Source organism: Coregonus clupeaformis, chromosome 13, assembly GCF_020615455.1.
Source record: "Coregonus clupeaformis isolate EN_2021a chromosome 13, ASM2061545v1, whole genome shotgun sequence".
NCBI classification, from domain to species: Eukaryota; Metazoa; Chordata; class Actinopteri; order Salmoniformes; family Salmonidae; genus Coregonus; species Coregonus clupeaformis.
In genome coordinates this window covers 51,748,345-51,820,433 of record NC_059204.1, presented here as the reverse complement: position 1 = coordinate 51,820,433, position 72,089 = coordinate 51,748,345, and the positions used below count along the sequence as shown (strand labels likewise).

At 42.8% G+C, this 72,089-nt stretch overlaps 2 protein-coding genes across 3 annotated transcripts; one reads left to right on the top strand and one right to left on the bottom strand.

Annotated features, from left to right (window-relative positions):
- Positions 1–41,092: 41,092 nt before the first annotated feature.
- Positions 41,093–54,155, bottom strand: ftr83 (finTRIM family, member 83). Of its 2 annotated transcripts, XM_041894556.1 has the most exons (9): positions 54,134–54,155; positions 53,990–54,050; positions 52,540–53,180; positions 51,848–51,943; positions 51,324–51,557; positions 50,212–50,371; positions 49,973–50,029; positions 49,304–49,372; positions 41,093–41,836 (listed from the first exon to the last, which is right to left on the bottom strand). In XM_041894556.1, the coding sequence occupies exons 3-9, from the start codon at positions 53,128–53,130 to the stop codon at positions 41,307–41,309; spliced, it is 1,737 nt and encodes a 578-aa protein (XP_041750490.1). In that variant the 5' UTR covers positions 53,131–53,180; positions 53,990–54,050; positions 54,134–54,155; the 3' UTR covers positions 41,093–41,306. The 2 variants fall into 2 exon arrangements, with proteins under 2 accessions (XP_041750490.1, XP_041750491.1); XM_041894557.1 differs by lacking the exon at positions 53,990–54,050 and having other exon boundaries at positions 54,134–54,154.
- Positions 54,156–60,591: 6,436 nt separating this feature from the next.
- Positions 60,592–66,139, top strand: ftr82 (finTRIM family, member 82). Its single transcript, XM_041894552.2, has 8 exons — positions 60,592–60,669; positions 60,910–61,541; positions 63,416–63,511; positions 63,784–64,017; positions 64,330–64,489; positions 64,687–64,737; positions 64,908–64,976; positions 65,175–66,139. The coding sequence occupies exons 2-8, from the start codon at positions 60,948–60,950 to the stop codon at positions 65,693–65,695; spliced, it is 1,725 nt and encodes a 574-aa protein (XP_041750486.1). The 5' UTR covers positions 60,592–60,669; positions 60,910–60,947; the 3' UTR covers positions 65,696–66,139.
- The last annotated feature ends 5,950 nt before the right edge of the window (positions 66,140–72,089 follow it).

Genomic DNA, 72,089 nt, shown 5'->3' with positions numbered 1-72,089 from the left:
ATACATTCTACCTTAGGACAAGAAAAATAACAAGCTGGCTCTTAATGAACAGTATGAGGTTATAAACAAGCAGGAAATCTTGCACCCGGAGGCTGCTTTCCTTGTTGCCGGCGATTTTAAGACACGTGATGCCCAACTTCAATCAACACATCTCCTTCACCACTAGGGGCGATAAAGACCACTGTTACTTTACCCACAAGCAAGTATACAAGGCCCTCCCTCGTCCCCCATTCGGCAAATCAGATCATGACTCCATACTCCTGCTTCATGTTTACAAGCAGAAGCTCAAACAGGAAGTACCCGTGACTCGCTCCATTGAGAAATGGTCATCAGAATCAGAGATTATGCTACAGGACTGCTTTGCTAGCACTGATTGAGACTCGATGAGCTGACCACCTCCGTCACTGGCTTCATTAGGAAATGCATTGGCAATGTTGTCCCGACAGTGAAGGTTCCCCAATGAAAAGCCCTGGATTAACACAGAGGTTGGCGCTAAACTAAAGGATAGGGCTACCGCACAGAGGGCTATTACAGACAACCCTGAGCCTACAGCTGAGGACAGGAATAAGTACAAGAAGTCCCGCTACGACTTCTGCACAGTCATCAAATTAGCAAAAGGACAATCTAGGAATAAGATGGAATCATATTACACAGGCTCTGACCCAGGGGCTACAGTCCATTATGGATTACAAAGGAAGACCCAGCCGTGATCTGCCGAATGATGCCTCTCTACCAGATGAACTCAATGCATTTTATGCACGCTTCGACAATAACAACTCTGTGCTGTGTGTGAGGGCCCCCACCAACCCAGACGACTGGGTGATCTCGCTCTCCGAGGCCAACATGAGTAAGGTCTTTAATCAGGTCAACACTCGTAAGGCCGCGGGGCCATACAGTATTCCAGAGTGCATTCTCAGAGCATGCATAGAACAGCTGGCAGGAATATTCAAGGTCATTTTCAACCTCTCCTTGTCCCAGTCTGTAATCCCGACATGTCTTAAACTGACCATCATTCCTGTTCCCAAGAACTCTAAGGCTTCATGCTACAATGACTACCGCCCTGTAGCACTCACTTCTGTAATCATGAAGTGCTTTGAAAGCCTGGTTATGGCACACATCAACTCCATCATCTTAGACACCCTAGATCCACTCCAATTTGCATACCGCCCCAACAGATCCAATCTCAATTGCACTCCACACTGCCCTCACCCACCTAGATAAGAGAAATACCTATGTGAGAATGCTGTTAATTGACTACAGCTCAGCGGTCAACACCATTATCCCTTCCAAGCTCGTCACAAAACGTAGGACCCTGGGACTGAACACCTCCCTCTGCAACTGGATCCTGGACTTTCTGACGGGCCGACCCCAAGTGGTGAGGTGACCACGCTGACTCTCAACACAGGGGCCCCACAGAGGTTTGTGCTTAGTCCCCTCCTGTACTCTCTGTTCACCCACAACTGCGTGGCCACCCATGACTCCAACACCATCATCAAGTTTGCTGACGACACAACAGTGCTAGGCCTGATCACTGGCGATGATGAGACTGCCTACAGGGAGGACAACAACCTCTCCCTCAACTCAGTAAGACCAAGGAGCCGATTGTGGAATAGAGGAAACGAGGGGGCGAGCACGCCCCATCCACATTGACGGGGTTGCAGTGGAGCGGATTGAGAGCTTCAAGTTCCTCGGTGTCCAAATCACTAAGGACTTAAAATGGTCCACACACACCTGCAAAGTCATGAAGAAGATTTGACAGTGTTCTCTCTGCTTTCGCATGGCAAGTGGTACCAGTGCATCTAGTCTGACAGCAACAGGCTACTGAACAACTTTTATCTACTTAATTTGTTATTATTATTATTTGTATGTGTTTTTGTTCTACCTTATGTTATTTTTAGTACTAGATTTATATTTATTACTGCATTGTTGGGTTTAGAGCTTGCAAGAAAGGCATTTCACTGTACTTGGGCACGTGACATTAAATATTGAAAATGAAACATAGAACATCTTTGGCACAGATTCAACTACGGGCTGAAGTTGGCTTAATCCAACGATTAATATATACACTAGAGGACTCACCGGGCGCTGTTTTGATGCCACTGTGCCTCTATCTTGGCACTCCCCCACCATTGGAAAAAATATTTTAGAAACTATAGAAATGCATTTGTTAATGTCTACATTTTGTTTTTGCCACATTTATTCCATTACAGACACATTAATGCATACTTTTAAAATATATTATGTGAGCTAAACGAAAAAATATATAATAACATTTTCCTTAAAAAAATATGTTTTACCTTTATTTTACCAGGGAAGACATATTGAGACCTAAGTCTCTTTTTCAAATGTGCCCTGCACAATACAACACAGATATACACATTATACACAATTTTGTTCCAGCAATACGGTGCTTTAAAACTGAAAGCAGATTTACCTAGCTCGGTGGAGACCCTAGGAACCTCAAGAGTTAACCAGTCCTGTGAACGACTTAGATAACTCAGGTGTCTATACTTCAACAGCAAAGTTAGATAAGACGGAAGTTTATGAAGTAGGGCCTTGTAAACAAAAAGGGAGTAATGTAGGGATCTACAGGTCTTTAGTGAAGTCCAGCCAACCTTTTGGTACAGGATGCAGTGATAAGTATAAAAACTGTCACCTGTAACAAAACGAAGGGCACTATGGTAGATGGCATCCAAAGGTTTAAGAGTAATAGCAGCTGCACTTTGATAAATAATATCACCATAATCAAGAACAGATAAAAACGTTGACTGAATAATCTGCTTCCTACTGCTTAGAGAAAGGCACAATCTGTTTCTGTAGAAAATGCCAACTTTAAATCTTAGCTTCTTAACCAGCTCATCAATTGTTTTTTAAACATCAAATCCATCTCAATCCAAATGTCTAAGTATTTCTATGTGGGAACACATTCAATTGGAGAACCATCTAATGAGTGAGCATGTAGTTCATCTGAAACGTACTTACGAGTTTTAAATCAGCCATAGCTATAAAATCTCACTTTAAAATTTGACACAGCCAGATCACTAAGATGATCATGAAACCATGAACAGGCGTCAGAGCTCAGGCCTATCGAGGACAACTTATTCAATAAAATAGCATGATCAACAGTATCAAAAGCTTTTGACAGGTCCATGAACAAAGCAGCACATTTCATTTTAGTGTCATCATTGACAAGATCAAATACATTTCTCACATAAAAAAGAGCAAAGTTGTACATTTACCAAAGATTCAAAAATCTTAGCTAGCCAAGGAAGCCTTTAAATGGGGCAATAATTATTAAGATCACTACTATCCCCACCCTTATGGAGTGGCAGCACAAGAGCTGATTTCCATACCTTTGGAATATTTCCTGATAACAATGTTAAATAAAAAATGTGGGTTATTGAGGCAACAATGATGGGCGCTGCACACTTAAGCAGACCGGGATCCAATTGGTCAGGCCCTGTGGATTTCTTGTTGTCTATTGCTAGCAAAGCACCCAGGACATATCTTTCTGTACATAGCCTAAGAGAAAACTTTAACTATCATTTCTCTGATCATTCCTGTATCCGCATCCAGCCCAGTATCATTGTGAATAGGCTTAGAAGTTATATCAAAGAGATAGCCTGCTGAAATAAAATGGTGATTAAATGCATCAATGATGGCATTTTTTCCCTTAATGAGGTCAGTGTCTGAATGAATTTGTTGTGGCAGAGAGGAGGAAGTAGAACCCTACAGGGATTTGACAGTTTTCCCAGAATTTAGCCGGGTTCCCATTACAATCCGAAAGAGCAGTTACATAATAATCAGATTTAGCCTTTCTGATTTGTCTTATACAATGATTACTCAATTGCTTAAAAGCTTGCCAGTCCGGGCCTAATCCTGTGTTCCTGTCCTTGACCCAAGCATCAATTCTTTTATGAATGACTTCTGATAATTCCAGAGTGCACCAGGCATTCGGCCTACCTTTAACCCTTAGTTTTCTGAAGGGAGCATGATTATCCACAATAGTATTGAAGACATCTACACACAATACATACAAATCTGAAATTAAAATAATGGAAATATATAAATATTAGGACGAGGAATGTCGGAGTGGCATAGACTAAAATACAGTAGAATAGAATACAGTATATTCATATGAGATGAGTAAAGCAAAAATATGTAAACATTATTAAAGTGACTAGTGTTCCATTATTAAAGTGGCCAGTGATTTCAAGTCTATGTATATAGGGCAGAAGCCTCTAAGGTGCAGGGTTACGTAACCAAATGGAAGCCGCCTAGTGATGGCTGTTTAACAGTCTGATGGCCTTGAGATAGACACTGTTTTTCAGTCTCTCGGTCCCAGCTTTGATGCACCTGTACTGACCTCACCTTCTGGATGATAGCGGGGTGAACAGGCAGTGGCTCGGGTGGTTGTTGTCCTTGATGATCTTTTTGGCCTTCCTGTGACATTGGGTGCTGTAGGTGTCCTGGAGGGCAGGTAGTTTGCCCCCGTTGATGCGTTGGGCAGACCGCACCACCCTCTGGAGAGTCCTGCGGTTGCGGGCGGTGCAGTTGCCATACCAGGCGGAGATACAGCCCGACAGGATGCTCTCAATTGGGCATCTGTAAAAGTTTGTGACGGTTTTAGGTGCCAAGCCAAATTTCTTCAGCCTCCTGAGGTTGAAGAGGCGCTGTTGTGCCTTCTTCATAACACTGTCTGTGTGGATAGACCATTTCAGATTGTCAGTGATGTGTACGCAGAGGAACTTGAAGCTTTCTATCCTTCTCCACTGCGGTCCCGTCGATGTTGATAGGGGCGTGCTCCCTCTGCTGTTTCCTGAAGTCCACAATCAGCTCCTTTGTTTTGTTGACGTTGAGTGAGAGGTTATCTTCCTGGCACCTTACTCCCAGGGCCCTCACCTTCTCCTACTTTCACCACCTGGGAGGCAGCCCGTCAGGAAGTCCAGGACCCAGTTGCACAGGGCGGAGTTCAGACCCAGTGCCCCGAGCTTAATGATGAGCTTGGAGGGTACGATGTTGTTGAATGCTGAGCTATAGTCAATGAACAGCATTCTTACATAGATATTCCTCTTGTCCAGATGGGATAGGGCAGTGTGCAGTGTGATGGCGATTGCATCATCTGTGGATCTATTGAGGCGGTAAGCAAATTGAAGTGGGTCTAGGGTGTCAGGTAAGGTAGAGGTGATATGATCCTTAACTAGCCTCTCAACAGAGCATATGAGCGGAGTGGAGCGGGAGCGAGCATGGAGCGTGAGCGGACGGATTTTGAACAGAGCGCAGAGCGGCATTTTTAAAAGGACGGAGCGTCGCCCTATGTCCCGCTCCAATTTCGCTCGCTCACACCACGAGTCTGAAGCATGCTCAAGCCTGACCCAGAATCCATCTGTTTAATTTAATTTGTGTCGTCCATGAATTTGTATTTTATAGAGCGAGAGGAGCAGCAGCAGCAACAAGAGAAAAGGGTTGAGGAATTCAAAAGTTTATTCACTGCACGCAAAGGCCCAACCATAACAAGGGAGAGAAAAAGAGAGCTGGATGTAGCATTTTTTAAAATGATTTTCATGGACTATGAACCGCTGAGTAAAGGAGAACGCGAAGGGATGCAACACTTCGCCAGCGCAGCTCAACCGGGCTACACCCCCCCCAAGAAACTATGATAAATCAGTACTTTACTTTGTCAAATTTACATCTGAGATGCCCCATTCACATGCTTCAGCTGGCGATCAAAACGCCTTTAACGAGCACGACAACATTAATAGGCTGTTAGTGAAAGTCGGGCACCTGGTGAAAAGTGTACGCAAGAGCACAGAGGAAACCGACCAATTAGGTGTCCGCCCCACAAATGCCTGCGCCATTCGATGGAGCAGCCAGCTGCGGATGATTCAGTCGTTCATCCGGTTGTTCCAAAAATACCCGTTATGGCAAAACAAACTCAAGTCTAATGTTGCTAACATCACCCTGAATCAAGTACGGCAGCTGACGCACCTTGTCAGTGTGCTGACACCACTAGCAGATCTCACAGACAAAATGCAGAAGGAGCTGGGGAACCTGGGGATGATCCTCCCTGCTGTCACAGAAATCAAATCCCTGCTCACCGATTACACTCACGCTGCACTTTCAATGGGCATCGCTGCTTTTGCAGAAACATTAGCAAACAACGTGTCAATTCGCTATGGAATATACTATACTGATTAACATCTCATTTTAGCGTCAGTGTTAGATCCCCGTTTCAAGACAGAATGGATAATCCGAGATGAGTCTGTATGCAACAAATTCGGGGAGATAAAATAAGGCTGTGGTTTAAGCTAAAAGTGAAATACATGCAGATTTTGTTCCTTTTTTGGAGTGAGCGGGGGGCGATTTGAGTGGAGCGCGATGCAAACTGCGTTGAGCGCTGAGCGATAATGAGCGGACTGGCCTGATGTGGCTTTGAGCGGGGGGAGCGGAGGGGTGAACAGCTCTGTGAGCGAGGAGCTGAGATTCTCACCGCTCCACTCCGCTCATATGCTCTGCCTCTCAAAGCACTTCATGATGACAGAGGTGAGTGCTACAGGGCGATAGTCATTTCGTTCAGTTACCTTTGCTTTCTTGGATACAGGAACAATGGTGGCCATCTTGATGCAAGTGGGGACAGCAGACTGGAATAGGGAGAGATTTAATATGTCCGTAAACACTCCATCCAGCTGGTCTGCGCATGCTCTGAGGACGCGGCTAGGGATGCCGTCTGGGCCGGCAGCCTTGCGAGGGTTAACATGCTTAAATGTCTTACTCACATCGGCCACGGAGGAGAGCCCACAGTCCTTGGTAGCGGGCCGCGTCGGTGGCACTGTGTTATCCTCAAAGCGGGCGAAGAAGGTGTTTAGCTTGTCCGGAAGCAAGACGTCGGCTAATTTTCCCTTTGTAGTCCATGATTGTCTGTAGACCCGGAACATATCCCAGTCCTCGTGATCAAAACAATCTTGAAGCATGGATTCCGATTGGTCAGACCAGCATTGAATAGTCCTTAGCACGGGTACTTCCTGTTTGAGTTTCTGCCTATAGTCGTGATTAGATTTGCCGGAGGGGCCTTGTAGGCATTTCGAAGTGGTCTAATGTTGTCAGTGGGCCAATGTTTTCTCAGAGTGAGTGGTACAGTCAATGTGTTGGTAGAACTTTGGTAGCGTTTTCCTCAAATTTGCTTTGTTAAAATCCCCAGCTACAATAAATGCGGCCTCAGGAGATGTGGTTTCCTGTTTGCATAAAGTCCAGTGTAGTTCTTTGAGGGCCGTCGTGGTATCGGCTTGAGGGGGAATATACACGGCTGTGATTATAACTGAAGATAATTATTTTTGGAGGTAATACGGTCGTCATTTGATTGTGAGGTATTCTAGGTCGGGTGAACAAAAGGACTTGAGTTTCTGTATGTTATCACAATCACACCATGAGTAGTTAATCATGAAACATACACCCGTGCCTTTCTCCTTCCCGGAGAGTTCTTTATTCCTGTCTGCGCAATGTCCTGAGAACCCAGCTGACTGTATGGACGGAGACAGTATATCCCGAGAGAGCCATGTTTCCATGAAACAGAGTATGTTACAATCCCTGATGTCTCCCTGGAAGGAGATCCTTGCCCTGAACTCATCTGCTTTATTATCCAGAGACTGAACATTAGCGAGTAATATACTCGGAAGCGATGGATGGTGTGCACGCCTCCTGAATCAGACTATAAGTCCACTCCGAATACCTCTTTTCCGCCGGCGGTGTTTTGGATCAGCCTCTGGAATCAGTTCAATTGCCCTGGGGGGTACGAACAAAGGATCCAATTCGGGAAAGTCGCTCTGATATCCAAAAGTTATTTCCGGCTGTTTGTAATAGCACCAAAAAAATTCTGGCCTAATAATGTAAGAAATAACACACAGAAGAAGAAATACTGCAAAGTTGCTTAGGAGCTAGAAGCAGAGCTGCCCTATCTGTCAGCGCCATCTTTCCCTAACCAGTTGGTAACTTAAAGATGGTAACTTAAAGATATCAGCAGCAGGTCATGATGTGATTGGTGCCTCTTTGGTGAAATCAGTGTCTTCCACGATCTTCACCAAATCTATGCAAATTGGTATTGTTCCTAAAGATTTTAAAATTGCCAAAGTTATCCCCCTCTATAAATCTGGGGATCCAAGATCTTTAACAAATTATCGCCCAATATCTTTACTACCATGTTTTTCTAAAACCCTAGAAAAATTGGTGTATAAGAGAATGTTGAAACATTTAAATCAACACTGTATTCTATATGAGCACCAATATGGTTTCAACACTGTACTCTATATGAGCACCAATATGGTTTCAACACTGTATTCTATATGAGCACCAATATGGTTTCAACACTGTATTCTATATGAGCACCAATATGGTTTCAACACTGTATTCTATATGAGCACCAATATGGTTTTCGTAAAAACTACTCCACATATATGGCTCTTTTGCAACTTGTGGGTAAAATCTTTACAGCACTGAATAACAATGAATACGCTCTTGGCATCTTTTTAGATTTATCCAAAGCGTTTGACACGGTTGATCATGAAATATTACATTCTAAATTGCATTATTACAGTTTTCCTGATTATACATTTGCAGTCGGTAGTTTACATACACCTTAGCCAAATACATTTAAACTCAGTTTTTCACAATTCCTGACATTTAATCCTAGTAAAAATTCCCTGTCTTAGGTCAGTTAGGATCAACACTTTATTTTAAGAATGTGAAATGTCAGAATAATAGTAGAGAGAATTATTTATTTCAGCTTTTATTTATTTCATCGCATTCCCAGTGGGTCAGAAGTTTACAGACGCTCAATTAGTATTTGGTAGCATTGCCTTTAATTTGTTTAACTTGGGTCAAACGTTTTGGGTAGCCTTCCACAAGCTTCCCACAATAAGTTGGGTGAATTTTGGCCCATTCCTCCTGACAGAGCTGGTGTAAATGAGTCTTGTAGGCCTCCTTGCTCGCACACACTTTTTCAGTTCTGCCCACAAATGTTCTATAGGATTGAGGTCAGGGCTTTGTGATGGCCACTCCAATACCTTGACTTTGTTGTCCTTAAGCCATTTTGTCACAATTTTGGAAGTATTCTTGTGGTCATTGTACATTTGGAAGACCCATTTGCGACCAAGCTTTAACTTCCTGACTGATGTCTTGAAATGTTGCTTCAATATATCCACATAATCTTCCTTCCTCATGATGCCATCTATTTTGTGAAGTGCACCAGGCCCTCCTGCAGCAAAGCACCCCCACAGCATGATGCTGCCACCCCCGTGCTTCACGGTTGGGATGGTGTTCTTCGGCTTGCAAGCACCCCCTTTTTCCTCCAAACATAAAGATGGTCATTATGACCAAACAGTTATATTTTTGTTTCATCAGACCAGAGGACTTTTCTCCAAAAAGTCTGTAAAAATTGTTGGAAAAATTACTTGTGTCATTCACAAAGTAGATGTCCTAACCGACTTGCCAAAACTATAGTTTGTTAACAAAACATTTGTGGAGTGGTTGAAAAATGAGTTTTAATGACTACAATGTAAGTGTACGTAAACTTCCGACTTCAACTGTACATATACAGTGGGGAAAAAAAGTATTTAGTCAGCCACCAATTGTGCAAGTTCTCCCACTTAAAAAGATCAGAGAGGCCTGTAATTTTCATCATAGGTACACGTCAACTATGACAGACAAAATTAGATTTTTTTTCTCCAGAAAATCACATTGTAGGATTTGTAATGAATATATTTGCAAATTATGTGGAAAATAAGTATTTGGTCAATAACAAAAGTTCCTCAATACATTGTTATATACCCTTTGTTGGCAATGACACAGGTCAAACGTTTTCTGTAAGTCTTCACAAGGTTTTCACACACTGTTGCTGGTATTTTGGCCCATTCCTCCATGCAGATCTCCTCTAGAGCAGTGATGTTTTGGGGCTGTCGCTGGGCAACACGGACTTTCAACTCCCTCCAAAGATTTTCTATGGGGTTGAGATCTGGAGACTGGCTAAGCCACTCCAGGACCTTGAAATGCTTCTTACGAAGCCACTCCTTCGTTGCCCGGGCGGTGTGTTTGGGATCATTGTCATGCTGAAAGACCCAGCCACGTTTCATCTTCAATGCCCTTGCTGATGGAAGGAGGTTTTCACTCAAAATCTCACGATACATGGCCCCATTCATTCTTTCCTTTACACGGATCAGTCGTCCTGGTCCCTTTGCAGAAAAAACAGCCCCAAAGCATGATGTTTCCACCCCCATGCTTCACAGTAGGTATGGTGTTCTTTGGATGCAACTCAGCATTCTTTGTCCTCCAAACACGATGAGTTGAGTTTTTACCAAAAAGTTCTATTTTGGTTTCATCTGACCATATGACATTCTCCCAATCCTCTTCTGGATCATCCAAATGCACTCTAGCAAACTTCAGACGGGCCTGGACATGTACTGGCTTAAGCAGGGGGACACGTCTGGCACTGCAGGATTTGAGTCCCTGGCGGCGTAGTGTGTTACTGATGGTAGGCTTTGTTACTTTGGTCCCAGCTCTCTGCAGGTCATTCACTAGGTCCCCCTGTGTGGTTCTGGGATTTTGCTCACCGTTCTTGTGATCATTTTGACCCCACGGGGTGAGATCTTGCATGGAGCCCCAGATCGAGGGAGATTATCAGTGGTCTTGTATGTTTTCCATTTCCTAATAATTGCTCCCACAGTTGATTTCTTCAAACCAAGCTGCTTACCTATTGCAGATTCAGTCTTCCCAGCCTGGTGCAGGTCTACAATTTTGTTTCTGGTGTCCTTTGACAGCTCTTTGGTCTTGGCCATAGTGGAGTTTGGAGTGTGACTGTTTGAGGTTGTGGACAGGTGTCTTTTATACTGATAACAAGTTCAAACAGGTGCCATTAATACAGGTAACGAGTGGAGGACAGAGGAGCCTCTTAAAGAAGAAGTTACAGGTCTGTGAGAGCCAGAAATCTTGCTTGTTTGTAGGTGACCAAATACTTATTTTCCACCATAATTTGCAAATAAATTCATTAAAAATCCTACAATGTGATTTTCTGGATTTTTTTTCCTCAATTTGTCTGTCATAGTTGACGTGTACCTATTATGAAAATTACAGGCCTCTCTCATCTTTTTAAGTGGGAGAACTTGCACAATTGGTGGCTGACTAAATACTTTTTTCCCCCACTGTAATTGGCTGTATAGTCATGTTTATGTTAGAGAACAATTTGTTTATGCAAATGGCTTTGCATCTACCAGGGCGAAGATATCCTGTGGCGTGCCACAGGGTTCGATAATTTGACCTTTTTTATTCCTAAACTATATCAATGACCTTGCTGCTGTGTCTTCTACCGTACTTCCCATTCTCTTTGCTAATGATAGCAATTTGATTTTAACACACAAGAATTTAGATTCACTAATTAATGAAGCCAAATCAGGCATGGCCAAATGTTCTGAATGGTTCCAGATAAACAAATTATATTTAAATGTAAAAAAATCCAACTTTATTTTATTCACTAGTAAGAATAATAAATATTGTACACAATTAAAAAATTTAAAAAGAAGAAAACAAAGAGACAGAATCTCAATTGGTGCGAACGAAATGGAGCAAGTCACGTCCACTAGATTTCTGATAGTTCTAATTGATGAAAAGTTATCCCGGAAAGATCATATTACATTTCTCTGCAGCAAAGTGATTAAATCAGTTGGTATCATCAGAAAGATTAGTGGTTTGGTTTAGGCTTGCTTCCTAAATCTATACTATAGCTTAATTTATCCATATCTCATTTACTGTAATATTGTCTGGGCATTCGGAAAGTATTCAGACCCCTTGACTTTTTCCACATTTTGTTACGTTACAGCCTTATTCTACATAAATCTTCAAACAATACCCTATAATGGCTAAGCGAAAACAGAATTAGAAGTATTAAGACTCAAAATTGAGCTCAGGTGCATCCTGTTTCCATTGATCATCCTTGAGATGTTTCTACAACTTGATTGGTGTCCACCTGTGGTAAATTCAGTTGAAGGCACACACCTTTGACTGTGCATGTCAGAGCAAAAACCAGGCCATGAGGCCGAAGGAAATGTCCGTAGAGCGCAGAGACAGGATTGTTTAGAGGCACAGATCTGGGGAACGGTTCCAAAAAAATCTGCAGCATTGAAGGTCCCCATTTTTAAATGGAAGAAGTTTGGAACCACCAAGACCCTTCCTAGAGCTGGCCGCCCAGCCAAACTGAGCAATTGGGGGAGAAGGGCTTTGGTCAGGGAGGTGACCAAGAACCCAATGGTCACTCTGACAGAGCTGCAGAGTTCCTCTGTGGAGATGGGAGAACGTTCCAGAAGGACAATCATCTCTGCAGCACTCCACCAATCAGGCCTTTATGGTAGAGTGGCCAGACGGAAGCCACTCCTCAGTAAAAGGCACATGACAGCCCGCTTGGAGTTTGCCAAAACGCACTTAAAGGACTCTCAGACCATGAGAAAGAAGATTCTCTGGGCTGATGAAACCAAGATTGAACTCTTTGGCGTGAATGCCAAGTGTCACGTCTGGAGGAAACCTGGCACTATCCCTATGGTGAAGCATGGTGGTGGCAGCATCATGCAGCGAGATGTTTTTCAGCGGCAGGGAGTGGGAGACTTGTCAGGATCGAGGGAAAGTACAGAGAGATCTTTGATGAAAACCTGCTCCAGAGCGCTTAGGACCTCAGACGGGAGCGAAGGTTCACCTTCCAACAGGACAATGACCCTAAGCACACAGCCTAGACAATGCAGGAGTGGCTTCGGGACAAGTCTCTGAATGTCTTTGAGTGGCCCAACCAGAGCCCGGACTTGAACCCGATCGAACATCTCTGGCGAGACCTGAAAATAGCTGTTCAGCGACGCACCCCATCCTGTAAGGGTTGGGGTGAGGTGTGCCCCAGGTGCGGTGCAGGATATACAGTAGGCAGTAGGCAGAGATAGTGAAACAAGGTTCTTTACTGGTGGTCCCGAAGTCAAAATACAAAAATAACGGACTTATCACGATAAAAGAAAGGGGAGCAAATAAGTCTCCAAAAACCAGCTGACAGCCAAAATACGAAATACTACCTAAAACTGAAACAAACAACGAAACAGGGAGAACACTTCTCAAGTACCTGTACATAGATCTCCGATCAGACACTGAGTAGTACTGCTGGACATCGAGAAACTAGCAGAGAAAACTGAGCAAGGGAACACAGGGAAGTGAGGGCATAAATACACAGGTGAACCGATAGACACACGTGACAGCAATAGGATGATGATTGGTCCAGACTGTGAGTGAGGAGGTGCCTAAGGTTGTCAGAGAATGACACCTAGTGGGTCGCTCCAGAACTGCGACCCCCTCCTGTAACACCATCCAACCTGACAGAGCTTAAGAGGATCAGCAGAGAAGAATGGGAGAAACTCCCCAAATACAGGCGTGCCAAGCTTGTAGCGTCATACCCAAGAAGACTCAAGGCTGTAATCGCTGCCAAAGGTGCTTCAACAAAGTACTGAGTAAAAGGTCTGAATACTTATGTAAATGTGATATTTCCATTTGTATTTTTTTATACTTTTTTATTCATTTATTCTAAAAACCTGTTTTTGCTTTGTCATTATGGGGTATTGTGTGTAGATTGATGAGGGGGAAAAAATACATATGCATACGTATGCAGGCTAGCTAAATAGGATGACTAAAGACAGTACAGTATGGGGAGCACATAATGTTAGATGGCCTGGCTGGCTGACTGCTACTGCCTGAGCAGAGATGATATGACTACTTTAAGGAATTAAAAAGAATAAAGTCATCAAATAAAAACGAAGTAATATACACAACTGAAATATTTTATCATTTCATAGTATGTTCTTATTTTTCTATTGATGTCTACCCAATGTGGACCTGATCAAAGACAATGCAATATTTTTAAATGTTTTCGCAATTAAATGTTCACTATTTTTGGCTTTGGAATTTCCATGAAAAAGCTCAAAAATCATTGTAACGTCATTATTTCATAATGCATTTCATGTAGAATTGTTTTAATCAAAACCAAAATAGAAAACCATGAATACATTTTAATAATCGAACAGAAATAGAATCGACCTCAAAAAGCAGTTAATCGCTCACTATCCAGTAAGCATAACATCATTCACATTATTCCGGTGGTCCTCTGTAGCTCAGCTGGTAGAGCACGGTGCTTGTAACGCCAAGGTAGTGGGTTCGATCCCCGGGACCACCCATACACAAAAAAATTTATGCACGCATGACTGTAAGTCGCTTTGGATAAAAGCGTCTGCTAAATGGCATATTATATTATTTATGTTATTCCCTATTCTACGGGGATAGTGGGAATGAATACAAACGTATCATCAGCATACAAGCGTGGAACCCCGTATTATCGGCGTATTCAACAGCATTTAAGAAATATATTACCTTCAACAGTGTTATCTTGTGATCAAGCCATCAATGTTATGTGATTATTGGTGTCGTAAAAATGTTAGCTATCGGGTTAGCAATTAGCATGTTTGACATTTCAGTGGAAATACTACTATCAGCTTTTTGATAAGCGGTTTAGCAAATAAATACATCCCGTTTTATCGGTATACGGTCCCCAGTTATTGGCTACCTTACTATTTTGTTCAATTACAAGATATATCCGTTTAATTTTGTTCAAAAAAGAGCCACCAACCACGTACCCGAAGTGTTTAGTAGATAGTTGACTAGTGACTAGCCTTCCGGTAAAAAATAATGACTTGCCTGTCAACTTTTCATTGCATAGCCCGGTGCGCCCTCCTGTAGACTCTTAAAAAATGGTTATTCACCAACATAATGTCTCATAATTTGTTTTACAGATTAATCTTATGTTTTGAGAAAGTAGATAACAGTTGAATACTAAAATACGAGTATTAATAATTTACATCAAATAAAACTTTAATTTCAGTTATGTGCATTGACATAAACAATGAAAACACTGTTGGAGTTTGTGTTGCAGAGGTGCACTTGGAAAGTAAAGGAAGAAATACACAAAATGGGTTGAATAAATGTATATATTATATTTTAGACATTTATTTTTTTGTACAAATAAATAAATTCATATGAACACAAACAAAACAAACAATTAAATCTCGACCTCCATCCCTGTATTGTCACAAAAATCACAATAAATATCCAGCTCCACACCTGCAGTGGAACCAGTGCTGGCAGAAGTCACAGCACACCCATGGCACCTCGGATCTACACTCCTGAGGGGAGCTTGCAGGCGGATCATGCTCTCCACAGCGAGCACAGCAGGGGATGTCTTCTTTTATAGAAAATAAGAATAAAAATTGATTAATATGGTTTTGCAAAATGTAGAAGTTCTTCAACAACAATAGTAATTGATACAACTGAGAGAGAGAGAAAAACAGATTATGAAGTACCTGAGAGTGGTGCCATGGGTGGCATGACAGGCATGTTAGACAGAGCATGTTGCATGAAAACCCTTTAACTTTTTTACATCAATACCTCTGGAGGAAGCTGCTGAGGTTTTGGAGGAGGTGGAGATGACATGAGGGCTGGTGCTATGGACTGTAGATATGTAAACCTGTGGAGGTGGCTGTATTCAAATTGCAGGGGGCAGGGACACCAGACAAGGCTGCTATGGTGGTGTGACCAGGGGAGACGGAGGAGGCAGTTGGTGCAGAGGAGGCCGTGTTGGTGGTGTGCATCGTGGTGGTGGTGGACAAAACCGCCGACGATGGCTTGGAGGAGCTGGTGTTTGTAAGGGTGGGGTTGAGGGGCCGACAATGGTGTGGCCGGGAGAGTAGGCACATGGCCTTCTTCTGCAGATGGGGACTCCGGCGGCTCCTACAGGTGTTGCACACTGGGAGGCAGTGGTGATGCAGCTGTCAGGAGTGGTTCCAGCAGGGGGTCCAGCAGAGGCGATGGCGTCAATGGTCTCATCCATGGCAGCCCTCTCCTGTGCCCTCTGTGTTCTGAGGGCTGCCCGATGCTCTTTCTCCTCTGCCTCAGCCCTCAGCCCTCTCCTTCTCACCCCTCTCCTGCCACTGGCGCGTGTATTCCTCCCCGGCGATGCATGTGGCGACCACAGGGAGTCTTCTGTATCGGACCAGCCGATACTTCAGGACATTAAGGATGTGCCCCAGGACCTTCTCTATCAGCCCCCCTTCTATTAGGGGGTGCTCTTCTAGAGCTAGGGCTGGGACTGGAGCAGGGGCTGGGACTGGAGCAGGGGCTGAGGGTCCTCATGTGGTCACTGGGGAGGAGGTGCTGATGGACGGCACAGTGCTGCTGGTTCCAGGAGAGGCGGTGGTGACACCCGGTAGGGTCCGAGACGGCATTAAACGGGACCCTTCAATGGCTGAAGGGTTAAAAGGGAAGAGGCCACACTTCTTAAAACCTTCCACCACATAGCGCATGTCCTTGCAGCGCTGGTACGGGTAGCGGAATACTCTGGCAAATTCTGATTTGTTTACCATGTAGGAGTGGTCAAAATGGCTAAGGTCTCCAGCTACCTTGGAGAACTCAGCCTTTAAAGGGCCAAATTATGCCATGTCCAGCGGCTGCAGGACATGGGTGCGGTGTGGTGGAAGACAAAGAAGTATAACCCCTTCCCTTAGTGCCGCCGCGAGCACCTCCGGGTCCATGTGGCTCTTGTGCCCATCGAAGAGGAGAAGGAGAGGGCGCACTTTCACTGCATGCTTAATGAAGTGCTGAAACCACTTCCTGAACAGGTCCCCGTCAATGTAGCCACTGCTTGACCGTCCATACAAGGCTTGGGGGGGCTCCCAGTGTGTAGTGGCCACCGGGGAAACACTTGGGGTAGATGATAAATGGGGGGACATCCTCCCCAGCTGCGTTGAAGCAGGCCAGCACTGTGATGTGCTCCTTGGTCCCCGGAGCCTGCAGGTACACGTGTTTTGCACCCCGGGGAGCCAGGACTTTGTGCCTGCTCTGGTCGCTACGAAACCCAGACTCATCGCAGTTATAGATTTGTCTGGGTTTCTCCCTCAACCCACTCTCCTCCAAGTGCTTCTCATAAGAAGTGAAGAAGGTGTCCATCGTCGGACGTGTGGCACACTCAGCTCTCCCCCTGTCCAGGGTGTCCGGCCTCCTCATGCTCAGTTTCTTGTGCCTCCTCCTGAACATTTCCCACCACCTCTTCCCCAGTGCTGGGATTGTTTCCCCTGGGTGCCGAAACCTACAATAGAACAGAATATATAATTGTCCATCCAGGATGAAAATGTTTGTTTTGACATCACCATACACATCCACATTTACATCACACACATTGAGAACAGTCAGTCCACCAATCTACATACATAAACACATAGAACACCAAATACCTGCGTATTTTGTCGGCGTATTTCTTCAGCCTCTGTCTGGTGAAGGGGAACCCATGGCTGGCGCAGTAGATACAGTACTACACCAGAGAATGTTCATCCTCTGGTGCAAGCAATGTGGGTGGTCCACTGCGACAACCATGGGTCACCCGGCCGGTCAGCCTGTCCGCCAGGGTCTGCCGAGGTGCACCATGCACCTTGGTAGATAAGAAAAGAAAACATACAATTCACATACACATGGTAATCTCCTAAAAACAAAAGATGCCTAACCTTGGCAGCCTGGTGGATAGCCATCCCTGCCCCACAGTCCTCCATGGCATGGAACATATCCACCTGACTCCATTGCTTCCTCTTGACTTTCTCCATGCTGTGGTGGTAAATACATGTAGCTAAATAACTTGGCATACTATACACATTTTAGAAAGATAACTCAATCTGAATATGTATAAACATTTACATTTCAAAGCTAAGGCATTGAAAGGTGATGAAAGTTTTCAGAATAACTGAAAGTGTACACGTTTTTTGTTTGATGTTATCTGTAATGAAAATTAGTGTCCCAATTAGTTTAATATTGATGCATACATTGTAACATTTGACTAAATACTGCCTCTATGTAGCTGTTGTAAGATTAAACATAGCCAACAGTGATAGGTGTCAAAAAGTTCATGGTTCAAAGTTCCAAATACATTTTTACAGATTGTGCAAAATGCCTCCGTCAGACGACTCCAATTTTGATACGGTAAAGCTTGACAACATTCAGCTGTTTTCGTGATATGTATTATCTAACGCTTACAATTTCTTTCCTTTTTGCTGTCTTAGCAGTTCTATCAACATTTAGCAACTAAGCTAGCAACATTAGAAAATGCATTAGCTATATTTCAGAGGTAAAAAGTGTGGTCTGTCGCGCAGTCGAATTTTACAATATGCAGCGTGTCCCACAAAATGTGTACATATATAACTTTTTTGAAAACTCTCAAAACCTAACTTAACTTACATAAATTGCACTGAATCTTGGTGGTCAGCTAGCTAGAAACGTGTCTTTAGTCGCAAAACGTACCGTTATTTTCCAGTCCATTTAAATGTTTAGCTCGAGGTGATTTAGTCCTCCAACCGCTAGAGTGTCCGAAATTAGGGGGTGTCCGATGTTGGAGGAAAATTAGCTAGCCATCTCCTCTAATTACCTGGCTCCATCTGCACCTTTGTTTAAGAAACTCAATATCTTTTCTACGACAATAATGTACGACAATTATACACTTTCATCTACAATTACTCATACCTCTCAGACAGTTTACCTAAACCCTTCAATGGATTCTTCCAGGTTAATTCTGAAATCCATCTATATAACACAAGACATTGCGATAACCTTCACCCTCCTCACTGCCGCACCTCACATAGTCTAATCTCTATCAGATATAGAGGTAACCTACTCTGGAATTCTTATCTTGACATTCCAACCACACCTGCACACTCCTCCTCGAGTGCACAAAGGTTAGCCGAGGGAGGATGGTAGACCCATATAACAGTTATGGATACATTTTTCCCCAGACAAAGGCTTAAAGATAGTAGCTCAATTTTTTTGGAAAGGGAAATGGATTTCAGTAAAGAGACAAATAAATTATTTTGAATAAGAATGGCCACTCCACCCCCTCTACCCTGTCTGTCAGCTCTGAACACATTATAACCCTCAATATTAATATCAGAGTCCAGAATGTCCCCAGAGATCCAAGTTTCAGTCAATACCAGAATGTCCAGATTAGTTTGCATAGCCCAGATCTTGATGTAATCCAGTTTAGGAAGTAAGCGCCTAATGTTCAGATGCATCAACCCAAGTCCTTTACGATTTTTAAAGCCACATGGAGTTTCCAACTTATACAAGCTACGTTCAATAGACGGATGCAGGCCCTGTCTGATGGTTGATATTGATATAAAAGAAACGTCCTCTCACTGTCAACTGCGTTTATTTTGTAAATGTGTAAATATTTGTATGAACATAACAAGATTCAACAACTGAGACATAAACTGAACAAGTTCCACAGACATGTAACTAATAGAAATTGAATAATGTGTCCCTGAACAAAGAGGGGGGGGGGGGTCAAAATCAAAAGTAACAGTCAGTATCTGGTGTGGCCACCAGCTGCATTAAGTACTGCAGTGCATCTCCTCCTCATGGACTGCACCAGATTTGCCAGTTCTTGCTGAGAGATGTTACCCCACTCTTCCACCAAGGCACCTGCAAGTTCCAGGACATTTCTGGGGGGAATGGCCCTAGCCCTCACCCTCCGATCCAACAGGTCCCAGACTCAATGGGATTGAGATCCGGGCTCTTCGTTGGCCATGGCAGAACACTGACATTCCTGTCTTGCAGGAAATCATGCACAGAACGAGCTGGTGGCATTGTCATGCTGGAGGGTCATGTCAGGATGAGCCTGCAGGAAGGGTACCACATGAGGGAGGAGGATGTCTTCCCTGTAACGCACAGTGTTGAGATTGCCTGCAATGACAACAAGCTCAGTCTGATGATGCTGTGACACACCACCCCAGACCATGACGGACACTCCAGCTCCAAATCGATCCCGCTCCAGAGTACAGGCCTCGGTGTAACGCTCATTCCTTCGACAATAAACGCAAATCCGACCATCACCCCACCTGGTGAGACAAAACTGCGACTCGTCAGTGAAGAGCACTTTTTGCCAGTCCTGTCTGGTCCAGCGACGGTAGGTTTGTGCCCATAGGCAACGTTGTTGCCAGTGATGTCTGGTGAGGACCTGCCTTACAACAGGCCTACAAGCCCTCAGTCCAGCCTCTCTCAGCCTATTGCGGACAGTCTGAGCACTGATGGAGGGATTGTGCGTTCCTGGTGTAACTTGGGCAGTTGTTGTTGCCATCCTATACCTGTCCCGCAGGTGTGATGTTCGGATGTACCGATCCTGTGCAGGTGTTGTTACACGTGGTTTGCCACTGCGAGGACGATCAGCTGTCCGTCCTGTCTCCCTGTAGCGCTGTCTTAGGCATCTCACAGTACGGACATTGCAATTTATTGCCCTGGTCACATCTGCAGTCCTCATGCCTCCTTGCAGCATGCCTAAGGCACGTTCACGCAGAGGAGCAGGGACCCTGGGCATCTTTCTTTTGGTGTTTTCAGAGTCAGTAGAAAGGCCTCTTTAGTGTCCTAAGTTTTCATAACTGTGACCTTAATTGCCTACCGTCTGTAAGCTGTTAGTGTCTTAACGACGGTTCCACAGGTGCATGTTCATTAATTATTTATGGTTCATTGAACAAGCATGGGGAAACAGTGTTTAAACCCTTTACAATGAAGATCTGTGAAGTTATTTGGATTTTCACTAATTCTCTTTGAAAGACAGGGTCCTGAAAAAGGGAAGTTAATTTTTTTACTGAGTTTAGTTGGTATGGCTATAAGATTGCATAGAACCTTTTGGTCTATCCCTGTTTGGAATAGAGGAGAGAGTAGAAATTTGAATTACTTTTCCAAGGTTGGCACCATAGGGACTGAGGCCGCAGCTAGGGCTGTGGCGGTCACAAAATTTCGTCAGCCGGTGATTGTCAAGCAAATAGCTGTCGGTCTCACGGTAATTTACCGTTAATTAACATAAACACATTTAGCATCTCTTGGATTCCACACATACCCTACAAGCCACTGATGCTGACATTTGGAACATCTACATTTAATAAAATACTAATAAATCCATGTAATATAGCCTACACCTTCACAATAAATCCATGATTTATTTTAGACAGGTCTAAAGAAGCATGATATGAAGAAAATGTTGTCTATTTCAGAAGAACAAAACAGGTCCTGATCTGGCTATGCCAAATGGCTTTGGGCTACACTAGTTCATTTAGCAGACAAGATTTGCTTAGAATTCCGTGGCATTATTTTATAGTATGAAGAATACAATTGAACAAAGCTGAATAAAATAGAAAGGATATTTTCTCCAAACAATTTGAGGGTGTGCGTATATGCGGCTATTCTGTGTTGAGCAGTTAACAAAGAAATAGGTATTCATATATGCTTAATTTAGAGTTATTAATGTAACTTTAGTTGTTCTACAAACATTGGGCTATTGTAAGGATGCATGATACGACTCCAATGATGATTTGAAAAAAGTCGCTTGAAAGGCATGAGCTCTGCTTTGTTTTTTGCGCAGGCTGCACACACTACATCAGTCACTCATTCACAACTTGACAAGCACTTGATAATGCCTAGAATTTCTCGGCCGTAATGCACCCAAAAAAAATCCATGCCTTTTGCAGCCAGTGGACCTTGTGCCCTCCTCCCTGAGTGCTGTGCACTCCATCACGTGATCGGGTCTTTCTCACAGGCTACAAGTGAAGACAGACACATCGGGGATGCAACTGCGCGCGTCCTTATCCAATTCCGAGGTGCATATTGAAGATATTGGAAGAACTGTCCACATGTACTTTTCGTCAGCCAAACAAGATGAGTAGGCCAAATGAACAACAAAAGCAGTAGCCTATGTCAATCTACTATCACCCATTGTACAAAGGTCAACCTATTATATTCTGTGCGAGAAATAAATACTCCAAACATAGTCTGGGAGAGCTGTGGGATGCGATAGATCCCAAATTAATACAACTACTAGCATCAAAAAACATTTTTTACGCAATGTGGCTGACGCAACAGATCAGAACGGTTAGCTTAAAATGTTGATAAACTATTAGGCTATTTCTTCCCATTATAAGCACAGCAATGCGCACATGGTAGTAGGCTATAAGCACGAATGTTCCATTAGCTGAAAACACCATTATCAAAAGTGACCGCAAATGCAATTATGTGTGTAATATACACTACTGGTCAAAAGTTTTAGAACACCTACTCATTCAAGGGTTTTTCTTTATTTTTACTATGTTCTACATTGTAGAATAAAAGTGACTACATCAAAACTATGAAATAACACATATGGAATCATGTAGTAACCAAAAAAGTGTTAAACAAATCAAAATATAGTTTGTATTTGAGATTCTTGAAATAGCCACCATTTGCCTTGATGACAGCTTTGCACACTATTGGCATTCTCTCAACTAGCTTCATGAGGTACAGAAGATAGCCCTATTTTGTAAAAGACCAAGTACATATTATGGCAAGAACAGCTCATAATTACTTTATGGAACATTTCAAGAAATGTAAAAGTTTCTTCAAGTGCAGTCGCAAAAACCATCAAGCGCTATGATGAAACTGGCTCTCATGAGGACCACCACAGGAATGGAAGACCCAGAGTTACCACTGCTGCAGAGGATAAGTTAATTAGAGTTACCAGCCTCAGAAATTGCATCCCAAATAAATGCTTCACAGAGTTCAAGTAACAGACACATCTCAACATGAACTGTTCAGAGGGGACTGTGTGAATCAGTCCTTCATGGTTGAATTGCTGCAAAGAAACCACTACTAAAGGACACCAATAAGAAGAAGAGACTTGCTTGAGCCAAGAAACACATGCAATGGACATTAGACCGGTGGAAATGTGTCCTTTGGTTTGGAGTCCAAATTGGAGATATTTGGTTCCAACCGCCGTGTCTTTGTGAGACGCGATGTGTGTTAACGGATGATCTCTGCATGTGTATTTCCCACCATAAAGCATGGAGGAGGAGGTGTTATGGTGTGGGGGTGCTTTGCTTGTGACACTGTCTGTGATCTATTTAGAATTCAAGGCACACTTAACCAGCATGGCTACCACAGCCTTCTGCAGCGATACGCCATCCCATCTGGTTTGGGCTTAGTGGGACTATCATTTGTTTTTCAACAGGACAATGACCCAACACAACTCCAGGCTGTGTAAGGGCTATTTTACCAAGAAGGAGAGTGATGGAGTGTGCATATGGAAACATGGGACCAACACTTTACATGTTTGGTTTATATTTTTGTTCAGCATAGTTTCCAGTACAGGCCGGTGGAAAGCCGACAGGGAGGCAAGCGCTACATCGGGCCACAGGAGAGTCAAAAAGAGCAAATCCAAGTAGGCTAACCAAGTGGATTTCAAGTTTGGTAGAAGTCCAAAAACATTCAAGGCACAATGTCAAGTGGAAGGATGAAAGCAGCAGTAGGCAGGTGTCTACTCAGATAATGCCCCAGTGCATGTCCCAGTGCAGAGTAGGATGCCCAGGTATATCAAAGTAGGCTTCAAAAGTTTCAGCAGACCTGTTTTGTATGTCTCCTTAAAAACTCTGTATGCAATATTGCACTATTGTCCAATGTGTTCACAGCCAGATGAAACTAAGGTATTTAGCTTCAAACAAAGGTATAATATTTAGAATGTTCTGTTACTGTCCCCACAACAACAACAAAATACTTAAACATGTAATTTTGTCCTTGAAACGTTTAATTGAAATACTGTATAATTCAATTAATTCCTTAGGAGGAATGCTTCTTCAGGGGAGTGCCAATATGGCCGACCGGTGGCTTAAAAGCCTCTCAATGGCCAATACATAGCATCAGCAATCCAGGGTTTATATACATCATTGGTTTATTCGCAGCCTCTTCGCCGTTCTACCCAACGCAGCTTATTTTTCTCTGTGTCTGGGAGTGGGTGATGATGGCTATAGATGTGATAGTCATTTAGGCAGGTTACCTTGGCATTCTTGGGTACGTGAACTATGGTGGTCTGCTTGAAACAAGTTGGTATTACAGACCGGGTCAGAGATAGGTTGAAAATGTCAGTGAAGACACCAGCTGGTCAGAGCATGCTCTCAGTACGCATCCTGGTATTCCGTCTGGCTCCGCTGCATTGTGAATGTTAACTGTTTAAAGGTCTGACTCACATCGGCTACGGAGAGCGAGATTACACAGTTGTCCAGAACAGCTGGTGCTCTCATGCATGGTTCAGTGTTGCTTGCCTCGAAGTGAGCACAGAAGGCATTTAGCTCCCCTGGTAGGCTCGAGTCTCTGGGCAGCTCACAGCTGGCTTTCCCTTTGTAATCCGTGATAGTTTGCAAGCCCTGCCACATCAGTCGAGCGTCAGAGCGCCAGCGTCATCTCCTAATCTTCACAGGGCCAGCTCCAAGCATAAGTCTCAATTTACTGTTGAGCATTAGAATAGTAGAATACACAAGGTGCAATTTCGAAATTTGGTTGTGCATCAGCAGTTTTTTTTCATGTTATGTCAGTCACTGACAGTCACTCAATTAGCCATGTCAGCTAAAATGTTTTGATTGGTAAGTTAGTCTAGCCAGCTATCTAAACTTGCAGTAATCATGGCCTTATACCGGCCGGGCACGCAGGGCATGTGCACAGGGGCCTTGACCTCCAAGGGGCCCCTATCATTAAAATGGCATAAGTCTTGGCAAAATCTGTAGAATTGCAGGATATTAGATTTAAAACTGCAAATATTTCTCTCCACCCCATGGCAAAACGGGTAGAATTGCAGGAAATTAGCTGTCTTGGACAGTTCTACACCTGCTGTGTACCAGTCTGGTTTTAGACCTGGACATAGCACCAATTTTGCAGCTATGCTTGTCTTAAATTATGTATTAAATTGCTTAGATCATAGGAATCACTGTGCTGCCATATTTATAGACCTATCCAAGGCCTTCGATACTGTTGACTATCCTCTACTCATTCAATGGTTGTCTGAAATGGGCCTCGACCAGCGGGGTAAAGTACTTAAGTAAAAATACTTTTAAGTACTACTTAGTAGATTTTTGGGGTATCTGTAATTTACTTTACTATTACTGTTTTTGACAACTTTTACTTTTACTCCACTACATTCCTAAATGAAATAATGTACTTTTTACTCCATACATTTTCCCTGACATCCAAAAGTACTTATTACATTTTGAATGCTTAGCAGGACACATTTTTTTTCTCTCCAATTCACACACTTACCAGGAGAACATCCCTGTGTCACGGATCTCCCCGGTACTGCTGCTCATTCCGTTCACCAGCTCCGGAGGTCTACGTCACCTGTGTTCTAGGCGTCACTGACCTGGTTCATTACCACCAACCCCGAACTGTCTTGTCTCATTACACACACCTGGTTCCCATTCCCGCTGATTAGTAGGTGTGTATATATGTGCCCTCTGTTCCCCATTGTCCTTGTCGATCATTGTCCCATGTCCGTTGGTCTCGTGAGTACATTGTATTACAGTTTGCATAATGAGTAATTGTGCACTTGTTATTACGGGTCTCGTCCCGTATATTATTTAGAGGTTTACACCTCACTCTTTTGTTTGGGTTACATCCCTGTGTTATAGATATACGTGTTTGTTTAGGGCTTCGTCCCCGTCGTTTTCCATGATGTACCTTATGTTGGGTAGAGTAATAAAAACCCTATTACACGTCCTTCTTGATGTAAAATTGGTACTTAATGCGGGAATAACTAAATGTATGCTGTTTTCTAATTCTCTTCAGATGGTTTACAGATTTGTGTTGGATGGTTCTTTCCTTGAGCAGGTTCCCGCCTATAAATATCTGGGCTTTTGGATGGACAATAATTTGACATTTAAAAACATATGGTTGAACTAGTTAAGAAGCTGAGATTTAAAGTAGGCTTATTTTATAGAAATAGATCATGCCTCTCCTTTAACAGCAGGAAGCAGATTGTACAGTCAGTCAACTTTCCTGCCAGTTCTTGACTATGGTGACACCATTTACCAGAATGCAGCAGCCACTACTCTTAAACCTTTGGATGCTGTCTACCATAGCGCCCATCGCTTGATCAAAGTGACAGTTTTAATATGCATAATTGCATCCTGTATTGCCTGGTCCTCATTAAAGGACCAGGCAGTTTACAAAGCTTTACTACACAAGCTTCTGACCTACCTCACTTCACTGTTGAAATGTAGAAATGAGACAACAAACCTGTTCACAGGGATGGTTAACTCTCGAGGTTCCACTAGTACAAACCGATCTAGGTAAATCCGCCTTCAGTTTTAGTGCCCCCCATTTTTGGAATAGCCTACAAAACTCCCTACATCTTGAATCTCTGGTGTATCTAGGGCAGTTTAGGAATTTAATGTTGAATGAATTTAATGAGAATTGCAACTGTTTGGATTGAAAAATAATTGTATTTGTGGTGTTTGAAGCTGTAGTGTTGATTCTGTAATTTGCATTTTATTTTTATTGATCATTTTGAATTTGTTGTATTGTTGTCCTCAGGGCACCATTGTAAATGAGATCCTGGTCACAATGGGTTCCCCTGAATAAATACAATTATAATAATAATAATTTGGTCCAAGTGTACCAGTGAAAACAAAGTACAGTTGAAGTCGGAAGTTTAAATACACTTAGGTTGGAGTCATTAAAACTAGTTTTTCAACCACTCCACAAATGTCTTAACAAACTAGAGTTTTGGCAAGTCGGTTACGACATCTACTTTGTGCATAACACACGTAAATTTTCCAACAATTGTTTAGAGACAGATTATTTCACTGTATCACAATTCCAGTGGGTCAGAAGTTAAAATACACTAAGTTGACTGTGCCTTTAAACAGCTTGGAAAATTCCAGAAAAGGATGTTATGGCTTTAGAAGCTTCTGATAGGCTAATTGACATCATTTGAGACAATTGGAGGTGTTCCTGTGGATGTATTTCAAGGCCTACCTTCAAACTCAGTGCCTCTTTGCTTGACATCATGGGCCAATCAAAAGAAATCAGCCAGGACCTCAGAAAAAATTGTAGACCTCCACAAGTCTGGTTCATCCATGGGAGCAATTTCCAAACGCCTGAAGGTACCACGTTCATCTGTACAAACAATAGTATGCAAGTATAAAAACCATGGGACCACGCAGCCGTCATACCGCTCAGGAAGGAGACGCGTTCTGTCTCCTAGACATGAACGTACTTTGGTGCGAAAAGTGCAAATCAATCCCAGAACAACAGCAAAGGACCTCGTGAAGATGCTGGAGGAAACAGGTACAGAAGTATCTATATCCACAGTAAAATTAGTCCTAAATCAACATAACCTGAAAGGCCGCTCAGCAAGGAAGAAGTCACTGCTCCAAAACCGCCATAAAAAGCCAGACTATGGTTTGCAACTGCACATGGGGACAAAGATCTTACTTTTTGGAGAAATGTCCTCTGGTCTGATGAAACAAAAATAGAACTGTTTGGCCATAATGACCATCGTTATGTTTGGAGGAAAAAGGGGAAGAATTGCAAGCCGAAGAACACCATCCCAACCGTGAAGCACGGAGGTGGCAGCATCATGCTGTGGGGGTGCTTTGCTGTAGGAGGGCCTGGTGCACTTCACAAAATAGATGGCATCATGAGGAAGGAAAATTATGTGGATATATTGAAGCAATATCTCAAGACATCAGTCAGGAAGTTAAAGCTTGGTCGCAAATAGGTCTTCCAAAAGGACAATGACCCCAAGCATACTTCAAAAGTTGTGGCAAAATGGCTTAAGGACAACAAAGTCAAGGTGTTGGAGTGGCCATCACAAAGCCCTGACCTCAATCCTATAGAACATTTGTGGGCAGAACTGAAAAAGTGTGTGCGAGCAAGGAGGCCTACAAACCTGATTCAGTTATACCAGCTCTGTCAGGAGGAATGGGCCAAAATTCACCCAACTTATTGTGGGAAGCTTGTGGAAGGCTACCCGTAACGTTTGACCCAAGTTAAACAATTTAAAGGCAATGCTACCAAATACTAATTGAGTGTATGTAAACTTCTGACCCACTGGGAATGTGATGAAAGAAATAAAACTGAAATAAATAATTCTCTCTACTGTTATTCTGACATTTCACATTCTTAAAATAAAGTGGTGATCCTAACTGACCAAAGACAGGGAATTCTTACTAGGATTAAATGTCAGGAATTGTGAAAAACTGAGTTTAAATTTATTTGGCTAAGGTGTATGTAAACTTCCGACTTCAACTGTACATGGTCACGTTAGTTTTTGGATCACAATTTGCTTTAAAAAAAGTATTATCATGACTTATTCAAACAGTAATGTACAATTGACCAAAAATAAACCAACCCCTGTCTATATTAATTTACACAAAGTCTGCTGCCTCAGTTTTTGATGGCAATTTGCATATACTCCAGAATGTCATGACGAGTGATCAGATGAATTGCAATTAATTGCAAAGTCCCTCTTTGCCATGAAAACAAACTTAATCCCCAAAAACATTTCCACTGCATTTCAGCCCTGCCACAAAAGGACCAGCTGCCATCATGTCAGTGATTCTCTTGTTAACACAGGTGAGAGTGTTGACGAGGACAAGGCTGGAGATCACTCTGTCATGCTGATTGAGTTAGAATAACAGACTATAAGCTTTAAAAGGAGGGTGGTGCTTGAAATCATTGTTCTTCCTCTGTTAACCATGGTTACCTGCAATGAAACACGTGCCGTCATCATTGCTTTGCACAAAAGGGGCTTCACAGGCAAGGATATTGCTGCTAGTAAGATTGCACCTAAATCAACCATTTATCGGATCACCAACAACTTCAAGGAGAGAGGTTCAATTGTTGTGAAGAAGGCGTCAGGGCGCCCAAGAAAGTCCAGCAAGCGCCAGGACCATCTTCTAAAGTTGATTCAGCTGCGGGATCTGGGCACCACCAGTGCAGAACTTGCTCAGGAATGGCAGCAGGCAGGTGTGAGTGCATCTGCACGCACAGTGAGGCGAAGACTTTTGGAGGATGGCCTGGTGTCAAGAAGGGCAGCAAAGAAGCCACTTCTCTCCAGGAAAAACATCAGGGACAGACTGATATTCTGCAAAAAGGTACAGGGATTGGACTGCTGAGGACTGGGGTAAAGTCATTTTCTCTGATGAATCCCCTTTCCGATTGTTTGGGGCCTCTGGAAAACACCTTGTCCGGAGAAGACAAGGTGAGTGTTACCATCAGTCCTGTGTCATGTCAACAGTAAAGCATATTGAGACCATTCATGTGTGGGGTTGCTTCTCAGCCAAGGGAGTGGGCTCATTCACAATTTTGCCTAAGAACACAGCCATGAATAAAGAATGATACCAACACATGCTCAGAGAGCAACTTCTCCCAACTGTCCAAGAACAGTTTGGTGATGACCAATGCCTTTTCCAGCATGATGGAGCACCTTGCCTTAAGGCAAAAGTGATAACTAAGTGGCTCGGGGAACAAAACATTGACATTTTGGGTCCATGGCCAGGAAACTCCCCAGACCTTAATCCCATTGAGAACTTGTGGTCGATTCTCAAGAGGCGGGTGGACAAACAAAACCCCACAAATTCTGACAAACTCCAAGCATTGATTTTGCAAGAATGGGCTGCCATCAGTCAGGATGTGGCCCAGAAGTTAATTGACAGCATGCCAGGGCAGATTGCAGAGGTCTTGAAAAAGAAGGGTCAACACTGCAAATATTGACTCTTTGCATAACTTAATGTAATTTTCAATAAAAGCCTTTGACACTTATGGAATGCTTGTAATTATACTTCAGTATACCATAGTAACGTCTTACAAAAATGATCTCATAACACTGAAGCAGCGAACTTTGTGAAGACCAATACTTGTGTCATTCTCAACTTTTGACCATGATGCAGGTAGGTCCTATACACTGAATATACCCAACATTAGGAACTAATATTGAGTTTAACTAATAGTGAATGCATTCCACAGGGATGCTGGCCCATGTTGACTCCAAATCAATAATTTGCTAGTAACAGATGACATTCATATTCTGACAATCTCTGAAACTCACTTAGATAATACATTTGATGATACACTGGTAGCAATACAAGGTTATAACATTTACAAAAAATACAGAAATTCCAACGGGGGCGGTGTTGCAGTCGATATTCAGAACCAGAGAGGATCTCATGTTAAATAATGTTGGAGTAATATGGCTACAGGTTCACCTGCCTCACCTGAAGCCCATTCTGGAGGGAAGCTGCTATTGACCACCAGAACAGGGCAGCAAGGCTGGCCCTTGGATGTACACAGAGAGCTAACATTAATATGTAAATCTCTCCTGGCTCAGTGTAGAGGAGAGATTGACTTCATCACTACTTGTATTTATGAGAGGTATTGACATGTTGAATGCACCGAGCTGTCTGTTTGAACTACTGGCACACAGCTCGGACACCTATGCATACCCCACAAGACATGCCACCAGAGGTCTGTTCGCAGTCCCCAAGTCCAGAGCAGACTATGTGAGGAGCACAGTACAACATAGAGCCATGACTACATTGAACTCTATTCCACATCAAGTAAGTCATGCCAGCAGTAAAATTTGATTTAACCCTCCCGTTGTCCTAGGGTCAAAATGACCCGCCACTGTGTTGAACCAACTTTATTAAATTTTTATATTTTTGGGATCATTTGTGAGAAGGAGGCAGTGAGACTTTAAAGAAAGTATCACTGCCTCCTTCTCACAAATGATCCAAAAAATATAAAAATTTAATAAAGTTGGTTCAACACAGTGGCGGGTCATTTTGACCCTAGGACAACGGGAGGGTTAAAAAACAGATAAAAATACACCTTATGGAACAGCGGGGACTGTGAAGCAACACAAACATAGACACATGCATACAAACAAGTGATAACATACGCACTATACACACATTTACACATGGATTTTGTGTTATAGATATGTGGTAGTAGAGTAGAGGCCTGAGGGCAAACTTAATATGTTGTGAAATCTGTTATGAATGTATTGTAATGTTTTTTAAATACATAACAACCTTACTTTTGCTGGACCCCAGGAAGAGTAGCTGCTGCCTTGGCAATGGGAATCCATAATAAATACAAATACAAATGCTTCCCACAGTTGTGTCAAGTTGGCTGGATGTCCTTTGGGTGGTGGACCATTCTTGATACACATGGGAAACTGTTGAGGGTGAAAAACCCAGCAGCGTTGCAGTTCTTGACACAAACTGGTGCACCTGGCACCTACTTCCCCTAAAGCCAAAATTATATAGCCTAATTAGCCTACACCTGTCTCTACAGAAATAAATACAATAATTCAAAATAGGCTACTACACCAGAAAGCATGATTTGCCCACAGAGGATCATTAGCTTATTAAAGCTACAGTCGGAAGGGCCCGCAATTTGGGCAGCATGCACTGAAAATACCACATAGATGATTGTTGAGTTGGGATTGTTGAGAACCAACTTTTTTTTTTTTTTCAATTTTAGATTCTACAATAGAAATTGGCCCACCTAGTCTTCATTGCATGAGACGTTGCACAGGATGAAAGTTTGGGAAGCATTGATCTAGCTAATGATTAGCACACATACAGATGGGCAACCCCATGCTTCAGCCTATTTATTTATAGCCATTATGATGCATCAGTTGGGCTACAGGTGATAATGCTTATTGCCAAATAGCACAGCAGCCTGATAAGCATCATTTAATTTTCATTCATTTTGGAGTAGGAAAGTCACCAGAACTAACTTTCTCACAGTCGTTCTACAAAACCATTACGTGGTGAAGGATACAAAAATAAGAATAATGGGTTATGACATTTAAATGTAGTTAAAGCAGAGGTTCGGTGGTGACTTTCTGAACAGTTTAAAGTAAGTATGTTTTATATAATGAGGGATACCCTGTGAAAATCGGACCTCTCTGAAATTAAGTAAAACTTATTTTTTCCCGAGCCTCCCTGAGCACTTGAAAAAAAAAAAGTGACCCTCCCCTATACCCAAAATAATAATTAAAACATAAAGTGGATAGCAGAGAAGATGCCTACCGTTTACCATCACTCCTAGGACAGACCAGAGCCTTAGATATGCAGTTTTAGAAACTGTTCTTAGTTTTGTAAGCATTACATGGCAAAGTAGCTAGAAGATTGTGGATTTGCAAACCACCGTGGATAAGGGTAGTTAAAAAAATATCCATTATAATAAAAGCACTGCATGAACCTGTGATCATATTTGCCGTCCGAGAAAATAATACCACAATAGAGCATGACAACGAATGAGCGCATGATGCAGCACCGGAGACGTTTTGATTTCTAAAAATCTTTTTTTTTTTTTGCAAAATTACAGAACCAGTTTCAACGGAAGTATCTGATCGTCAATTAATTAGAGAAAGAAATCCATTAGTTGCTTAACACAGAAGTTGCATATCATCAGGTAGGCCTACAGTGAGGGAAAAAAGTATTTGTTCTCCTGCTGATTTTGTACGTTTGCCCACTGACAAAGAAATGATCAGTCTATCATTTTAATGGTAGGTTTATTTGAACAGTGAGAGACAGAATAACAACAACAAAAATCCAGAAAAACGCATGTCAAAAATGTTATAAATTGATTTGCATTTTAATGAGGGAAATAAGTATTTGACCCCCTCTCAATCCGAAAGATTTCTGGCTCCCAGGAGTCTTTTATACAGGTAACGAGCTGAGATTAGGAGCACACTCTTAAAGGGAGTGCTCCTAATCTCAGCTTGTTACCTGTATAAAAGACACCTGTCAACAGAAGCAATCAATCAATCAGATTCCAAACTCTCCACCATGGCCAAGACCAAAGAGCTCTCCAAGGATGTCAGGGACAGGATTGTAGACCTACACAAGGCTGGAATGGGCTACAAGACCATCGCCAAGCAGCTTGGCGAGAAGGTGACAACAGTTGGTGCGATTATTCGCAAATGGAAGAAACACAAAATAACTGTCAATCTCCCTTAGCCTGGGGCTCCATGCAAGATCTTACCTCGTGGAGTTGCAATGATCATGAGAACAGTGAGGAATCAGCCCAGACCTACACAGGAGGATCTTGTCAATGATCTCAAGGCAGCTGGGACCATAGTCACCAAGAAAACAATTGGTAACACACTACGCCGTGAAGGACTGAAATCCTGCAGCGCCTGCAAGGTCCACCTGCTCAAGAAAGCACATATACAGGCCCGTCTGAAGTTTACCAATGAACATCTGAATGATTCAGAGGAGAACTGGGTGAAAGTGTTGTGGTCAGATGAGACCAAAATCGAGCTCTTTGGCATCAACTCAACTTGCCGTGTTTGGTGGAGGAGGAATGCTGCCTATGACCCCAAGAACACCATCCCCACCGTCAAACATGGAGGTGGAAACATTATGCTTTGGGGGTGTTTTTCTGCTAAGGGGACAGGACAACTTCACCACATTAAAGGGACGATGGACGGGGCCATGTACCGTCAAATCTTGGGTGAGAACCTCCTTCCCTCAGTCAGGGCTTTGAAAATGGGTCGTGGATGGGTATTCCAGCATGACAATGACCCAAAACACACGCCAAGGCAACAAAGGAGTGGCTCAAGAAGAAGCACATTAAGGTCCTGGAGTGGCCTAGCCAGTCTCCAGACCTTAATCCCATAGAAAGTCTGTGGAGGGAGCTGAAAGTTCGAGTTGCCAAACGTCAGGCTCGAAACCTTAATGACTTGGAGAAGATCTGCAAAGAGGAGTGGGACAAAATCCCTCCTGAGATGTGTGCAAACCTGGAGGCCATCTACAAGAACCGTCTGACCTCTGTGATTGCCAACAAGGGTTTTGCCACCAAGTACTAAGTCATGTTTTGCAGAGGGGTCAAATACTTATTTCCCTCATTAAAATGCAAATCAATTTATAACATTTTTGACATGCGTTTTTCTGGATTTTTGTTGTTGTTATTCTGTCTCTCACTGTTCAAATAAACCTACCATTAAAATTATAGACTGATCATGTCTTTGTCAGTGGGCAAATGTACAAAATAAGCAGGGGATGAAATACTTTTTTCCCTCACTGTATATGCACTTGTAACTTTTTTGTCATTTGGGAAACTATAATTTCCTAATTTATTATATATTATTCCATGATATCGTTGTTATGAAATAGATTTGTGTTGACTGTGATTAGAGTGTGGGAATATAAGAGCATCTTCTAGGCTAAATTTACAAACTAGGCATGCATAGCCCACTGCATGATCCTCAAACCAAAGACTGGCCAAACTGTTTCTAAAAGAGAATTGAAAGGCACTGTAGAATGACTGTATAGCCTAATAAGGCATTTTTCATTTTCATTATTACAATGAGTCATTATTTTTTAAATACAATTTTAAACAGCATAAATGTTAAATGTATAGGCATGTTGTTGAAATGCTGTTGATGATGTGTTGAAATGCTGAGCGCTCCTGCCAGCCTGTAGCGTGTAACAAATGCTTCACAACTGATTTCTTAAATGGCAGGCTATAGTCTTGAAATAATAATAATAATAATATAGCCTAAATAATTCATTTTCGTTCCTTCTTACAGTACCTGACTTGCTCCTGACTGATTTAGAGTGAGTATGTTGTTTAAGAGCCTGTTGAAGTGTCGAACATCAATTGATAGTGACAGAATCACACATTACTTCCCAAGCAAAGTACATGTTGTTGTCTCCTCGGCCAAAGAAGGTTGTAGCACAGCCTCTGAATTTCATAGAGACAAACCAAATATATCCCATATGCATCGGAGTCACGTCTTTCCCCAGAATTCTACAGCTTGTTTCTAGCATTGCGGACTAAAGCATTGTTATAGATCGCTTTATATAATCACGTAAGCTAACAAGGGGTAGGCCTATGCTTTTTTGCGCATTCAAATTGTTTCCACCACCATTTTTCATATAATTAATTTTACTGACACAAAATATCCCACCTTGTCTAGCGTATTAGGTTTTGTCGACATTTGGAAAGTTTACCCCCAAATTTTCCATCAAGCCTGTTGTGACATTTTTTATCCAATGTGCACTTTACTCGCATAAAAAGGTTGGATGGAAACGTGGTTAGTGACTGACATAACATACCTTTTTTTATTTTTATTGCACCTTGTGTATTCAACTTTTCTAACACTGCTGCTCTCTCTCTTTCGCTCACTCGCTCTCTCTCTCACTCACTTACTCACACTGACAGAGAGTGAGTGACAGTGTGACTGTGAGAGAAAGTGAGTGAGTGAAATATATTGAGTGGGAGTGAGAGTGAGTGATTGACACTCACTCACTCACTCTGCCACTCACTCTCTACCTCTCTCCCTCACTACTTAGGAGCTGCTGTTCTCTCTCGCTCTCCCTCTCTCACGTCATACGTTTTTATTGCACTGTGTTTATCAATGATAAAAGATCATGCAAGTTCTTAAGTATACTATAAATATAATATCATTACACACTTATTAAAAGTGTACTTTAGTCAGTTTGTCTTTTAATATACTATAAATAAACTATCATCAACCTTCAATACACTTACTAAAAGTGTACTTTAAATTCATAGAATGAAAAACAAAGTATACTATATGCTCACTATCATTAAACACACTCATTAAAACTGTACTTCAATTTCAATCGCTTTAATTGTAATTTATTATATTCATTCAAAACTCTGCTTGTGGGTGATCAAGTACACTATAAGTATACAGTGCCTTGCAAAAGTATTCATACCCCTTGTTATTTCCCTTATTTCTTCAAATGTTATTGTGTTAAAAAGTGGGATTAACATTAATTTCATTGTCATTTGTTGTCAACAATGAACTCAAAGTACTCTGTAATGTCAAAGTAAAAACTAAATAATACAAATTAGATAACTACAATATAGTCATTGCATAAGAATTCAGCCCCTTTGTTAAGGCAAGCCTAAATTAGTTCAGGAGTAAAATGTGCCTTAACAAATCCCAGAATATGTTACATGGACTATGTGTGAAGGAATAGGGGTTGACATGATGTTTTTATGATTAACACTTCCTCTGTCCCCCATACAACATCTGTAAGGTCCCTCAGTCAAGTATTGAATTTCAAGCACAGATTCAACTACAAAGACCGGGGAGCCTTTTGAAAGCCTCATAAAAGGGCAGTGATTGATGGTAACAATATCAAATCAGACATTGAATATCTCTTTAAGCATGGTCAAGTGAATAACTATGCTGTGGATTATGTATTACACCACCAAGACATATCAAAGATACAGTCGTCCTTCTGAAATGAGCTGCAGGACAGGAATGAAACTGCTCAGGGATGTTACCATGAGGCCATTGGTGATTGTAAAACAGTTTCAGAGTTAAATGGCTGTGATAGGAGAAAACTGAGGATGGATCAACAACATTGTAGTGACTCCACAATCATGATTTAAATGACTGAGTGAAAAGAACAATACAAATATACAGAATAAAAAATATTCCAAAACATACATCTTGTATGCAACAAGGAACTAAAGTAATACTGCACAGCTGAGGAACATACAGTGAGGGAAAAAAGTATTTGATCCCCTGCTGATTTTGTATGTTTACCCACTGACAAAGACATGATCAGTCTATAATTTTAATAGTAGGTTTATTTGAACAGTGAGAGACAGAATAACCAAAAAATTCAGAAAAATGCATGTCAAAAATGTTATAAATTGATTTGCATTTTAATGAGGGAAATAAGTATTTGACCACTCTGCAAAACATGACTTAATACTTGCTGGCAAAACCCTTGTTGGCAATCACAGAGGTCAGACGTTTCTTGTGGTTGGCCACCAGGTTTGCACACATCTCAGGAGGGATTTTGTCCCACTCCTCTTTGCAGATCTTCTCCAAGTCATTAAGGTTTCGAGCCTGACGTTTGGCAACTCGAACCTTCAGCTCCCTCCACAGATTTTCTATGGGATTAAGGTCTGGAGACTGGCTAGGCCACTCCAGGACCTTAATGTGCTTCTTCTTGAGCCACTCCTTTGTTGCCTTGGCCGTGTGTTTTGGGTCATTGTCATGCTGGAATACCCATCCATGACTCATTTTCAATGCCCTGGCTGAGGGAAGGAGGTTCTCACCCAAGATTTGACGGTACATGGCCCCGTCCATCGTCCCTTTGATGCGGTGAAGTTGTCCTGTCCCCTTAGCAGAAAAACACCCCCAAAGCATAATGTTTCCACCTCCATGTTTGATGGTGGGAATGGTGTTCTTGGGGTCATAGGCAGCATTCCTCCTCCTCCAAACACGGCGAGCTGAGTTGATGCCAAAGAGCTCCATTTTGGTCTCATCTGACCACAACACTTTCACCCAGTTCTCCTCTGAATCATTCAGATGTTCATTGGCAAACTTCAGACGGGCATGTATATGTGCTTTCTTGAGCAGGGGGACCTTGCGGGCACTGCAGGATTTCAGTCCTTCACGGCGTAGTGTGTTACCAATTGTTTTCTTGGTGACTATGGTCCCAGCTGCCTTGAGATCATTGACAAGATCCTCCCGTGTAGTTCTGGGCTGATTCCTCACCGTTCTCATGATCATTGCAACTCCACGAGGTGAGATCTTGCATGGAGCCCCAGGCCGAGGGAGATTGACAGTTATTTTGTGTTTCTTCAATTTGCGAATAATCACACCAACTGTTGTCACCTTCTCACCAAGCTGCTTGGCGATGGTCTTGTAGCCCATTCCAGCCTTGTGTAGGTGTACAATCTTGTCCCTGGCATCCTTGGAGAGCTCTTTGGTCTTGGCCATGGTGGAGAGTTTGGAATCTGATTGATTGATTGCTTCTGTGGAAAGGTGTCTTTTATACAGTTAACAAGTTGAGATTAGGAACACTCCCTTTTAGAGTGTGCTCCTAATTTCAGCTCCTTACCTGTATAAAAGACACCTGGGAGCCAGAAATCTTTGTGATTGAGAGGTGGTCAAATACTTATTTCCCTCATTAAAATGCAAATCAATTTATAACATTTTTGACATGCGTTTTTCTGGAGTTTTTTGTTGTTATTCGGTCTCTCACTGTTCAAATAAACCTACCATTAAAATTATAGACTGATCATTTCTTTGTCAGTGGGCAAACATACAAAATCAGCAGGGGATCAAATACTTTTTTCCCCCCACTGTACTTCCTGAGAGTATACTTTTTTCATATTTCAAGAAAATATACTTACGTATATTTTCAAAAAAAGTATATTTAACTTAAATGTCCACTAAATATATTTAAAGTATTCTTTCAAAAATGCATGTGCACAAACATTTGCAATAAGGAACTAACGTAATACTGCACAGCTGAGGAACATAGTTCCTGAGTATACTTTTTTCATATTTCAAGAAAATATACTTACATATACTTTCAAAAAAAGTATATTTAACTTAAATGTCCACTAAATATATTTAAAATATACTTTCAAAATTGCATGTGCACAGCATCCTTTTCTGCAGCTGAAGTTTTGATTTATAATATGATATTCTTCCTCATAGTTTATTCTAATGTTTTGATGTTCATTTTCAAACTGAATAATGTTGTACTTTTAATAACACATTACAAATTACAATTTGTATGTTATTGAAATGTATTACCGTAATGTGAACAACTAAAGTGTGAAATGCCAATGTTGCACAGTTCTCAGAATTGTTACTTATAAAATTGCTGCTCCAGTCACAATTGCTATGTAAATAGCATGTTAACATTGGCTGAGAAGATTGTTATTACAATAGCTAATATGGTTAATGAGTAGAAATGTATTTGTAAAAGTATACTTGAAATTATAAATACACTTTTTGTAAAGAAAATACAGGAATTATAATTGAAATACCATTTGAGTATATTTCTAATTTATGAGAAATATACATAAAATGTATTTAAGGTGTATTCAAAGCATATTTGTTTTGCTCTTTGTCTAATATACTAAGAATACACAAAAGTACAAAAAAGTGTCCCAGTTTAGATCATTTTAAATGTATTTAATATACTTTAAATGCGAATAAAATACAAATGAAATGTACATTAAATGCATTAAATGTATTTAAATTGTTCCAATTTAGATAATTTAAATATACTTTAAATATGTTAATGAAGTATGATTTCTGTATATTTAAATATTTTTTTTTTCCCGCTTGAGTTTATACTGCAAAACTTTGTTTATGCATTGTTGAATGTACTTAGTTGTAGTGACATGTTTTGGGGATTTAGACATATATACAGTATCTATTATTTTGAATGCTAGAAAGTGAACAAAAGTATGTAATATATTAGATCAATAAAAACAAAGGCAATTAAAATACCTACTTTTATTACTAGTATAATGTGTCCCTATGTTTTACGTCATTGGTGTTATCGGCATGAAAATCACTCATTACGAAGATATACAAGGACCTTGAGCATTCCGTCCAGTGGCAAACTGTTATTGGGGGAGGGGTCTATATTAAAGACAATTATTAGCTAATCATACCCTTTAAGTATGTTATTTATTTGAGGATTCCATTGATAATTTGGTATCTAAATCCAAAGTGTCACTTGGTGTTATTCAATTTAAAGTGCCTTCAGAAAGTATGCACACCCCTTTAAATATTTTCACATTTTGTTGTGTTACAGCCTGAATTTAAAATGGATTAAATTGAGATGTTGTCACTGGCCTACACACAATACCCCATAATGTCAAAATGGAATTATGTTTTTCAAAATTTTTACTAATTAATACAAATTGAAAAGCTGAAATGTCTCAAGTCAATAAGTATTCAACCCCTTCGTTATGGCAAGCCGAAATAAGTTCAGGAGTAGACATTTGCTTAACAAGTCACATAATAAATCGCATGGACTCCCTCTGTGTGCAATAATTGTGTTTAACATGACTTTGAATGACTACCTCATCTCTGTAGGTCCCTCAGTCGAGCAGTGAATTTCAAACACAGGTTCAACCACAAAGACTAGGGAGGTTTTTCAATGTCTTGCAAAGAAGGGCACCTATTGGTAGATGGGTAAACATTTAATAAACAGACATTGAATATCCCTTTGAGCATGGTGAAGTTTTTAATTTCACTTTGGATGTTGAATCAATACACCCAGTCACTACAAAGATACAGGCGTCCTTCCTGACTCAGTTGCTGGAGAGGAAGGAAACTGCTCAGGGATTTAACCATTAGGCCATTGGTGACTTTAAAACAGGTAGAGTTTAATGGCTGAGAGGAGAACTGAAGATGGATGAACAACATTGTAGTTACTCCACAATACTAACCTAATTGACAGAGTGAACAAAAGGAAGCATGTACAGAAGAAAAATATTCCAAAACATGCATCCTGTTGGCAACAAGGCACTAAAGTAATACATAAAAAATATGGCAAAGCAATTAACTTTTTGTCCTGAATACAAAGTGTTTTGTTTGGGGCAAATCCAATACAACACATTACTGAGTACCAGTCCATATTTGCAAGCATATTGGTGGCTGCATCATGTTATGGTTATGCTTGTAATCGTTAAGGACTGTGGAGTTTTTTTTTATTAAAAAAAGCAGCGGAATGGAGCTAAGCACAGGCAAATTCCTAGAGGAAAACCTGGTTCTGTCTGCTTTCCACCAGACTCTGGGAGATGATTTCACCTTTCAGCAGAACAACAACCTAAAACACAAGGCCAAATCTTCACTGGAGTTACTTACCAAGAAGACAGTGATTGTTCCTGAGTGGCCAAGTTACAGTTTTGACTTAAATCTACTTGAAAATCTATGACAAGACCTGAAAATGGTTGTCTAGCAATGATCAACAATCAATTTGACAGAGCTTGAAGAATTTTGAAAAGAATAATGGGCAAATGTTGCACAATCCAAGTGTGGAAAGCTTTTAGAGACTTATTAAGAAAGACAAAGCTGTAATCGCTGCCAAAGGCATGCCCCCCCAAAAAAAAAAAAAGCTAAACAAGCTCTATTTGTGGCCTCTGGTACATTCTAATGCCTTGATTCCATCCAAAATACACAGCTAAATTATTGAATACTTTAACGACTTTACCTCCCAGATTGGTAAAATGAGTTGTGGTACTGAGTAGAAAGATGTAACTTTACATTTAAAATTACTGAAAATTCAGTGTTGTTTTGGATATCATCTAGGACTATTTTCTAAGTAAGAAAACCTTTAACATTAAACCGGTCTTGTCTTCAGATTAGTTATGAATTGGCACAATGACGTTTGTTCTTCAAATTGTGTATTTTATTGGCTCTGCTGCTGTGGAGTCTTAAGGTAAGGAAACCAATGTGTCATTTTGTGATTTGGCTGAACTATCCCTTTAAGTTTGGTCTGTCAATCAGTGTGTGGTTTCAGTCAAATTACAAATGCAGTTATATTATTTGAATCACAATACGTATGATGATTGATACATAGACAATCATAGGTAATATAATATTATGACAGCTGACGGATGGTGACCGCTGACTCATACCAGACCCAAAAGCCTGGGTAGACAGGCTCAGCGAAGGAGGCCTTGAAGCGGTGTATAAGAGACATGGTGTCCCCCACAGTGTAGAACGAGAGGGTGCCTGCTGAGTGGTCCAGGAAGACCCCTATCCTGGAGGAGTAGGGTGCGTTGATTTCCACCTGGTCTTTACTATACCGGGCGGAATAGCTGGAATCAGAGCAGAAGAGGCTCCAGGACTTGCGGTTGTAGCCGATGCGGCAGCTGTCCCCGTAGCCTACCCTCTTGATGCCCTTGTAGGTGACGCCCACGGAGGCCCCCTCTCCACTCCACTCCACCTCCCAGTAATAGGCACCTCCAGACAGGGGCTCTTTGCAGAGGACCTGGGGCAGGCAGTCAAACCTGGAGGCACTGTCAGCATAGTCCTGGGGTTCTCTCTTCAGGGCTGCCTTCTTGTTGCCTCTAGATAGGTACAGCTGGCGGTAGGCTGTGTTGGGGTCCAGGGTGAGAACGCAGGCATCTGAGAGAGGAGAGAGAGCAGGCATGATATGAGTGAGTGCCACTGTGTGAACTGTGAATGCTCTTCTTTCCTATGGGCTTGACCATTTAACCCTTATACAATCCTAGAAATTACAAGGTTAGTTATGGATGGTAAAGCTTTTGTTAAAACCAATATTATACAAAACCATGGCTGCATTTAGTCAGGCAGCCCAATTTTGATATCTTATTCACTAAATTGGTCTTTTGACCAATCAGATCAGCTCTGAAAAAGATCTGATGTGATTAGTCAAAAAGACCAATTAGTGGGAGGGGGGAAAAAAATAATAGAATTGTCCCAGATTTAAGTACCCTATCACATCCCAATATGAAATGTCAAAAAGGTCAGACGTCGTTACAACATAATTTTTCAAATACTATCAGTCATTCAAGTCAGCAAAGTGACCTTGAGTTTCACCAGGCAAACTTAGGGCGAGTAACGTAGCCTGGTCACAGATCGGTTTGTACTGTTTGCCAACTCCTCTGGTAATTCTCATGCATTGGCAAGGCAGGACAAACAGATCTGGGACCAGGACACCAGGCTATGATTTATGTGACCCTGCAGGATTGTAGTCGGTCTTATTAGATTTGTCCCGCATGTCCAGAACGGGGTTCATGACTTTCTCAATAACCATTTGGAATTCAGACAATATGCTGTTCAGAGAATCAAAAAAAAACATTAATAATTAATTTGGAGCATACACATTAATAAAGTACATCTTTCAATTATGGATACATTTAAGGAAAGTGATTCTGCCTTCTTGGTCTTCACCTTAACCTGCTTAGGCCTTCTTGGTATTCATCAAGGATTTCTCTGTACTTTGCGCCGTTAACTAACTCACCTCCTGGACTAGCTGGCGAGTAGCTATTAGCAACGGTATAGTTGTTTCACGCCTGAGAGTGCCTGTAATTACGCCAGCTGGCTGCCTACAATAATTACATACAATAACTGCCTACCATTCAGCTGTTTTCTTTCCTCATTGTCTGAACCGTTAACGTTAGGTAGCAAGTGGCTACTGTGCTTGAAATTTAGCTAGCTTGTTGCTACCTGGATAGCAACTAGTAAACAATAGCTGGAACGACCGAGCGAACAGACGCGAACTGGCTGAGTCAATTTAGTGGCTTGCTTTGCACTTGGCTAGCTAACAGTAGCTGCTAGGGGTAAGTCATAACCTACACTTGTGTTTTGTTTTTTATATATTGATAGCCCGAGTCGCTCAAGGAATTCGGGACATGGGTGACTAGTTAACGTTAGTCTGGCTCTCTCTGTGTGTTCGTGCATGAAAGGAGGGGTTCTTCTTTGTCTGAAAGCAATGGCTAGCTAGTTTGCTAACTATTCTAGCTAACTAACTGGCTGAATAAGTTGACGGACTCGCTCAAGCTGTCGGGACTAACCCACAACGTTAGACACGGACACGAACGATCTGCTTGCATGTTGATACACTGGTGGTTGTTGTGGCTGAGTATTGGCGCTAAACCCTGCTGTTGGAGACCGGCATGCTAGCTGGCTGTGGCGTCTCATGACGAGGTGGTGCCAGGACGTTTTTTTTTTTTTCTCCACGGAATAATACTGCACCTAGTTAGCTAGCTGAATAAACTAGGTTAGTCTATTCCTAGAAAACATTGAACCGCTGTAGTTTACAACAATTATAGTTTCTGAGGTGGAAGTTGGGAGAGTTATATTTGGGAGTTGTGGTGAGGGAGGCCCCGCTCTCTCCTTTCCCAGATGTTTAGGTCATTTTATTCCGATCTCCTCTGCATTATTGTAGCCATCTGCTGCAGCCTGTCAACTATGCCTCTGCCTATCCCTGTTCTCTCCTCTCCGCACAGGCTACACAAACGCCTCACACCGCGTGGCTGCTGCCTCTCTAACCTGGTGGTCCCTGCACGCACGACCCACGTGGAGTTCCAGGTCTCAGGCAGCCTCTGGAACTGCCGTTCTGCTGCCAACAAGGCAGACTTCATCCCAGCCTATGCTACCCTCCAGTCCCTCGACTTCTTGGCGCTGACGGAAACATGGATTACCACAGAAAACACTGCTACTCCTGCTGCTCTCTCCTCGTCTGACCATGTGTTCTCGCATACCCCGAGAGCATCTGGTCAGCGGGGTGGTGGCACAGGAATCCTCATCTCTCCCAAGTGGACATTCTCAAATTTTTCCCCTGACCCATCTGTCTATCTCCTCATTTGAATTCCATGCTGTCACAGTCACTAGCCCATTTAAGCTTAATATCCTTGTCATCTATCGCCCTCCAGGTTCCCTTGGAGAGTTCATCAATGAGCTTGACGCCTTGATAAGTTCCTTTCCTGAGGATGGCTCACCCCTCACAGTTCTGGGGGATTTCAACCTCCCTACGTCTACATTTGACTCATTTCTCTCCGCCTCCTTTCCACTCCTCTCCTCTTTTGACCTCACCCTCTCACCGTCCCCCCCCTACTCACAAGGCAGGCAATACGCTTGACCTCATCTTTACTAGATGCTGTTCTTCTACTAATCTCACTGCAACTCCCCTCCAAGTCTCCGACCACTACTTTGTATCCTTTTCTCTCTCCCTCTCCTCCAACACTACTCACTCTGCCCCTACACAGATGGTAATGCGCCGTCGCAACCTTCGCTCTCGCTCTCTCTCTCTCTCCCGCTACTCTCTCCTCTTCCATCCTATCATCTCTTCCCTCTGCTCAATCCTTCTCCCTCCAATCTCCTGATTCTGCCTCCTCAACCCTCCTCTCCTCCCTTTCTGCATCCTTTGACTCTCTATGTCCCCTATCCTCCCGGCCGGCTCGGTCCTCCCCTCCTGCTCCGTGGCTTGATGACTCATTGCGAGCTCACAGAACAGAGCTCCGGGCATCTGAGCGGAAATGGAAGAAAACTAGACTCCCTGCAGACCTGGCATCTTTTAACTCCCTCCTCTCTACATTTTCTTCATCTGTTTCTGCTGCTAAGGCCACTTTCTACCACTAAATTCCAAGCATCCGCCTCTAACCCTAGGAAGCTCTTTGCCACATTCTCCTCCCTGCTGAATCCCCCCCTCCCTCTCTGTGGATGACTTCGTCAACCATTTTGAAAAGAAGGTTGACGACATCCGATCCTCGTTTGTTAAGTCAAATGACACTGCTGGTCCTGCTCACACTGCCCTACCCTATGCTTTGACTTCTTTCTCCCCTCTCTCTCCAGATGAAATCTTGCGACTTGTGACGGCAGGCCGCCCAACAACCTGCCCGCTTGACCCTATCCCCTCCACTCTTCTCCAGACCATCTCCGGTGACCTTCTCCCTTACCTCACCTCGCTGATCAACTCATCCTTGACCGCTGGCTATGTCCCTTCCGTCTTCAAGAGAGCGAGAGTTGCACCCCTTCTCAAAAAACCAACACTCGATCCCTCTGATGTCAACAACTACAGACCAGTATCCCTTCTTTCTTTTCTCTCCAAAACTATTGAGCGTGCCGTCTTTAGCCAACTCTCTTGCTATCTCTCTCAGAATGACCTTCTTGATCCAAACCAGTCAGGTTTCAAGACTGGTCATTCAACTGAGACTGCTCTTCTCTGTGTCACAGAGGCTCTCCGCACTGCTAAAGCTAACTCTCTCTCTCCTCTGCTCTTGTCCTTCTAGACCTGTCGGCTGCCTTTGATTCTGTGAACCATCAGATCCTCCTCTCCACCCTCTCCGAGCTGGGCATCTCCGGCGCGGCTCACTCTTGGATTGCGTCCTACCTGACCGGTCGCTCCTACCAAGTGGCGTGGCGAGAAGCTGTCTCCGCACCGCGTGCTCTCACCACTGGTGTCCCCCAGGGCTCAGTTCTAGGCCCTCTCCTATTCTCGCTATACACCAAGTCACTTGGCTCTGTCATACCCTCACATGGCCTCTCCTATCATTGCTACGCTGACGACACACAACTAATCTTCTCCTTTCCCCCTTCTGATAACCAGGTGGCTAATCGCATCTCTGCATGTCTGGCAGACATCAGTATGGATGACGGATCACCACCTCAAGCTGAACCTCGGCAAGACGGAGCTGCTCTTCCTCCCGGGGAAGGACTGCCCGTTCCATGATCTCGCCATCACGGTTGACAACTCCGTTGTGTCCTCCTCCCAGAGTGCGAAGAGCCTTGGCGTGACCCTGGACAACACCCTGTCGTTCTCCGCTAACATCAAGGCAGTGACCCGATCCTGTAGGTTCATGCTCTACAACATTCGGAGAGTACGACCCTGCCTTACACAGGAAGCGGCACAGGTCCTAATCCAGGCACTTGTCATCTCCCGTCTGGATTACTGCAACTCGCTGTTGGCTGGGCTCCCTGCCTGTGCCATTAAACCCCTACAACTCATCCAGAATGCCGCAGCCTGTCTGGTGTTCAACCTTCCCAAGTTCTCTCACGTCACCCGCTCCTCCGCACACTCCACTGGCTTCCAGTTGAAGCTCGCATCTGCTACAAGACCATGGTGCTTGCCTACGGAGCTCTGAGGGGAACGTCACCTCCGTACCTTCAGGCTCTGATCAGTCCCTACACCCAAACGAGGGCACTGCGTTCATCCACCTCTGGCCTGCTGGCTTCCCTACCTCTGCGGAAGCATAGCTCCCGCTCAGCCCAGTCAAAACTGTTCGCTGCTCTGGCACCCCAATGGTGGAACAAGCTCCCTCACGACGCCAGGAAAGCGGAGTCACTCACCACCTTCCGGAGACATTTGAAACCCCACCTCTTTAAGGAATACCTGGGATAGGATAAAGTAATCCTTCTACCCCCCCCTTTACTCCAACCCCCCCCAAATAAAATAAATATTTGTAAAGTGGTTATCCCACTGGCTATAAGGTGAATGCACCTATTTGTAAGTCGCTCTGGATAAGAGCGTCTGCTAAATGACATAAATGTAAATAAATGTTAATCTTTCCCCTCGATCCTGACTAGTCTCCTAGTCCCTGCCTCTGAAAAACATCCCCACAGCATGATGCTGCCACCACCATGCTTCACAGTAGGGATGGTATTGGTTTCCTCCAGACGTGACGTTTGGCATTCAGGCCAAAGACTTCAATCTTGGTTTCATCAGACCAGAGAATCTTGTTTCTCATGGTCTGAAAGTCCTTTAGGTGCCTTCTGGCAAACTCCAAGCGGGCTGTCATGTGCCTTTTACTGAGGAGTGGCTTCCGTCTGGCCACACTACCATAAAGGCCTGATTGATGGAGTGCTGCAGAGATGGTTGCCCTTCTGGAAGGTTCTGCCATCACCACAGAGGAACTCTGGAGCTCTGTCAGAGTGACCATTGGGTTCTTGGTCACCTCACTGTCCCTTCTCCCCCGATTGCACAGTTTGGCCGGGCGTCCACCTCTATGAAGAGTCTTGGTGGTTTCAAACTTCTTCCATTTAAGAATAATGGATGCCACTGTGTTCTTGGGGACCTTCAATGCTGCAGACATTTTTTGGTACCCTTTCCCAGATCTGTGCGTTGACAAAATCCTGTCTCGGAGCTCTACGGACAATTCCTTCGACTTCATGCCTTGGTTTTTGCTCTGACATGCACGGTCAAGTGTGGGACCTTATATAGACCGGTGTGTGCCTTTCCAAATCATGTCCAATCAATTGAATTTACCACAGGTGGACTCTAATCAAGTTGTTTTAACATCTCAAGGATGATCAATGGAAACAGGATGCACCCAAGCTCAATTGAGTCTCATAGCATAGGGTCTGAAGACTTATGTAAATAAGGTTTGTTATTTGTGTGTAATACATTTGCAAACATAAAAAAAACACCTGTTTTCGCTTTTTCATTATGGGGTATTGTGTGTAGCTTGATGAGGAAACATTTTCATTTAATCAATTTTAGAATAAGGCTGTAACGTAACAAAATGTGGAAAAAGGGAAGGGGTCTGAATACTTTCTGAAACAACTTTTAGAAAGCTCATATTCTGCGCTAGCCATTAAAAGTATCGTCCACAGATCTAAGTGAATCTGAACAACCCTTTAACTGGAACAGAGTATGGAAAAATATGACCTTGGCATCCCATAATCCATCAATTTATACATTAAGTTTGTTCAGACTGTATTTAACACCAAGGAAAACTTTTATGATGAAATTGGCCCCACTCCCAAACTGCTCACCGTGTCCCCTAAATCAGGTAGGCACATTCCTTCACATGATGTGGGAGTGCCCTGCAGTTAATTGCTTCTGGGACAAAGTTACACAATTCATTTCAAAGTGCATGAATGTAAATATTCAATCTGCTATGTTACTTAACGACGATAGCTCCTTGAATCTCTCAGACGATTACTGCTGGCAGTAAAAGCATCCTCAGTTAACAAGTAACCTTGGATGTTTAGGGGGGTGGGCACTGACAACTAACCTGTGTTGCAAGATGGGGTGGAAAACATGGTTACATACCAATTTTACTATTACAAAATCCTTTTTGATCAATATAATTTCTGTATGTATTTCCTTTTTTTGTGGCAGCCCATGGGTACATGTTATATAAACTGAATATATGAATTAATATTGTACCTGTAAACCCCCCAACAAAGAAAATGACAAAAACAATTCAAACTTGGTCCAAAAATAAATGTGACCCTGCAGGACAGGTGTGCACCAGCATGCAGGTAGAGTAGGACAGCTAGCTAACGTACTATACACTTAGTTCACCTGGCTGTGCTGCTGTGTGCATCTGCAGCCCCTCAGCCAGGTCAGAACTGGTGGTACTCTCTGTGGCCACGGCGAGGCGACCGACCACTTGGCCCATCTGGTCTGGGAGATCGACCACTTGGCCTATCATCTGGAATACCACCGGAGGCAGAGCCATTTATTTACATGTACGGCTTGGACCAAAGTTATTCAAATCTGCTTGTGACTGATTTAGAGGTTAATCTGATGCTCCGAGTACGTTTCCCTTTCTGCCCAGTACGCACTTCTATTCTATACCTTGAGCAGGTTTTAAACTTGCTGAAGCTGTAGTTTCCAATAGTTGTAGTAGTCAAATGGAATACAAATCTAATACAAGTCTTACACATGGATTATTTCCCCATAATTTGCACCACAGAGAGGGATTTTAATAGACATGTCAAGTAATATAGCTTAGAAAGATTTGCCAACAAAAAGCTGTGCTGATTAGAATTTCAAAAGCGATGTCATTCTGTATAACTCACACCCCTTTCATAAACCTATACTCCCACTCACCACAGTAAACCGGTATAAAGTTCATTCAGCATGCCCACTTACAAACCTAGTATCTAAGGAATGTGGTAAGACTACTCCCATTGCAGCACTAGCCTGTTTCCATGTGGGCTGGGCACCAGGTAGTATTTTAGACTAACTCCTGTCTTTATAGTGGTTTTAATGCAATTTATGTACAGTAGCTCACACTTAAATAGTATGAGTAATGATATGGCCCTAGAATGAACCCTCAGTCCTATAGTATTTGATTTGGTAAGTATAGTCTCAGAAGGAGAATCATTAAGTAGACATACATTTCAGGAAGTCCTCTCTGTACTGCGGCTCCTGGCTTGGAGTCTTGTACACGGCAGCAACACCATCAACTACAAAGAAAAGGAAATGCAAAAAATTAAAATAAAAAAAATATCATATTTGGATTGTACAATATTGCATGCATGGAAATGTACTTTACAATCTTGAGATTTGTGTTTCGGATACCCCAAAAAAACCTACGTTAATGACTAGGTGTGTGTTTGTGTAGAACTGCTTTATGTGTGTGGCGTTCTAAGAGAGTTAACTTATCAGCCAATGTAAATATTCAAGGTCACTTGCACCACCACCGGACCTTTGAGTGCCCTCTAATAAAGATAAAGGTGCTCAGACCACTTTACTATTATAACAATACTAGAGGAACCATTTTGTTTTCTTAGGCACTGCAGAGCAAGAAGGAAATTATAAATCACTCAAGGAGCCATTTGAAATTCAGATTATGCTGTGACTGCCCTGTGAAAATGTAATTACTGAAATTTAGCTACAACACAAGGCAAGCCCATATTTCCTCAGCAACCACCTAACTATGTTGTTTGGGCGTTTGGTGGGGGTCTGGGGGAGTGGTGGGGTCGATATTCTTGTTTTTGAACTAATACCATTCCAAGTATTTTCCCAAATGAGATCAGTGGGGAGTTTCATGTTGATTGACTCACCTTTCACACTCGTTCTCCTTTTAGCTTCATCCAGTTGGCAGAAAGGCATTTTGTTCACTGAAAGAGGAACAATTCTGGTTGAGTAAATATGCTCTTTAAGAATTTACTGAAACATTTCCAAGTTCATGGTTTTAAAAAGAACAAAAGCCTGGGGTTTAATCTAGCTCTAGGATCTACATAATACATTCAGCATTGGCAGTAACTGACTGAAGTTACAGTGCATTATCTCACTGCCTCACCAGCCTTGGCCACTTTGACCAGCTCTTCATTGCTGATGTCATGGAGGTGGATCTTCATCTCAGAGACAGCCTTGGTGACGGGGCCGAAGGAGAAGTAGGGGTTCACTGAGACTGTGGGCAGCTCCTCAGCCTCCGTCTGGGCGATCAGCATGTGGTAGCTCTACAGAAGACAGGAGACAGTTAGATGTGGGAATGGATGAGGACAGACACACCCTCTTTTCAATGACACATTCCTCATTTGAATTGGCTCGGGTCATTTCCTTGCTTCATAGCCCAATTATAGACAGGTTGGTTGTTTAGCAACAAAACCGACTTGTGCACAACAATGGGTCAAAACAGACTGGGTTGGCTTAGATTGTTGACATGTACATTATTTAGTCTCCACAATTGTCTCAAATGCATCATTACATTGTTGGTTAGCTAGCGAATCTTTGCCATATTAGCATAGACGTGACATCAAAGCAAGACATGGTATCCAGAAAAAAGATAAAACTAGCCAGCTACGAGTCCCCACATTGCAGCTTCTTGTCATTGTTGCTTGCCATCTGGCCATCCAGAATCACAATAACACACGGCCTTCTGCTCCATTGTAGCCTAGCGGTTAAGAGCATTAGGCCAGTAACCGAAATGTTGCCAGTTCAAATCCTGAGCCAACTAGGTGACAAATCGGTCAATGTGCCCTTGAACAAGGCACTTAACCCAAATTGTGCCTGTAAGTCGCTCTGATAAGAGCATCTGCTAAATTACTAAAATGTAAATGTTTTTGTGACGTTGTCTAACCTATCTATGAATTCTGGTTATGTTGGGGTGATGAGCTGGGCGGGCCACTCAAAAATGAGATGTATAGTTTTAAAATTGCTTGTGTCATTCCTTGGCTTGAGCCCAAATATTATCGTAGTTGTTTTAGGGTGAGGGGTGTTAGACTTTTTAAAGGCCGAGGGTACTTAGCACCTCTGAACGTCATTTACAAACCGAGCGCTCACATATTTGACATGCGTGTCAAATTGTCAGTCAGACATCTACAGACGGTGGTCCCTAAAACAAAGTGCACTGAACAATCGGAAGACAAATGCTAGATCCACAGTCGGTGCGATGTGCGAGCCTTTAGTCACCTGGATGAAGTGGATGTGGTCCTCCGTGCGTGACAGCTGTGTGATCTCGTTGTCTCGCTTCTTGAGGTCAGCGATCTCGTGGGTCAAACGCTCTAGGTGACCCTCAGCGTTGTTCAGCGCTGCCCTCTTATTGGAGGAGATTAGCTTGGTCATTTCCTGTTGCATCCTCTCGATGGAACGCATCATGTCACCAAACAACTTCTCACACTCCTGCATAGCCCTCTGGGCTGAGCTCTGGAGAGAAAAGGGGCACACTTAAATGGGCATGCTGTTAAAATCTCTGTTAAGCATTTGGTTGTACCAATACACCCAGGTGGTCAGTCATAATGGAATGATATTGGTGATGTATTGATATTTGGGATTAGGGAATCTCTTGGTGGGAAAATAGAATTTGTCTATCCAGGACACACATTAGAAATATGCACTGTGAGTACATCTACAGTATGTTTAGTATGACTTAACAGTACATTGTAATTGTGTGATTTCACAACCTACTGTATTTTCGGTGTTCTAGAGACATGTACCTTGAGTGAATCCACAGCTTGTTTCAGCTCCTCCATCTGCTTAAGCCTCTCATGGATCCTCTCCTGGATCTCTGCCTGGGTGGCACCCAGACGTTGCTGTGGATGGAGGACACAGGACGTCAGTGACATAGCCCCACAAGTCAGACAGTTGTTTCCAAAATATTCCATATACTGAGCAACCCAAATGCTACAGACAGAAATCAAGGCTGAGTGAAGTGGCGTCTTTTTCCTCCCCATTCACGTAATTTTAAAATGGCCTTCAATATGCATTATTATAATGTGCATTAGGTTCAGACAATACAGTAATATAATCTAGCCAGCATGAGTAGTAGTTCTTGGAAGAGAGGTTTGGTTGCAACGCCCCACCCCACACACATTTACAGCAACTACTTTCACTCATGTGTGTGGGTCTAACTGATCGCCTGAAGTATTTGTTTTAGGGGCTTGGCTGATACTAGCTACTCTATTCCAACAATCAACCTGTCGCTCTCAGTCACACAACTGCAGTCAATGGGCTACAGAAACCTTATGGTTTTGAAGAGGCAAATTATTGAAAAGCCTAGAAAAAACATCCCCGGCCCCCACCCCCACCCCACCCAGTTACACGAATTGCTTTGTCATTTAACAATACAGAATGTAAACTACTTCAAAGCGACATAACGTTTTTTATTTATCATGCAAAGCAGTTTTACCTGTTCTTCTGACCTCTCCTGTTCAGCAGATACCATGTCGTGACCTTTGTGCTCCTTCACGGTGCACAGAACACAGATACACATCTGGTCAGTCTTGCAGAAGAGCTCCAGACCCTTCTGATGCTGGGGGCAAATCTGCCTGTCCAGGTGGCCGATCTCATCCACCAGCTTGTGCCTCTTGAAGGCAGGGTTCTCATAGTGGGGCTTTAGATGCCTCTCACAGTAGGATGCCAGGCACATCAAGCATGTCTTGATGGCTTTGTGCTTCTTCCCAATACAGATATCACATCCCACATCTTGCGGTCCGGCGTAGTTGTAGTCTGGGTCTGGAGGTGGAGGAGGGTAGGCCTCGGACATCCTGGGATGGGAGTGGGTCGAGTGTGAGGAGGAGCGGGAGGTCTGGTGGCGGCGCGGGGTGGGTCTCTTGTTGTAGGTGACCCGACACTGTGGACAGTTGTAGGAACCGGTGTGGTCAGCGTGGTCCCAGTAGGTCTTCAGGCAGATGGAGCAGAAGATGTGGCCGCACGGGATGGAGACTGGGTCCCTCAGGTCTTCCTTACACAGATGGCAGATCTCCTGGTCAGTAGACATGGGGCTGGACAGACGCAGCCTGGTTCTGTTAGGCTCTTGGTAGAAGTAGGCTAAAGACAAAGTGAGACTTAAATATTCGGTCTGTCCTGTCCGTCAGGTCTGAGGCAAAGTGAGTCACAGGTGCTTCCGCAGCATGTTATATAGAGTAATCAGTCAGGGAGGGAAGGAAACTAAACTGGTTAAGCAGAAACTAGTAAAAAGTGGGTGGGGCCAGGTGAGGACAGAATGTAAATGGCACCACCCATCAATCAGGAAGAGGAGCGTGAATACTAAAAGTGAGAGGAATGATTGAAACTTGTGACCTCAGGATGCAACTTTGTTTTGACAGTACTGCAAATAGATACTGTAGTTACAAATGTGGTTTCCATCAGGGACTCTACCCCAGACATAGCTCACATTTTGACCCTTATGTATTTGTTTATGCAGTGCAATATTTTTATTTAATGTGATATAAAACACGGTTCACTGCACACAGTTAAGATAAATGTCACATTGAATTTCCCTGCACATCTAATAATTAAGACAAAAAACAAAAACAAGTCACACGACTTCATATCTAATGAAGTACCAACATCAGTTGTATACAAGTGATTCGTTTCTTTAATAAGTCACACTGCAAAAGGGTAAACTTTTGGCCTAACCTACTAAATGACAAGATAATATCTCAGGTTATGGGAAGTGGTTTGTCAAATTTTTTAAAATACAACTGTTTCAATACTAAAAACAAAGGACAAGAATCAGCAGTTGGCGTTGCCTTTTTATCAACACCACAATTACAAAATATGCCATTAGAATCTTTACCATTAACTCACAATAAAGTTTGCAGAGGTTACTTGAAAATGTTTTGAAGTAAACTTACAAATACGGCATCTTTACTTTCACACTAGTTCTAAAGTCTGGCCCAAAGTATCCATCAACACCTAGACAATGGCAAAATATGTTAGATACATTATATACACAATTTCCATCATACAAGTAGATTTGCAGATCAGTTAATACCTACCTTCAACATAACAGAATCTCAGGTAAGATGGCTTTCAAAATGGCTGATTCCGTTTCCCTTTTATAGGGTTACAGAGGAATTCATTACTGCCACTTAGTGGTAGACCTCTAACAAGGTCCTACCTGTTACAATATTTTAAACATGAAACACATTCTTCTAAAATGCATTATAATTTTAAATGTACTTTCTGTCAGTTCATGGAAACAAAAAAGATCAATGACCATTAATCTCAAATGTCATAGGGAAGAAATATTTTTGGCTCAGGGGGCATGGGGTGGGGGCATGTTTTTGCATGTAAGAATTGTCCATAGTGAGATGAATCTGAATCTGTCAACATCGTCACTGATAAATGTGGCCCCTAATTCAGGAGTTTGGCTTCAGAGTATTGCTGCTGGTTGATAGCATCCAGCCTGTAGTGAGGGCATGGCTGTGGGGAAGGGTTGATGTGATGGATGCCCACTCTGGCCCAGGTACACACTGACCTCTTGGCACAGAGAGGCAAAGCCTGGCTGCAAATCAAAGAGGGGAGGGTAAAGAAGACTTATCTTTAGAGTGACTAAAGACAGAACTATTCCCCTCGCCCTTCCGCTATAAATAATGTAGGCTGGTTGTTTATTTTACAACATTTCACACCTTTTAGTAACGTGCAGATCTGTTGGGTTAACTACAAGATACTTCAGGAGAGTTATCTGTCAAGTGTTGTGCAAAACTGTATTGTCAGGGCCTAAGATTTTGAGTAAAATATGATTTCCTCAGGGTTAGAAATCTAGTTTTGTGAAATGTGTCATTTTACTTTTAGCTTCATTGACTCTCACACTCCACTGAGCCACTGGAATCTGGCTTGAGCAACAGGAAGGGACTTGCAATAGGTGTTCATCGTCCTGCTATGCAGTTGAGAGCAGTTAATTATCAACTGTTCATTTCCCATTTCCCTTCCACTCATTTCCTCTCAATCCAAATCTTGATTCCAATTGGAATTATTTATTAATTTTTTATGCAAAAGAGCTGAGAGATATCAACATTGTAGGCAAAAAAAATGCTAACTTTTCCTCCATATTTCTCTTCTTCACATCAGCCTAAAGACTCCTCCGTCTATTCCAATATGGCTGTCAGCTTGTCAGCTCTGTGGTTTCAGGGTTGTTAAAAATGAAGAATGGAATGTGACCAGGCCAGATGGCCTAGATAACACCAGGGTCAAAAGGGGCTGCTTAAAGAAAGTCCATTGTGTTAGTCAGAGCATAGTGGCTATATTCTACACACATGATGTCATTGTTATAGGGTCTGCAAGTCATCCTAAACAAGTACTGTAGCTGACATGCTACTCACAAAATGTCCAGTGTCATATTTGACGAGATGGTTGCAAGAGATTATTGCACAAGAGTTGATGTGGTCAGTTTTTTTGCGCTGTAGAATGTAGGTAGAGGTTGAACTCTCTTGTCAGTTGACACTGCAGTAGATTTAACCTGAAATGGCCCCAGGGCCAGGGAAATTACAACATGATGAATATTTGCCAAGCAATTCATCTTATTAGTTCTAGATATTTAAAAAACAGATTCTTTACAACTCTCTAATTCTAAGTTTGGGTTTTCAGCTGAAGTATCTGATAGTTTTAGGAGAAGCCCTGACATTTTTGTAGCTGGCTCACAGCAGTAGTGCTGTTACAATTATCAGGTCTGTATATCTGTGAGTCTTGCACACACAAAACAGAAGACAACAATGCAATGCTTTATTTATTGGTTGGATTGACTCTGTATTTCAAACACACAGGGTATACCAAACATTAGGAACACCCCCCAACCCCCTTTTGCCCAATTCGTCGGGGCATAGACTCTACAAGGTGTCGAAAGCGTTCCACAGGGATGCTGGCTCATGATGACTCCAATGCTTCCCACAGTTGTGTCAAGTTGGATGAATGTCCTTTGGGTGGTGGACCATTCTTGATACACACGGGAAACTGTTGAGAGTGAAAAATACAGCAGCGTTGCATTTTTTGACACAAACCGGTGCACCTGGCACCTATTACCATACCCCGTTTAAAAGCACTTCAATCTTTTGTCTTGCACATTCACCCTCTGAATGGCACACAGACACAATCCATGTCTCAATTGTCTCCTCCTCCCCTTCATCTACACTGATTGAAGTGGATTTAACAGGTGACATCAATAAAGGATCATAGCTTTCACCTGTATCCACCTGGTCAGTCTATGTCATGGAAAGGTCAGGTGTTCTTAATATGTTGTATACTCAGTGTAAATGTAGAGTCGTGATGAGCTTCAGAGGACATACAATTCCATTGCCAATGACAATACAGAGCCAGCTAACAGACAACTGGACTGTAAAAGCATAGGACTAACGAACATACAAGCCCCTGAAGACAGCTCCATATCAGAAGGACCTAAATTTAGTTCAGTTAAGGACAGACTCCAATAAGACAATCAAGTGTTGTGATTCAATATCAATATCATATCACACCCTTTATAATTGACAGACAGGTGGTCTTTCAAATGAATGTGACTGTGTAGTCAAAGTTAGTTAGTTCAGTTGCAGTTAAAGTGAACCATGACACTATAAAAGCCTTGGCACATTCAATAAAGATCTGTTTATAGGGAGGCAGTTATGTTGGCCCTTTCTTCTTCTGTGGTTTATTTCCACAGGATGTAGCTGTAGTGAATGAAGCAGGATGACTGGACTAGCACAGTTGGGATCCTGCTGTAATGCATCACTATCATCTGGCTCACCTGACTCACTCTGCTTGTTGTTCAACATGCTGAACTGATGATGACAACGGAAACACATGATTGACATATCACCTGATTGTTTATCTAACAGAGAGTGGTGTTCATATGGACTCACTGGTTGCTCTCATACATTTACATGCAGAGCCAGTGTTAAATCTACAACACACATTTGCATAATATGTTTCTGTCTAAAGTACCACACAAATGTCATCAAAAATTATATTTAGTCCTCAACCACAACAACAATTGTCCCTTTTCGCCCCTATTTGTTGTGGAGGTCTGTTTTACAGTGTGCAGCAGCAACCTGTTCCCTGCGATCTGGCCCCTGTCCAGACTCCTCCTCTCCAACCCTGTGTATCTGCCAGCCAGCACTAACAAAGGTAACCATTGTTCCAAGGCACACTTGTAAATACCTTGTCTGTCTCCGTATTCTGACCAATCACACACAGACACAGCCGGGTCCTTGACTTCTAGCTTGCGTCTCAAATGGCAGCCTATTCCCTACATAGTTCACTACTTTTGACCAGCACCCTATGAGCCCTGGTGCACTCTATAGGGAATAGGGATACATTTGGGAAGTATTCCTACACTCACACAGCCATTTGTATTTTCTTACTCACTGACTCTCCACAACATCATCCCCTGACTGAAACCTCCTGGTTACCCCCGGTTACCCCTCACTACACCTGACACAATAGAATGTTTGGTTTAATTAATGTTGACCTTTCACCTTGTAGACTGTAGGGTTTTAAGCCTGATTGATCAAAAGACATGTTTATAGCAGACATGCATTTATGACAACAGAACTGCTTCCTCACAATTCAATAACTTTGAGTGATGGGCATTAGGCTTTGAGTTTATTAAGTACATTGCAAGAGATTGCACCAGGCCTTGTGCATTGCTTTTCATAAAAATGGGAAGTGTCTGTACCTAATCAGATGAGCCTAACTTGTATACCTGTGTGTTGTTACTGTATAACTAGATGTTTTTCTTACACAAATCAAGACCATGCATTTGGCAGCGTATGACCCTTTCCCTCATAGGCCAACCCTCTCTCTCTCTCTCTCTCTCTCTCTCTCTCTCTCTCTCTCTCTCTCTCTCTCTCTCTCTCTCTCTCTCTCTCTCTCTCTCTCTCTCTCTCTCTCTCTCTCTCTCTCTCTCTCTCTCTCTCTCTCTCTCTCTCTCTCTCTCTCTCTCTCTCTCTCTCGTTAATCAGTAAGGAAAACAGAGGGCTGCTTTTACTCTGGATAGGCCAACTTTCCTGGTATCTGATCCACACAAACAAAAGAGGAAGGAAGAGAAACTGGCTTATCAGAAACCTGACCAAATATGGAGAGAGGCGAAACTATCTCTGAAGTGCAATGAGATATGCGATGAGGGAGGAGTTGCATATGCGGCCTTGCGCAAACGGTTGGTGCATATGTTTCGGTGGCCCTGTGATTTAAATAATTGTAACATACTGTACATTTAGTATGCCTATCAACTCTTCTGGAATAAGATAATTCAGCAAACCATTTTACCTCTAAGGTCCACTACCTCACACATTACTTTGTGGCTACAGGGTAATGAGTTTCTCCTATAGGCCCTCTTTAGTGAACTAGTGAGAGAGAGAAATGTGCACTAAAGTATGGCCACACCCTTGGCCCAAGAGGAAACCAAGGTTACATTGAAATGCAAATGAGCTAGTCCGTGATGTCATAATTGATCCAGAATTCTAGGGAGAGTGGGCCATCCCACTGGGCACAGATGTTAATTCAATGTCTATTCCATGTTGGTTCAACGTCATTTCATTGAAACAATGTTTATTCAACCAGTGTGTGCCCAGTTGAGCATTGTGCCAGTAACCGAAAGGTCGCTGGTTCTAATCCCCGAGCCAACTAGGTGAAAAATCTGTCGGTGTGCCCTTGAGCAAGGCACTTAACCCTAATTGCTCCTGTAAGTTGCTCTGGATAAGAACGTCTGCTAAATGACTAAAAATGTTTTTTTAAATGTATTTAAAGCGGAAATCAGCAGTTGAAACAATAACAAAGCATCCTCCCGGCCCTTTTCGATAAAAGCTGAGGGATGGGCCTGGAGAAATGTATCAAATAAAAAAGAAATATCAGCAACTCTGGTATGCTCCCATGATGATTTAATCAGACACACACAAAAAGACACCGTTTCGATCTGAGTTGGATCTTCGTCAGGTCATAGACAAATTAATAGACAGAGCTATGGATGCAAGGACTGACCATCCATGATATCAGAAATAGTTTTAACCATGTTTTGAGGCTATATAGTGTTTGTTTACGTTTACTTTGTTTACAAACATTGGAGTACAACAAGCTTATATTTGGGGTTCTGGTGGGGTATGACAGCTGAACTAAGCTCATGAGGCATTTATAAGTTATATTCTTCAAGTATCAATGGGTACATATAATTAATTTATAATTCCAAAAACGTATGTAGCAACTGCAGATTAACCCTTTAAAGGCTGACTCTTTAAAGCCTTTGTAATATTACAAAATAACAGCCTGTCATGGGAGAAAGAGGATAGGATGTTACTTGACAATAGAGAAACCAAGGTGTGTCTCTTGAAAGATGGACTCTGCTGGTTATAGACTACAGCCAATAAAGACACAGCATATGTTTATACTGTACATGCTAAATACTAAAGTAACAAGGGTCCTTAAGTCATGGGTTAGATGTGCATTTTTACTTGGCACAATATCATAAAAATATATGAAGCATTCAGATCGACATCAGACAGATAAACCTGTAAGAGATAAGAATGTTTTGTCAAAAAATGTTTCCGTGATTGCAATGTTCTCTTTTGGCTGCCTCTAGTGTTTGACACGCATCATATCTACTGTTACTACTTCAGTGGAGGCTGCTGAGGGGAGGATGGCTCACAATAATGGCTGGAACGGAGCGAATGGAATGGCATCAAACACATGGAAACTGTGTTTGTTGTATTTGAAACCATTCCACCATTGCGCCATTACCACGAGCCTGTCCTCCCCAATTAAGGTGCCACCAACCTCCTGGGATTCACCTGTAGGGGCAGTTAGACTAGTTCAACAGGCTGCAGTTTAAATATATAGAATAACTTCTGTCCTGAACTCCAACTGCTCTTTGTCAAAACACCTGTGGCAGGCAGTTCAAACAGTGACAGATACCGCTGTTTGTTTTGGGTCACAAAAGGTAGAAAAATACATTTGAAATGTATCCTGTCCTGTTCGTGGTGGGAGCAGGTTTGTTTGTTCAGTGGGTGGACTCCAGCCCCTTCAAAACCTGATCTTCTACTAAATGTGCATTTGTGTCTATTCAGCTGCATGTTATGTAGGGCCTATGACATCTATAACTCTGTTCACAGTTCCAGTTGAGTTTGAGAGTGAAAATGGGAAAGACTATTTATAATTGCCGTACAGCAGTCTCTGATCAGTACACAAAACTTCAGAGCTAATAAAAAACAATGATTAACTGATCCAGCCTGCAGTGTAGTTTGTTCACTATCAAGTCAAATACAGTTCAAATAAAATAGAATCAGACCAAACACTGAAACCAAAAAGAGATTTTTTTGCAGCAGCAGTTGGTGCCTCCCTGTGTTCTACAATTCATTCATTCTCCCTGCCTCAGCCTATCCCCTGTTTTCTATCTCCTTTCATCCCGCCCCCTCGCTCTCTCCCCCTCCCTTTAAGTCTCCTACAGCCTTTGCTCGACCTGTTTATCTGAACTGGGCTGAGCTCTACATACTCTCAGGGAGCACAGGGGGAGAGCCTGCTTTCAATCAATAACCTCTGGAATTCAGAAATACAAGTAGGTCCTGTCTCTGGCAGGCTCTGCCACACTCTTGTGGACGGCGGACTCCCTAGTGCACTGGTTAGATCCCTCTGTGGATTCCTCTCTCTGTCTGCCTCTCTCTCTCTCTCACACATACTCTCTCTCTCTCTCTCTCTCTCTCTCTCTCTCTCTCTCTCTCTCTCTCTCTCTCTCTCTCTCTCTCTCTCTCTCTCTCTCTCTCTCTCTCTCTCTCTCTCTCTCGCTCTCTCTCTACAGGTCTGAGGAGTGTTTGTGTAGTGTAGTGAGTAGTGACGATGGCTGATCCCATGTCTTCGGATTACTTCAGCTGCCCACTGTGTGTGGGGCTGCTGAGGGACCCCGTGGCTATCCCCTGCGGACACAGTTTCTGCATGGACTGCATCAGCGGCTACTGGAATGAGGCAGACTACACAGGGATCTACATCTGCCCCCAGTGTAAGATCACCTTCACCCAGAGGCCTGTGCTCAGGCCCAACACTATGCTCACCAAGGTGGCAGAGAAGATCAAGAAGACTGGTGCCAACCTCAACCTGAACCTCACGCCCCCGGGGAACACCTTTGCCGGGCCTGCCGACGTGCCCTGTGACTACTGCTCTGGGAAGAAGCTTAAGGCTGTTAAGTCCTGCCTGAACTGCCTGGCCTCATACTGTGAGAAGCACCTGAAGCCTCACTACGAGTCGGCCACATTCAAAAGGCACAAGCTGGTGGACGAGCTGGGGAACCTGGACAGAAAGATCTGCCCCCAGCACCAGAAGTCCCTGGAGCTGTTTTGCCGGACCGACCAGATGTGTATCTGTGCCATCTGTACTGTCAGTGAACACAAGGGACATGACATCGTCTCAGCCGAGGCAGAGAGAAGTGAGAAACAGGTAAGGAGTGGAGACATGTTTCGTTCTATCTATCTGAGTGTCAGGCTTAACTGTGAGTTTTATGGGAGTAGCCCAGACCTTGACTTGTAGATTTACAATGTTTCACAGAATGATTTGTTATTTTGAAATCAAAATATGAATCATTGAAACTGAAATCAAAAGTGTGATGTGAGGACACCTGGCATACTTTACATACAATGTAAAGAACTTGTTCAGTTGGTCATATGGCAGAAACCAGTACAATGATAGCATACATCCCAAAGGTACAAGGCACAGTCACTTTAACTGTGTGTTCTAGAACTGACTCAAAGGTAAACTGACTAATGGTTTATTCACCAACACTTCCTTCCCTCCTAAAGAACCACATTTCTCTCAGTGAGCTAACAGAACTAGGTAGTTAGTCAGAGGGGAGATACGGGACAGGGATGTGAGTGAGGGGCCAGTGGATTGTGGTGGTGCATGTTGAAGATCCAGGAATGTGGGTTTAGGCAGACGTGTAGTATTTGCAACCCCCACCCTCACTCCTCCACCCACCGCCACCACCCCTGCAACGTTTGTACTTTGACCCAGCTAGCTCACCAACCAGCCAGCGTTACCACCCACTCCTACAGGGCAGGCACACTCACACTCACACAGCCAAAACAAGTACAACTCTCTGATTAGCTGTAAGGTTGATAGAGGAATGTGTTCTTAATCTGTGGTAAAAACTCCTTTAAGGCTTGTGGTGTTCCAGCTGTGCTTGCTGGTGGGATGAGATACACAATGTTCATGTTTATGATGAACAAACCATTGACCTGACCATGACCAGCCACTGCATCCAAATCGGTCTCCATTCGAATGGACTGCCAGAATTGTGGGTCTAAAAGCTACAGTTTTTAATACATTTATATCAAAGACATTTATATGACATCATCGTAATACTGTGAAGCAAAGCTTTTTACAAACGCTGTAATTCAGCCTTTCTGTCGTTGCTAAATGGGGAGACTGGTTCCTCTCATCCCCAGATTTACAACCTGACTCTCCTCTCCCATGGCTTCACTCCTTCTGTTTCACGCTCCCCTCCCTCACTCCCTCCCTCTCTTCCCCCAATCCCCTCTCCCCAGATTCCCCACATTCCTTGAGCTTATCTTGAAGAATGGGTCGGTAGGTTTTGAGTAAAGGCTGAATTAGAAGCTCTTTCTCTCTCTCCTCTCTATACTGTATAGGCCAGTATGTGTGCACCTTGAAACATCTCTTTAGAAGTCAGGCATACAGCGGTAGTTTCACATTCCTGGCATGGTCAGGATTCCATTAGGCTATTTTTTCCCCTCCTTCTGAGATAAAGCCGCCCATACTAAGTAGATCTTTAGAGCTATGCTTGTTATGGGAAAAAAAGCACTATTACTCTCATAGTATAATCGCATCGTTGTCACATAAGATACTACGTTTTTTTACTTAATAAAGAGACACAAAAAAAGACTTATTAACTAATAACAGTATGAGAAATAAGATCTTAATTGTAGAGTACAACATAAAAGCATGCAGTACACTGTCACAGTTTACCACAAATAAACCATTCAGTGACATTACATAATCAAGCCCAAGTTGGAAGGCATAGCAAATCTAATGATACTAATCGTGAACTGAATGACATGCAAGGCCATTAAATACTCACTCACAGGAGGCTGCTGAATGGAGGATGGCTCAAAGTAATGTCTGGAATGGAGTAAATGGAATGGTATCCAACACATGAAAAACGTGTTTGATGTGTTCGATACCATTCCATTAATTCCGTTCCAGCCATTACTATGAGCCGTCCTCCCCAATTAAGGTGCCACCAGTGACTCACTTGTAAGAGGTATTGTGTTGATGATTCTGTGGTGTCACCTCAACAGAAACTCCTGGGAGTTGCTCAAGCTGAGATCAGACAGAAATGTCAGGATAGGGTGAAGGAGCTGGAGGAACTGAGGACAGCAGTGGACTCATTAAAGGTAAGGAGAAAATGTCTTGAAAACATTGTCTGATGAAACACTTCTATTTCATACACTAACTCATAACTGCTATGTCATGTTCAATTTTTAAAAACACGTTAGAAATCATTTTCTTGTTAAACTACATTCCTGATTCCCAATTAAAGCAGAGAAATGTAAATCAACCTCATGTGTGATGGCCTCTTGCAATGATGACTGTGTCTTCTCTAGAAATGTACATCTAGCTTATGTGTGTACGCCTCTTGACCTATTAACTGTGTTGTCCTGTCCAGAACTCAGCCCAGAGGGCCATGGCGGAGAGTGAGAAGATGTTTGAGGACATGATCCGCTCCATCGAGAGAATGAGGTCAGAGGTGACCAAGCTGATTGGCATCAACGAGAAGGCTGCGTTCAACCAGGCCGAGGGGCTGGTGGAGAGGCTGGAGCAGGAGATAGACGAGCTGAAGAAGAAGGAGACGGGACTCAAACAGCTGTACAGCACGGAGGACCACATCCACTTCCTACAGGTGAGACAGAGGACTGCATACATTTACATACGGTACATACTGTATGTTCTGGACATTCTGTAGTACATACTGTACATTCACTTGTTATGGTGGTCAGGGGATGTCCACCAAATTGTAAAGTGCAAGAAAATTCTATCTGTAAAAGGTTCAATATTGCAATTTGTGTTTGGTCCATCCTTTAAAAAGGACTATGATATTAAGCAGCAATCAAAGTCATGGATCTCAACAATATGTTCCTCTGCTGCTTGTTCATTATTAGTCCTTGAACATGCTTATTTGATGACACTCATGATTATCTTTCTTTTTCTGCAGAACTTCAACTATCTGTGTACTCCCACAGATGATGGCTTTATCCCCAGAGTGTCGGTGAACCCAGACTTCTCGTTCGGAGCAGCCAGGAAAGCTGTGGCTGAGATCAAGGATCGTCTGGAGGAGCTGGGTAGAGAGGAACTCGTGAAGATCTCCAAGTCAGGTCAAAACAACATACCTAGCCTCCATTTCCAGTCTTTCACATGTCATATTTCAGAAGCAATTGTCTGACCTGTGAGACTAGAACATATACAACCAGTGTCTAACTGACCACCTTATACACAGTATATCTGAAATTCTGTTAACAGTAGCCAAGACACTCAATGTTTTGTTGATTACCTTTTATATTGCCTCCCACAGTGAACGAGGTCCCTGTTTATACGACAGAAAAGAGAGAGAGAAGCAGCAGAGGTGAATCTTGTGATCAGTGTATCTATGATGTTTGTTCATTGTGTAAAGTTAGATAACACACTAGCAAATTAAAACATTTAAATGGTTTGGGAGGTGAAGGCCTATGAAGACGTTCAATGCTGTGGCTTTGAATAGACAATGAGACGTTGTCTTCTGTTTTCACCTTCTAGTCAAAGAAGTAATGACAGTGGATAGCCCTCCTCCACCAGAGCCCAAGACCAGATCAGAGTTTCTGAAATGTAAGTACATATCTGTTCAATTAGCACCTACTCTCAAACCTGGTCCCAGATCTGTTTGTGCTGTCTTGCCAACTCCTATAGTCATTGTTTGGCATGACAGTACAAACCAGATCTGGGACCAGGCCTATTATCTCTTCATAAACCTGTTTTGACTCATAAACCTGCATCACACCCATTTGACTTCCATCCCTCCCTCAGACTTCTGCCAGCTGAGACTGGACCCCAGCACAGCCTACAAGGAGCTACACCTGTCGGACAGCAGCAGAAAGGTGATCCGAACCAGGGACCTCCAGCCCTACTCGGACACCCCGGAGAGGTTTGACAGCTTCGCCCAAGTGCTGTGCCGCGAGGCCCTGTCCGGTGGCCGCTTCTACTGGGAGATCGAGTGGAGCGGGGAGTTCTCCATGGGGGTGGCCTATAAGGGAATCAGCCGCAAGGGGAAAGGATCACTGTGTCTGCTGGGCTATAATGATAAGTCCTGGAGCCTGCTGTGTTCTGATACAGGGTACTCAGCTTGGCACAACAGGGTGGATAAAGCCATCAATGCGCCCCATTCACCGAGGATAGGGGTCTACCTAGACCACTCGGCAGGGGTCCTGGCCTTCTTCAGTATAGGCAACCATATGACTCTCCTGCACAGGTTCGAAACCATGTTTGTGGAGCCCCTCTATCCTGGCTTTGGAGTTGGAACCTCGGTCAAGATCTGTCAACTCAAATGAACACTAACATGTGCCTCTTATTCCTTGATGAAAAAGAACGTTTCGGTTTATTTTCCACATGGTGCCCTATGAATCATTTGTAGTTTGTTTTGTTTTTATTTGAGACTGACTGTGCCACATTGCTCCGTCAAATACTTCTATTTTATGCATTTTCTAAACATTTGGATGAGCAGAGGTCCTAATAATTACATTGTATGTAAACATATAACCTTAACCTTTATCCGACATCAAGTATTCTTTATCTAATGGTATTTTAGAAAAACTAGTATCTACATGGCCAACTAAATGTTTGTACTGTATGTAACAGTTAGCTTTTTATGACTAGAATAACTATTTTCAATAAAGATGAAATTACTACTCATATATACTTTTGTATGTGTGTGTGTATTACACACACATACAAAAGTATGTGGACACCCCTTCAAATTAGTGGATTCGGCTATTTCAGCCACACACGTTGCTGACAGGTGTATAAAATTGAGCACACAGCCATGCAATCTCAATAGACAAACATTGGCAGTAGAATGGCCTAACTGAAGAGCTCAGTGACTTTCAACGTGGCACCGTCATAGGAAGTCAGTTCGTCAAATTTCTGCCCTGCTAGAGCTGCCCCGGTCAACTGTAAGTGCTGTTATTGTGAAGTGGAAACATCTAGGAGCAACAACGGCTCAGCCGCGAAGTGGTAGGCCACACAAGCTCACAGAATGGGACCGAGTGCTGAAGCGCGTAACGCGCAAAAATCGTCTGTCCTCGGTTGCAACACTCACTACTGAGTTCCAAACTGCCTCTGGAAGCAACGTCAGCACAAAATTTTTTGTCGGGAGCTTCATGAAATGGGTTTCCATGGCACACAAGCTTAAGATCACCACGCGCTATGCCAAACGTCAGCTGGAGTGGTGTAGAGCTCGCTGTCATTGGACTCTGGAGCAGTGGAAACGTGTTCTCTGGAGTGATGAATCACGCTTCACCATCTGGCAGTCCGACGGACAAATCTGGGTTTAGCAGATGCCAGGAGAACGCTACGTGCCCTAATGCATAGTGCCAGCTGTAAAGTTTAGTGGAGGAGGAATAATGGTCTGGGGCTGATTTTCATGATTGGGGCTAGGCCCCTTAGTTCCAGTGAAGGGAAATCTTAACGCTACAGCACACAATGACCTTCTAGACGATTCTGTGCTTCTAACTTTGTGGCAACAGTTTGGGGAAGGCCCTTTCCTGTTTCAGGATGACAATGTCCTCTGTGCACAAAGCGAGGTCCATACAGAAATGGTTTGTCGAGATCGGTGTGGAAGAACTTCACTGGTCTGCACAGAGCCCTGACCTCAACCCCATGGAACACCTTTGGGATGAATGGGAACATCGACCGCGAGCCAGGCCTAATCGCCCAACATCAGTGCCCAACCTCAGTAATGCACGTGGCTGAATGGAAGCATGTCCCCCGCAGCAATATTCCAACATCTAGTGGAAAGCCTTCCCAGAAGAGTGGAGGCTGTTATAGCAGCAAAGGGGGGACCAACTCCATATTAATGCCCATGAGCTTGGAATGAGATGTTCGACAAGCAGGTGTCCACATACTATTGGTCATGTAGTGTATATATATACAGTATATACAGTATATTCCGGTTTCTGACATTGCTCGTTCTGATATTTCTGAATTTCTTTAATGGCTTTATTTTTCTGGATTATGTGTGTATTGTGTTTTTTGTTGTTGTTGTTGTTGCTAGGTATTACTGCACTGTTGGAGCTAGAAACATAACAATTTCACTGCAGCTGCGATTACATCTGCAAATCTGTGTACGCGACCAATAAACTTTGATTTGATATTTGCGTGCCTTTGACCTAATCTGTCTAACATGTAATCAACTTTTTCATTGCAACCTGCAATTTATTGTCAAGGCAAATCTAAGGCTGAGTGTACCCTTCTTTTTTTATATATATAATAGTATAATTGTATTTTTCCCCAGAGGGAACTTCAGTTGTGGCAAATAATAGTACAAATAGTTTAGAACATCATCATTATCATTATTTGACATGAAATGACAATAGTTTGTGAGCTGTCAAATCAAATGAGGCATTTTTCTTGAGGAAAATCTGTTTGACGTTAAAGTTATGTAAACTGTTTAAGGACTTAATGCTAACGTGGCCTGTTTAAGTCAACTAGGAGATTATTATTTGCCTCATTCCAGTGACTCTTTGATGCTGAATATCAGTGAAGGCAAGCCCCACGGATATTTACAATGGCCTCAATAGTGTTTAGTGTGAGACATGAACAGCCTAAATAATCACAACAATGATTTATTTGGACCTTGTGCTGTGAACAGTCCTTCATGACAAAACACTATGTGATTCTGAGTGAGTGTTCGTGATAGTCACTGATATTAATTATTTAACCTACCATAATAAAAACATGTTTGAAAGGATTGCCGTTACAGTAGTCTTGCCTGTCTTTTTGCTAAATGAATTTATATTCCTGTGTATTTATCAACTCAAACATATGTTTTATCCATATAGACAACATGCCCAATGAAGCAGCTTCAAGTTTAGTTTTAACACCACAATGATACAGTATTTCTGTAATTCTACTTCATGACAAAGTTTGTGTCCAGTGCCCTCTGCTAATAGGCTTCTTCTTCTTCTTTAAAGTTTTAAGGCTGACTACACCTATTGGTGTCTTCTTCTTCTTTAAAGTTTTAAGGCTGACTACACCTATTGGTGTCTTCTTCTTCTTTAAAGTTTTAAGGCTGACTACACCTATTGGTGTCTTCTTCTTTAAAATTTTATGGCTGACTACACCTATTGGTGTCTTCTTCTTCTTTAAAGTTGTATGGCTGACTACACCTATTGGTGTCTTCATCTTCTTCTTTAAAGTTGTATGGCTGACTACACCTATTGGTGTCTTCATCTTCTTCTTTAAAGTTTTATGGCTGACTACACCTATTGGTGTCTTCTTCTTATCATCCCCATCCAGCGTGACAACCTCTGACAGACTCATATTTCTGAATAAAGATCATACAAACAATAGGCTCCTAGAATAGGTTATAGTACATACAAGTTTTGCTCAAAGCAGCCAACTAAAGTAATGTAGGCAACGTAAGCTCAATCACAAAGGCTGGTCTGAGTGCATCTCCTCAGTTTCATTTAGTAGTACAACACAATTCACATTGCATTTTATCATGGGCACAGTGGACATTTATATATTTGATGTTTAAATGATGTCTTACCCCCAGAGTGAGAGTACATCACTTCTAGCAGATCTCCTTGCTGAGGGTAGAATTGATCTATTTTTATTTTTATTTTATTTTGTCATTTAGCAGACGCTCTTATCCAGAGCGACTTACAGTTAGTGAGTGCATACATTTTCATACTGGCCCCCCGTGGGAATCGAACCCACAACCTTGGCGTTGCAAGCGCCATGCTCTACCAACTTCTCGTGGGGTGAGCCTGATTTTCCGCATGTCACGCCTCATGCCTACAACATAGGAAAAAGGACACATAGTCAAAATGTCGATGCATCTACAAATTCAATGTCTACATTGTATCATATTTGATGAGTTACTGACCTGTCCATCCACAGGCTCGATCTGCTGTAGTCTCTACAACTGGACGAGTGTGCTTGGATCACACTGGCACAGGATGTCCACGCACCGGATGGCCTGAGGGATACACTCATGATGGACTGGAAAACAAAGAGACTTTTGGTCAGTGGTGGGTATTTTTCAATGCCATATCAACATCTTTATCTGGACAGAAAATGCATTATCATAACACAAACCCACCTTGAATAATGTGACAAGTGGTCCCTCAACACTCAATCCTCATGCCTCATTGTCTGTTCTTGTTTCCCAATCAACAGTCTGGATCTTCCTCTTCTGCCATGGTGGATGAGTAGACCTTACAGTGAAATTCTTACTTACAAGCCCTTAAGCAACAATGCCGTTTAAGACAAATAAGTGTTAAATAAAACATAGATAAGTAAAAAAAATGTATAAAAAAAGTTAAAGAGCAGCAGTAAAATAACAGTAGCGAGGCTATATACAGGGTGAACCGGTACAGAGTCAATGTGCGGGGGCACAGGTTAGTCGAGGTAATATGTTAATGTAGGTAGAGTTAAAGTGACTATGCATAGATAATAAGCAGAGAGTAGCAGCAGCGTAAAAGAGGGGGGAGGGGGCATAGAAGTAATTTAGCTCGTCTGGTAGGCTCGTGTCACTGGGCAGCTCGCGGCTGTGCTTCCCTTTTGTAGTCTGTAATAGTTTGCAAGCCCTGCCACATCTGACGAGCGTCAGAGCCGGTGTAGTACGATTCGATCTTAGTCCTGTATTGATGCTTTGCTTGTTTGATGGTTCGTCGGAGGGCATAGCGGTATTTCTTATAAGCTTATAAGCGGTGGCTCTACCCTTTAGGTTTGTACGTACAGTCACTGTGGGGACGAAGTCATCGATGCACTTATTGATGAAGCCAGTGACTGATGTGGTGTACTCCTCAAAGCCATCGGAAGAATCCCAGAACATATTCCAGTCTGTGCTAGCAAAACAGTCTGTAGCATCCCAAGTGGCGCAGCGGTCTAAGGCACTTACTCTGATTAGCATATTCTTGATGAGAACATTTTACAGCTTTAACTCAGAGGCCTTCTTTAATTTTTTTACCCGTTTTTCGTGATATCCAATTGGTAGTTACAGTCTTGTCCCATCGCTGCAACTCCCATACGTACTCGGGAGAGGCGAAGGTCGAGAGACAAGCGTCCTCCGAAACATGACCCTGCCAAGCCGCCTGACCCGCCACAAGGAGTCGCTAGAGCGCGATGGGACAAGGACATCCCGGCCGGCCAAACCCTCCCCTAACCCAGACGACGCTGGGCCAATTGTGCACCACCTCATGGGTCTCCCGGTTGCGGCCGGCTGCGATACCGCCTGGGATCGAACCCGGGTCTGTAGTGCGATGCAGTGCCTTAGACCGCTGCACCACTCGGGATGCCCGAGAGGCCTTCTTAATGTTCTTAGTTTGTTTAACCAGTGAAGTATTATCAAACCGAACCTTAATAGAGTTTTATTTTACAAAGTCATTTATACACAGCTCATCACCAAATTACCACAACCCTAGCTTCTAAGCTCCATCCCATGGCATCTCACAGAGCTCTGGATGACAGTGTGGGACGCTTCCCTCCCTAGCCATTCACACCAAGCCATCCCTCCCTCCCTCCCTCCCTCTCTTTAACCACCCAGCTGTGGCTTGGTCCATGTGTTCTATGTTCTGGAATTGTGGCGGGGGAGAGGTCACAGTACTGTGAAGCTCTCATTTTCCTCAGTGAGGCAACAGCCATCAAGAGGGCATGCTGTGTCTCCTAACAGCATGGACCCCAGCACCCCAAGGCTGGCTGGAGTACAACACAGCTTTATCTGTCTCCCTCTCTCCCTCTTTTCCTCCCTCCCTACCTCTCTCCCTCCTTCTCTCTCCTCTCTCTTTGATACAGGAGCTGTGCCAGCGTTTAGGCCTACTGATAGGCTCCCTGGATGTTGTCTCAGTGAATCATGACTGCTGAAAAGGCTCTGTGGGCTATTGCTCCTGCATGTCCCTGTATGGGAGGGAGTGAGGAGTGGACTGAAGGTGTGTGGGTGGGTGGGTGGGTGGGTGGTTGACTAACTCCAATTTCCTTTCAGAGCATCTATTGAAGACAGCCAAGATGCCCTTGACAACACACCATAATGGTAATCTCCAAGGCAACAAAGCCTTTTTTCCCCGGTATGTGCATGTATTCGTTCTCTCTGTTGTGATATGTCACAATATCGATTTTGTTTCAAGGACAGTCTGGCTTATTAGTCCTTTGTGTGCTGCTGGGCCTGTAATTTCTAGCTGAGATGCTCTTGAGGCATCAACAGTAAAAATACAGTGTGTGGTTTTCTGAATCATCCCCCAAAGGGACGGACACACACAGATACATTCACAGTGGCCTTGTAAAAAACTAACATGTTTGCTACATACAGTGCATTCAGAAAGTAGGGGAGACCGGGGATGGTTGTAACACATTTCACCTTTTCATCAGTTTCTCAGAGATCGTTTATGGCAGTGTATTCAAAACTTGATATAAACAACATACATCTGTCCTTTACAACTTGGTGTGGTTATTATATATGTAAATCAAACTGCAAATGCATGGTGTTGTCTTAAATACAAGAAGTGAAGTGTTACAATTTACCCCATGGTCTGGGTTTGTTGTAACAGTGCTTGGGGTGAATTGTAACAGAATGAAAAAGGGCATAAATCATGACATGCAACTTATTATTGAACGCCTTCATTGAGACCATGAGAGCAACATTGCCATGTTTAACATTTTGTTTGGCAGAAATATTAATAATAACATGTTTTTTATTTTAACCTCCACTAAATGGTATTTCTCAAC

What these genes read in the sequence shown, in the direction of transcription:
- ftr83 (XM_041894556.1), bottom strand. Translation starts at nt 53,130, where the DNA reads ATGTCTACTGACCAGGAGATCTGCCATCTGTGTAAGGAAGACCTGAGG. An exon ending in AGGAGAGGTCAGAAGAACAG is followed by an intron (nt 51,944 to 52,539) that starts GTAAAACTGCTT and finishes CTCCATCCACAG; the next exon opens with CAACGTCTGGGTGCCACCCA. An exon ending in ACCACATCCACTTCATCCAG is followed by an intron (nt 50,372 to 51,323) that starts GTGACTAAAGGC and finishes TGTCTTCTGTAG; the next exon opens with AGCTACCACATGCTGATCGC.
- ftr82 (XM_041894552.2), top strand. Translation starts at nt 60,948, where the DNA reads ATGGCTGATCCCATGTCTTCGGATTACTTCAGCTGCCCACTGTGTGTG. An exon ending in ACCACATCCACTTCCTACAG is followed by an intron (nt 64,018 to 64,329) that starts GTGAGACAGAGG and finishes CTTTTTCTGCAG; the next exon opens with AACTTCAACTATCTGTGTAC. An exon ending in CAGATCAGAGTTTCTGAAAT is followed by an intron (nt 64,977 to 65,174) that starts GTAAGTACATAT and finishes TCCCTCCCTCAG; the next exon opens with ACTTCTGCCAGCTGAGACTG.